This window comes from Lactuca serriola, chromosome 7 (genome assembly GCF_051521515.1).
Source record: "Lactuca serriola cultivar US96UC23 chromosome 7, Lser_US96UC23_V15, whole genome shotgun sequence".
In the NCBI taxonomy this organism is placed as follows: domain Eukaryota; kingdom Viridiplantae; phylum Streptophyta; class Magnoliopsida; order Asterales; family Asteraceae; genus Lactuca; species Lactuca serriola.
This window is the reverse complement of record NC_136414.1, coordinates 78,481,236-78,553,324: the sequence shown is the minus strand read 5'-3', so window position 1 is coordinate 78,553,324 and position 72,089 is coordinate 78,481,236. Positions and strand designations below refer to the sequence as shown.

Here is a 72,089-nt window from a genome sequence, read left to right as displayed (position 1 = left end):
GAATAACTAGGTTATTCAAACATCCATAGTCAATCATACTTTGGAAGTAGGTAATGAGGTAAGGCTGTCATAAATCCGACTGTAGATTGGGTAAAGCATTTAGACATTGAAAAAGTTTGTTGCAGTGTTCATGAGTGCTCCTGAAATAAGATTTGAGTATTCGATTAAACCCATGCTGACATGAATCACTTCATGGATTTTATCATGAGTGATTGCGAGACGATAATATCTTATATTCTTGAAACGGAGACATATAATTGCAGTTTACGAGTCGATTGCTCATTGATAATATGTAAACGCACCAGTAACTTGGTGTTGTAAAACATATTGTTTTGTGTGATTTGATGAGTAAATAGAGAAAGCATATGAGTCGAAGTTTATTCGTTCCTTTTACCCAATGTGGGATAAAAGCGATATCTGTGGGACTCTCGATGATTTAGTGATGACACCCTAAGCGCTTGGCCAAGCCTGGACTGATTTGATTTGTTCAATTAGTTAGTCGTCAAAATCGGAAATCGGGAAACAACTATTGAACAGAGATTGATTATAATCCATGTCTCATGTCCATACGATATCTTGTAGAATGGAGGAATATTTGATCCGTTATCTAAGGACACGTCACTGACTAGGTCAGAGTTCGACAATGGATTTTGGTAGCTATAATTTGATAGTCAATTTTTGAACTTATACTTGCAACTATAGTTATTAGACCTATCCAAGTGGGAGACTGTTGGATTAGGTTGTAGGTTTTTGAGCATTCTAACACTCCTATGGTGTACATGCAACCCTAGAAACCTTGGATCTATGTTTTACTATGATACATGCAAATTTGCTTTTCCAAGGTTCTTAACCTAACTAGCATGCCATGGGGAACTTCGAAACAAAATAAGCTAGTAGATTTACATACCTTTTTAGTAGTGGTTGATTGCTTGGAGTTTGAGAGCCTAGCACCAATAATGTGGATGCCTCAAATGGAAGTCTGAAATCACCATAAACCTTGGAAACTTGAGAGAATAGTATAACACTTCTTGAAATCGGCCCACCCTTGTTCTCACACAAAACTAGTTCAAGTTCAAGTGCCAAGGACTCATTTATATAGTGTGGTGGATTAGGGTTACATCCATGTAAACCCTAATACCCATGACCTTTCATTTCCATGAGATCCATGGGTTAAAGCTCCATGGACTATCCATGGACTTACCATGCAAGCCTAGCCCATTCTAAATAAGCATTAGCCCACACTATATAAATACAAGAGTCCATATTTAATTAGTCACACTTTTGATCACTAAATTAATTCTAAATTAATTTTAGATCAATACTAATTAAATAATATGATTTCTTATTAATATATTAGAACTTATAAGATATTAATAAATCATAACTTATACTATTCTCAAAAGATTGTCCATACACATTGTTTGGGTGAAGTGCAACCCAAATGGACCATGTCGGGTCGGGTTAAGTACATCTCAAATATAGTTATGGACTTAGACACCTTATCCAACAGCCTCCCACTTGGATAAGTCTAATAACTATAGTTGCAATTATGACTTCAGGAACCGACTGGCAATAGTAGCTCTTAAAACTCTATTGAACGATGAAGAGCCATTTTAGATAAGGGATCATATAGTCCTCTATTCTAGATATCAGCCGGACAAATACATGGAACAATGTCTTACTTATTGTCCAGCAATTTGTTTCCCAAAATCCGATTTGTTTGACATAGAACTTAATTGAACACATCAATTTAGTTCTGACCGGGCCCAGTACATGGGTCAACACAAAATCATCAAGGGGCCCATATATCACTTCTAATCCAAGAAGGAACAGATAAACTTCGACTTATATGCTTGTTCTACTACTTGTTGAATCATACACAAAGGAACGTTTTATAACATCGAGTTACCAATGTGTTTTCGTACAATCAATGTATAACCAACTCTTAGGAAACAACTCATATCTCTAGGTTTGAAGACTTATATGATATTACTATCTCACGATCACTCAATATAAATTCCATGAAGTGATACAAGTGAGTGTGGGTTGAATCCAATACTCAAAACTTATGAGCAATCATGAGTGTTGTAGCAACACTTTTCTATGTCCAACATCTTAGACATCTACAAGCCAACTCATGACAGTCTTGATTCATATCTACTTCCAGCATATGACCGACTGTGGAGAAGTTGAATAATATCAAATACCATGACATAATTATTCTGGAAGTCAAAACATGCAAAATGAAATGATAGTAAACGATTGACAAAAGATAGCAACACTTTACTCATAAATAAACAACAACTTTTATTCATCATCAAATGTCAATTACAATTACACTTTACACATTTCAAAGCTATCTAATTACTAAAACTAATATCATCCTTCAGCCATATGTGCCTCGCATGCTGGAGATGCTTAACCCTACTCAGTCCCTTCGTGAGGGGATCTACTAGGTTCTCATCTAATGATACCCTCTTTATCACAAAGTGTCCTTCTTCTATTCGATGTCTGATGAAATGACATTTTCTGTCAATGTGTTTGGATCTACCATGATCTCTTGGTTCCTTGGCTAAGGCAACCGCACTATTGTTGTCACAGGATATCTCCATAGGCTCCTTTATAGCTGGTCCAACTCCAAGGTCTCTGATGAAGTTCTTTAACCATATAGCCTACTTTGCTGCCTCGCTTGTCGCTATATACTCTTATTCGCAGGTTGAATCAGCCACTGTGTCCTGCTTGGAACTTTTCCAAGTAACTACTCCTCCATTTAAGGTAAAGACCCAGCCTGACTGAGAGTGGAAATTATCCCTAATAGTCTAGAAGCTAGCATCACTATACCGTACTACTCTCAAGTCATCACTCCCATTGAGGGTAAGGACCTAGTCCTTAGTACTCCGCAGGTACTTGAGAATGTTCTTTACCGCAGTCCAGTGAGACTTGCCAGGGTTCCCCTGATATCTGCTGACCATGCTCAATGCAAAGGCCATATCAGGACGAGTACAAGTCATAGCATACATGATCGAGCCTACAACGGAAGCATACGAACTCGACTCATCTCTGCTATCTCATCCTTTGTACTCGGTGATAAGATATTAAATAAACTTGAAGATCGATTAGATCTTTGTAACAGGTAGTGCGAAGAACATAAAACAATAAACAAGACAAGATTGAATCACAATGTGTCGAATGATTAATTCAAACAATCCTCAGCAGAGCTCGACTAAGAACTTCCGCTGTAGAGGATTTAGGGTTACAAGAACGATAATAAAACTTCTTTGATCAATCTATTCTATCTTTTCTATCGTTACCATCGTTACTATCGTTACTATCGTTACTATCGTTAACCTAAGATGCATGCAAGCACCTATATTTATAATAAACCCTACTATACTCACGGATGGATAGGCCCATACCGGAGATACAAAAACGGACTAGCAAACGAGCCCAATAGACGCAAAATTCAAAATACGACCCAACAATCTCCCCCTTTGCATCATATTGGAGCGAGACTACTTCTTCTTCTTGCTTGGGCCAGCAGCGGGAAGTTTCTTTGTGGTGTCAAACAGACGAGTGATTAATGAAAGAATCGTCTGTCTGAACCGAATGTACCAGTGTATCATGTCATCGAAGTACTTGACATCATCCGCTGAGTTTTGCTTGCACCTGTGGATGATCCCCAAAACATGCTCTAAGCAAGCAGTAGTGTACAGATGTTTGTCAGCCAAGGCAAAAAGACATTTCTGTCCTTCGTTCCTGGTGAACATGACCGAATTCCTTCTCGAGTCAATTTTGCCCATCTGCATTTGGTTCAGATCACTGGCAGAGCCAACAGGAGATATTGTTGGTTTCTTCTTAAATACGCTTGCTATCTCCTGATCCATCAGTGCAACTTCCATGATGTAGCACACGAGCATCCTCTTGAAATGGTCTATGATCGGACCGTATTCAGCTTCATTGGTTAGAAGGATGTTGTGCAAGATTATCCAATCATGGGGATTGAGGTTCGGAAGATCTGCAAGTGAAATGGCATGTTCGGTTTTGGCAGATCCCCGAAGTACCTTGAACCGAATGTTGATGAAGTTCCCTTCACTGTACGGCTTCAAGACCCGAACGTTTACAATTTTTTGAGCGCTCCAAGTCTGATATTGAGGGTGAGTGGCTTTTAGATAAAAATTGATCAATTCCCGATCAACCTGTGGATGAGGATGAGGGAACTTTAAAATGTTGGCGAAGGCGTGAAAGATGAACGCCTTTCGGGTCAGAGGCATGTTGAAATGAGAGTCGACAGTGTTGGAACAATCAAGCGATATTACAGGTTCCAGCCACAAGATACTTGGAGTGTCGATGGCTTCTTTTATCATCCTCTCGAGAGTCGAAGCAGGAAAAAGAGTTTTCCTACTCTCAAGAAGGTCGTGGGCTTCCTTCTGTTTTCTTTCTGCTTCTTCAGCTTCTCTAGCCACACGAGCACTGATATCAGCATCATCATTTCGACGTTTTCACTTTAAAAGATCAGCGATAGTCTCTTCATCTTCATCTTCTTCCTCAGCAATGTTCTTGCCTTTATCTTTGACACCAGAACCGGAGGCTTGGCCTACTGGAGGAGGTTCGATTGTGTGAGTTGCCTTTGAGGATGGAGGTGGTTGAGACATGGACTCCTTCTCTCCCCCTTGTTTCGGAATGGACACAAAATCAAGTAACCCTTCAAGTTTACTTAGCAGGGCAAGGGCTGGAGCGAGTTTCTCTGAAAGGTCACGCCTCACAGTGTAGTTAAGGATGGGATCATGTGCTTCGAGGATGTTGGAGATGGCAGAGGGGACATCCGAAACACACGATTTTATCACCTCCCTTTCGGACCAAAGAGAGTCAATCTCTTGCTGAGAGTGAGAGAGTTGAACACTCTTGACCTTCAGAGCAGTGGTCTTCTTGGCCAGAACATCCATCAAAGAGTTCTCAGCAGCCAAATCTTCTTGTAGCTTCGATAGACACGCGTCAATGGTTGCACGAAATGCTGAGTAGTCGTCGGAAAGCGTTTGACGAAATGAAGCGAAGGACTTCAACTCAGTTGAGATAGACGTTGTCAACTGTTGAACAATTGGTTCCAACGTAGTCTTAGCAACATTTGCACTCTCCTGTAAAGACTGTAACAAGATAGAGGCATCAGAAAATAGTTTATCGACTTTTTCGGTCGCATCCTGACAAGCTTTCGTTGAGGCGTCGATGGCGGAGGTTGCAGACGCAATGGAATCTTGCTGAGCCTTGGAGAAAGCATCAACAATCTTCTGAACTGCATCTTCAGAAAGGGATGACTGAGTAGTGGAAGAGGAGGCGATGAGCAAGTCAATCTTTTCATGGAGCTCCTTGAGATGTCGCTTGGTTACGGGAGCATCGTCATCGTCATCACTCTGAACTTGAAACGGACTGTAGTAGACCGAGTCAAACGTCATATCCTCTCCGCCAAGGAGTGGTTCTTCCCCTTCTGAAGCATGATCAGGAGAGGGTGGGGGTGGTGAAGCTGGTGGAGCTGAAGTGTGAGTAGGTTCGGGTTGGGTTGTTTCGGGCGTTGGTGTAGGTTCGGGTGCTTTTGTGGTTTCGGGTACTGGAGTGGGTTCGGGTGCAGCAGTATGAACCCCCGTATCAGATACGTTGTCCCTAATATCTGCAGTGGATGTTGTGGTTGCTTCGGTGAATAATGGTGTTGGTATGGGGATCGAAGTGGATGGTATTGAAGTAGTGGAAGTTATAGGGGGAATAGAAAAAGGAATGGTTTTAGGTGGAGAATTAATGGGAGAAGTAGAGACATGAACTTCTGGTGTAGGAGATCTGGGTGGAGTGTTGCCTCGTGGAGATACGTCAGAATCCGAACTCTCACCCTCAGACTCGCTTGAAGAGGAAGCGATGATCAGCTTTCGATTGGGCTGAGTTTTTCGGCGCTTTTGCTGCGGAGACTGAGCAGCCTTGGTTGGTTTCCTCTTCTTTGGAGAAGGGCCTTTAGCTCCTTTCACCACCTGTTTCCCTTTATCAGCCTTCTTGCCTCTTGGAGCAGGCTTGTCAACGTCATGAATGGACTTCAACATCTCCGGAGTGAGATCCCTCGGACCAGAACGCTTGAATTCTTTGTATGTTCTGATAATCCGGCTATCAGCCGGAACGTCGCCATACATGGTTTCCGGAATTGAACCGTTGAATGGAAACTTGGAAGCGTCCGAGACAATGATCTTCGTGGTATGGAATGTACCAATCGAAGACATTGGAGCACCAGCGACAATGGGGACGTGGTACTTGTCCATTACCCATTTCGTGATCAAAGTCCAAAACCTAGCGTAAGAAATCTCTGAATGCCTGGAAGTAGAGGAGAGACTCTGGATGAGCTGTTGCCATAGAACAGACCCATAATCTACATTGATGCCATTGTAGATTCCATACATTATTGATAAAAATAACCGACTGGCACCATCAGATCCAACACTTCTTTCAGAAAGCCCTTTGAATAGAACAGTGAACATCCCGTTCCACCGTGGAGGTAGAGACGACTTCTTGAACTTCGCGACTAAAGTAAGCACCTCCGTATAACCCATATTGTAAAACATGTTGAACAAGTGCCCCAGTGGAATCGTCTCAGGGTTAACCCTCGTAGAATCAGCTTCAAACCCTAACAGGGAGCAAAACCTTTGCTTTGAAATTGAGGCTTTGTGCTGAAAAACATCAAAGAAAATTCTGTCTACAGCCTTGTCATAATGAGCAGTCGCAAAGATTTGCGACAAGAACTCCATCAGAACAGATTCAGCTCTTGTAAGTGCAGGAGCAATCGGAGAAAACTTCAAGCACTCGATAATGGGGAACATGAAGGCATCGTAAGCTTGAGGAGTTAAATCAATGACGAGGCTTTGATGTGGACGAACGGGTAGTATGTGGGATGTTGCGTGAACAGAAGAAGAATCTGCCATTGCTTGAATAGAGTTGAGAAGATGATGAACAGGAAAGTATTAAGGAATTTTTGCCCTCTGGAAATTTTGATTGCGGTAAAGAGGTAAATGAAGTATTATGTTGCCTTTTATACTGGGGATTTAGGAGAGAGAAAGATCTTCCCAAATCTTCAATTGAAAATCGAAGAGTTTTCCGGAGTTGACTGATGCGTGACAGTTGGGATAGCCGATGATCACGTATGAGAGAGAGTGTCAGACCCCTAAGAACACGCCTCCCATCAAGCGCCGTTTGGATATGAACCGTTTCAGATTCACACGCGCCCCTTTTGCGCCATTTGGAGATGAGACGGTTCCAATTCGCACGCTTTTCCTTTTGCGCCGTTTGAAATCAAATCGATTAGACTCCCGCCTGAGTCAGCATGTCTTCATCTTATCCCTTTAAAGTGTAACGGCATCTTTTGGAAAAAAAATCCCCCACGTGGATTAAAATCAACCACAGCCTTTAATCAACCATTAATCCAATGAAAATACCTGTAATTAATAGAACCTGAATTTTGGAAAATCAAAGATTTTCGTGCTAAGGGTGTAAGAGAAAAGAAATAAAGCAATAATTTTTAGGAAAAATGTGATGTCAATAAAGACACGAAACAAATGATCCCGGACACGAATCTCTTCCTCCAAAGTCAAGAGAGACCTTAAAATGTTTGTGTGGTTTCCCGTTGAATAACGATCAAACACTTATTAAGAAGTGTTGAAAGGCTCCTTTTAAGTAGGCTTATTAGGGTGGCTTTCGCGTCGATTCAACATTCCTAATCTTGATATAAGATAGAAAGTGAACGAAGTACTTGTGAGATCGGTGTAGTCTGTTGAACAAGTAGGTTGGGAATAATTTAAACTGGCTGGGAATATAAAATCTCAAAAAAAAATTAAAACTGGATCCCAAGGGAAGAAATGTTATTGGTTGTAACAATTTCATAGGAATCACACAAAAGAAAAAAACTTGAGATAGCATTAAGATACATCCGTCAATTCAATGGTGAAAACTAGAGCAAATTAATTGTTCACCGTCAATTCGTATTAGGTATTGAATTTTGGGTTTCACTTAGCTCGTAGTGGCACGAAACTAAGATCATGAACACAGTTATTGTGTAACCATAAACCTCAGTGGTAATTTCTGAGAGTCTCAAGGGTTACGTTTGTGAAACGATTGTGATGGAGAAATGAAATGTAGATGGTGTAAGAAATCAAAGTACCTCTACTGCAAAAAATAGGACCAAGCAGAAAACTCTTATCTCATGTGAGAAGAGAGTTAGGTAGCTCATGATTAGAATAAATATGATAGCCTAATTGGGAAGACAAGGTTTGTGTATACCAAGTCATTAAGGCTATTATTCAGAATCAGGTGAGGCTTTGGACACATACAACAACATGCTTCTAGGGACACTTAGCTAAGTTCAACAATTTCCCCATAAACGTACACACAAATAAAATTAAAGCCAAAAAGAAAATAAAGAATAAAATATTTTTGGAGTTTTTGATAATAAAAAAAAAACAAAGAAAATTTTTTTTTGGAACCGAACCCGAGCGTTCGGTCTATTTCGGGTGAGAAAAATTTTGAAACCGAACCCGAACGTTCGGTCTATTTCGGTTACCAAAGAAAATAGATTTTCAAAAAGAGAATAGTTTTGACAATAAGAGAAATGCATTTGGAACAATGATACAAAAGATTTACAACCAAGAAAACTACCTTTGATTGAGGAGCGAAAACCAGATGATTCAACCGAACCCGAGCGTTCGGTTCATTTCGGTACATTAGTGCAAGACCCGAACTCGAACGTTTGGTCTATTTCGCTTTTTACGTTTGAGAATGAGTGGTAATTTTTGGTACGGACTCTGATTCCATCATACCTAGCCCTTGTAGAATTTTGTTAAACGACGCTTCAGGAAGAGCTTTGGTGAAGATGTCAGCCAGTTGATCAGTGGTTCGAACAAAATGAATTTCAACGTTCCCATCTTCCACATGATCTTTAATGAAGTGATACCTCAGTGCTATGTGCTTGGTCTTGGAGTGTTGCACTGGGTTATGACAGATCCTAATTACACTCTCAAAGTCACAATATAGTGGGATCTTTTTCATATTGAGTCCATAGTCCCGGAGTTGAGTTTGGATCCAAATCACTTGAGAAGTATAGGAGGCAGCTGCAATGTATTCCGCTTCAGCTGTAGATAAAGACACACATGTTTGTTTCTTTGATTGCCAACTAACCAACTTCCCGTCAAGGAATTGGCAGCCTCCCGTGGTGCTTTTCCTGTCTAGTCCACAACCTCCAAGGTCTGCATCTGAGTAGGCTTGAACGAAGAAGCCTGAGTTGGATGGATACCATAGGCCTAAAGAGGTAGTTCGCTTGAGATAACGGAGTATGTTCTTCACTGCAAGCATATGAGGTTCTCGTGGATTCGCCTGAAATCTAGCACAGTAGCATACAGAGAACATTATATCAGGCCTGCTAGCAGTAAGATACATCAGAGAGCCGATTATCTGGCGATATAGCGTAATATCAACTGCTAGCTTATCCAAGGATGGAGTGAGCTTGGTGCCGAACGCCATTGGAACTTTAACCTTCGAATCTCCCATCATGCCAAATTTTGCAAGGAGAGTCTTTGTGTAAGCCTCCTGATTAATAAAGATGCCTTCGGGTCCCTGTCTAATATTTAAACCAAGGAAAAAGTTAATTGGACCCATTGAGCTCATTTCAAATTTAGTCTCCATCAGCTTTCTAAATTCAGCCGTTAAGCTAGGATTCGTTGAGCCAAAGATGATATCATCGACGTAAATTTGAACAATCATAAGGTGGTTACCTTCCTTCTTACGAAAGAAGGTTGGGTCAACCGAACCTTGTTTGAATTTGGACATCTTTAAAAACTTGGTAAACGTTTCATACCAGGCTCTCGGAGCTTGTTTCAGTCCATATACGGCTTTGTCCAAAATGTAACAATGATTGGGGTACCTTTCATTTATGAATCCAGGAGGTTGCTCCACATACACGGTTTCTTCAAGTTCTCCATTTAGAAATGCACACTTGACATCCATTTGGTAGACTTCAAAGTTTTAGTGTGCAACATAGGCAAGAAATATTCTAACAGATTCCAGCCTAGCTACAGGAGCAAAAGTTTCTTCATAGTCAATTCCTTCCTCCTGACAGTATCCTTTCACCACCAAACGCGCTTTGTTTCGTATCACGTTGCCTTCCTTGTCCATTTTATTTCTGAAGACCCATTTGAGACCAACAACTGAGGCATCTTGAGGAGTTGGAATGAGGCGCCAAACTTTATTCCTTTCGAATTCATTCAATTCGTCTTGCATAGCTTGAACCCAATCGGAGTGATCAAGAGCAGTGTTAACTGTCTTTGGTTCAACTTTTGAGACGAAGGAGTTAAACATACAGAATTCTACTTTTGAAAACAAGGACGTTTGTTTTGCCTTAAGTTGTGATCAGGTCAGAACCTTTTCAGAGACATTACCGACAACCTGGGAGACAGGATGATCTCTGGTCCATTTGACAAGAGGAGGGTAATTTGGATCATAGGATGGATCCAATTCAGCATTTACCATCTCTTCTAGTTCAGATTGACTGTCATCGTCATAAAGCATATCAACATTCTCCCCCTCAACAGATAAGCTTTCAGGTATGTCTTGAGTTTCTTGAGCTACAGGGGTTTCGGGCGGTATCGAGCTTTCGGGTGTTGACGCACCTTCGGGTGTTGTAACACTTTCGGGTATTGTAGAACCTTCGGGTACTGCTGATCGTTCGGGAGTAGCTTGAGAACTGTCCTCCCCCTCAACATGTGAACTCTTCTGTAATGAAGAAGATGGATCCTCCCCCTCGATTGAAGCATTGTGCTGTAGAGGTTCATTGGAACAAGATCCTCCTTCATTCATTTGTTTGGCAGCATCTTCGATGAGTTGCTTCAAATGATCTACTTTATGGTCTGCTGCACTGACTTCCGAGAGAGTAGCCTTTTCTGGTTCATCAAATAACTCGACAAACTTCTCAAATAGATTTGCGATCGAGGCTGTGACTTGGCCTGTTTGAGGAAAGATTTCTCCAACTGCGTCTTCGTTGGCTTTTAGCTTTTTGACATAGCTATCATCAAAAGTCACGTAATAAGTCTCTTCTATTTTTCTTGATCGCTTGTTTAATACCCTGTATGCTTTAGAAGTGAGAGAATAGCCCAAAAATATCCCTTCATCGGCTTTGACATCGAACTTGTTACGGTGTTCTTTAGAATTGAAGATGAAGCACCGTGAGCCGAACACGTGGAAAAATTTGACATTTGGCTTCCTGTTGTTGATGATCTCATAAGGAGTGAGAGTGAATCGCTTATTGAGATATGACCTGTTCTGCGTAAAACAAGCTGCAGCAATAGCATCAGCCAAAAAATATAAAGGTAAAGAAGCAAAACTTAGCATGGTTCGGGCCGTCTCACACAAAGATCGGTTTCGTCTTTCGACAATCCCGTTTGTTGAGTAGTGTAGGGAGTTGAGAAGTTATGACTGGTTCCTTTGTCGGCCAAGAATTCTTCGAATTCTTTGTTTTTGAACTCCAGTCCATTGTCGCTCCGGATGTTGCGAACGACTTTCGTCAGCTGTACTTCAACCTGCTTGATGAACATCTTTAGCTTGAGAGTCACTTCAGATTTATGCTTTAGAAAGAACACCCATGTTAAACGCGAGAAGTCATCAACAATGACAAGAATGTACTTGCTACCGCCGATGCTTTCGATAGATGATGGACCCCACAGATCAATGTGAATTAACTCTAGTGGTTCAACAACTTTAGTGTTTATAATAGATGGATGACTTTGACGACTCTACTTCCCCATTTCACATGCAGCACACAAATGTTCTCTATCGAACTTGAGCAATGGAAGACCTCGAACATGACCTCCAATGACAAGTTTGTTGATGTCCTTAAAGTTGAGATGAGAGAGCCTTCGGTGCCACAGCCAACTTTCGTCAGATTGTGCTTTGGATAACAGGCAGATAGCTGGATTCCCTTTGATGGGTTTGAGGTTCAGAGGAAACATTTCACCTTTGCGCTCCGATTTGAGAATAACTCTTTTCGTCTTCTTCTCAATTATTTCCGAACCCTCATCATCGAATGAAACCTTGAGACCGGTACCTCCAACAAGCTGAGATACACTAATGAGGTTGTGCTGTAGTCCTTCAACGTATGCAACCTTCCTAATCGTAAAATCACCATTTGTAATCATTCCATAGCCTTTTATGGTGCCGAAGGAGTTGTTCCCGAACTTGACATTTCCACCATTTGAAAGAGACCGAAATTCCCTCAGCTCTTCCTTCCTTCCTGTCATGTGACGTGAGCAGCCACTGTCAATGTACCATTCTTCGTCAAACTGCTCGTCACTAATAACTTGCAAAAATTAAGCAGATTTAGGAACCCAAAGTTTCTTGGGTCCACGCGAGCCTTTCACAGGAACAGGAATAGTAAGAGAGATGTCAACAAGATATGTTCTTTTTATTAACGTTGTTTAATCTTTCTTTTTAATGGTGAAAACCTTAATTTTATTGGTATTTGTTTCTTTCGGTTTGGATTCCGGTTTAGGTATTTGGACTCTGGGATTATTTTGATTTGTTTCAACTGATGAAAACTTTGATTTTCCTTTCAGATCTGTTGATGATTTAGGTTTTTGAGTGCGAACTGAATTGAATTTAGAAAGAGGTTGAGAGTAATTAGAAGAATTAGAAGAAGAAGAACGAGAGAAGTTAGGCTGAGATGATTTCTTGGCTTGAGATTCTAAGTGACCCTTTTGTTTTTGATCATTAGTGGGACCGAACCTAGATCTTTGGTCTCTTTTGCTCTCGGAACCGAACCTCTGCTTTCGGTAGATAGTGTTTTCTGAACCGAACCTTTGCTTTCGGTTGTCAAATTTTTCAGAACCGAACGTATCCTTTCGGTTGTTTTGACCTTCATAACCGAACATCTCTCTTCGGTTGTTATGACTCTCTTGTGACCTAACAGTGTTTTTCTCTGACTTTAAATTTCTGTCATGATAAGAGAAATGAGCATTTTGAGATTGCCAGAACTGTTTTCTTTCAGAGAGATTCTTCTTGTATCTCTGATTCCTTTGATGTTTTTGATTTCTCACCTGCTTCGGCTGACGATGGACATTCGCTTTTTGTTTTTGCTTTCTTTCAGCTGATTCACTTTGAACTGATGATGTGTCGCTTGACGGGGTGACTTCTTTTGCTGATACTCCTTTTTCTTTAGGAACAATTTTTGTATCACTCGTACTTGGCACGTCGAAGCCATCAGGCTTGTTCAAAGGTTCTGGCACATATCTGCCTTTGGTTTTCCATGAAGTCCTTTCTGACAGACCAACTGTTTCGTCAGCATTGTCGATAGGAGCAGACCAGAAGAACTCATCACAACCATCAGCATTATCTTCGTTTACAATAGCTGTGAGTTCGGCTGTCTGATGTTATGTTACGCCTGTGACTTTATACACCTGATTTGGAGTTGTTCTCACTTTTTGGTATAAAACAACCTTTTCTTCAAGGATCGGGGACTTTTGTTGGGATAGACGAGCAAACTCCACAGAATTTTCTGAAATAAGATTTTTGTGGTTTTTGGGTTCGCTCTTGACAAACTCTGAACAGTCAACTGTGTCTTCAACAGAAATTTCACTCATATCATCGTCCTCATTGAGCTCAGATGCATTTTCAACATCAAAGGTTGGCATTCAATGAGTCAAACTTTTGTATGGTTTCGGTTCTTAGTTTTAGTTTATCATTTTCATCCAAAAGATTTTCAGCATGTCTTTATGGTACTTGGACTTTATGAAAGATTCGATTTTGTCTAGACCATACATATATGTTGGATTAACATCCTCAGACGAAACAACACTTTCACAGTTATATGCTTCAGCTTCAATTTCATCCTCCTTAAACTCAAGGAAGGGCAAAATCATGCGATGAATTTTCTGCCCTATTTCACAGTTTAAATGAAGTTGAGTGATATTAGTGTAAAGACGCTTAGCAATTAAACAAAAGACATTTCTCTGTTTTAAAAGTTTTAAATTGTCTCTTTGTAAATAAATGTTTTCATCCTTGGATTTGATTAACTCCGACTCCTTTAGCTCGATCCACATCCTCCGTTCCTCACTCTTTGAAGATACCCTGCTTATTTGGTCAGTTAGGTTAGACTTAGTGACCCATGTTTGAGTTAAACTGCTGTCTAGATGAGAGATTCTTGAATTAACATTTTTTAGTTCTTTTTCATATGAACTTTGTGGGACTTTGAATGAAACAAAAACTGATTGTACCTTCTTGATTAATTCATCAAGCTCGTTAAACTGCATGCTGAGAGGTTTTGCTGTGAAGCACAAGTCCTCTCGCTCCTTTGTGTCTTTATTCCCACCATCTGTGTTGTATCCCCTCATCTGAGACATGTCTGATACCATTAAACACTTTCCACCGCTCCCTTTTGCAACATAGGCCTTTCCATGAGATGGTTTCCTGACTTCATCGTCCTCAGAATCGGTTGACCAGACCTCCACGCCACCGAACTCATCATCTGCTATCGAACCCTGCACAATTAAAGCATTCATAGAGAGGTTAGCAGTGGATTTCTTTCTTTTGATCTCTTCCAGCTTTTTCAACAACACGGTTTCTTCATCTTTCTCCTCATCCTTTTCTGCCATTTTCTTGAGAACACAATCTTTGGCATAGTGGTTCTTTCCTCCACAATAATAGCAGCTCACACCCGAATCTCCTTCAACTTTCGGTTCCTTCTTTGGTTCTTCTGCCTTCGGTTCTTCCCTAACCTTTTCAGAACTGTAACTTCCCTGCCAATTTCAGTTCTTATTTGTAGGGAACCTTTTCTTGATGAACCTCTTTGGGTTCAACACCATCATTGCATAGTCTACAGAGGTAAGGTCATAATCCTCTAGGTTGAGGTCTTCATCTTCCATCACAACTTTGCTTTTGGACAGAAGGGCCAATGATCCCAAGCTTGAAACCACATTTTTCTCCTGTAACACAATCTTTTCTTGGGATTTCAAAATCCCTACCAGTTTCGCCAAAGAGTAAGATTTGAATTGCTCATGCGCTTTAACAGTGGACACAACCGCTCTCCACTCAGATCTGAGACCGTTTAAAAATGTAACCTTTTGTTCAATCAACTTCCTTTCAATATCATGTTTAATCATCTTACTAAGAAGATGATTGAAGCGATCGAACATCCGAGTTACAGTTTCTTCAGGTCTCTGCTTGAATTCACCAAATTCGGACAAAAGCAAGGTTTGAATGGAATGCTCGAGATCTTCGTCCGTAGAATATAACTCTCGCAGCCTATCCCATATTTCTTTGGCAGTGCTGCATGAACTCACCAGCCTGAAAGTGTCAGATTGAAGAGCGAATCTGATTAGTCTCAATGCTTTAATGTTGCACTGAAATTTATGTTTTTCGTCTTGAGCAATATCTTTAACATCTTTCAAAAGATCATTATACTCCTTCTGAGTTTTAATAATTCTTGAAGTTGCTGAATGAGCGAATGGTCCAGATACGATTGCTTCCCAGATGAGATATCCATTGTCCTCAGATCCGATGACATAATCTTCAAAGTGATGTGCCCAGACCTCGTAATCTTGGGTGTAAAGGATGGGAATCTTTGTCGTTGATCCAATGCTGTTTGAGATGTTAATGGGATTAGATTGTGACTCGTCCATGCTTGATCGAAAAACCTGTTTAAAAGATCAGACTTGTAATATATTAAATTAGGGCAACACAAATAAATGTTGAGTTAAGTCAATTATGGGATGACGGCTCAATAAATATCAGTAAATGCGGAATAACCCTAATCGCAACCTTTTTCACAGAAAAGAAGTGTATGAATTACACAACCTCCTGCTCTGATACCAATTGATAAGATATTAAATAAACTTGAAGATCGATTAGATCTTTGTAACAGGTAGTGCGAAGAACATAAAACAATAAACAAGACAAGATTGAATCACAATGTGTCGAATGATTAATTCAAACAATCCTCAGCAGAGCTCGACTAAGAACTTCCGTTGTAGAGGATTTAGGGTTACAAGAACGATAATAAAACTTCTTTGATCAATCTATTCTATCTTTTCTATGGTTACTATCGTTACTATCGTTAACCTAAGATGCATGCAAGCACCTATATTTATAATAAACCCTACTATACTCACGGATGGACAGGCCCATACCGGAGATACAAAAACGGACTAACAAACGAGCCCAATAGACGCAACATTCAAAATACGACCCAACACTCGGGCTCTCAGTCTTACTCAGTCTGGCGTTACTCTGGATCGGTAACTCACCTTTCTTGGAGTTCTACATGTTGAATATTTTTAACACTTTATCCACATAGGTGCTTTGACTAAGTCCAGTTAGTCTCTTACTCCTGTCTCTCAAAATTCTTATCCCTAGGATATAGGCAGCTTCTCCAAGGTCCTTTATAGCGAAACACTTCCCAAGCCAGGACTTCACTTCCTGCAGGGTTAGGATGTCATTTCCTATTAGTAGTACGCCATCCACATACAATACCAACAAGCTAACTATACTCCCAGTAGCCTTGACATATACACAAGCTTCATCTTCGCTCCTCAAAAAGACAAACTCTTTATCTTTCTCATCGAAACAAAGATTCCATCTGCGAGGTGCTTGTTTCAATCCATAGATGGATTTCTCAAGCCTAAACACTCTATTAGGGTACTCTACACTGGCAAAACCCTCTGGCTGACTCATGTAAACATCCTCAACCAACTTTCCATTAAGGAAAGAGGTTTTGACATCCATTTTCCATATTTCATAGTCATGAAATGCAGCAATGGCTAGCATAACCCTAATAGATTTAATGTTTGCTACTGGTGAAAAGGTCTCATCCTCGGAGCTTGAGAAAAGCCCTTCGCAACCTATCGCGCCTTATAAGTGTGTACATTACCATCCATTTCGGTCTTCTTCTTGAAGATCTATTTGCACCCGACTGTCTTACGACCTGGTACATTGTCAACCAAGTTCCAAACTTGACTGTCATACATGGATTGTATCTCGCTGTCCATAGCCTCTTTCCATTTTGCAGCCTCAGGGCCTACCTTGGCTTCCGTGTAGCTCTTAGGTTCATCCAGACTTGCCAGTGTGCTATCACTGATAAGTGTATCACCTTCTACAGTAATATGGAAACCATAGTAATGCTCAGGTGCATTCCTAACTCTCGTGGAACACCTCAGAGGTATAGACTCATCTGTCGGATCAACAGGAGTTTCCTCCTCAGGTTGATTGCTAGGGTTTGAGGTTCCTTCACCACTTGACTCTTGAATTTATTCAAGGTCAATTTGCCTCCCACTGTTTCATTGGCTTATGAACTCTCTCTCTCTCTCTCTCTCTCTCGTGAAAGACTCCTCTACTTGCTACAAAGACCACATTGTCACTGGGTCTGTAGAAGAGGTAACCAAAGGATTTCTGTGGGTAGCTGATGAAAATACACCTATCATTTCGAGGTTCGAGCTTATCGTGAGTCTCGCGCCTCACGAAAGCCTCGCAACCCCAAATCTTGATGTGGTCCAGATTGGGAACTTTTCTGGTCCACATCTCATGAGGTGTTTTGGCAACCTTCTTTGTAGGGTCTAGATTAAGGATATGTGCGGCAGTCTCTAAGGCATACCCCACAAATGAGATTGGTAGCGAAGCTCGACTTATCATGGAACGAACCATATCCAACAAGGTTCGATTGCGCCTCTCAGCCACACCATTAAGCTATGGTGTCCTGGGAGGTGTCAATTGTGAGATAATCCCACATTCTTTAAGATAGTCAAGGAAATCTGTACTAAGATACTCACCAGCTCGATCGGATCAAAGCATCTTAATGTTCCTGCCCAACTGATTCTCCACTTCCTGTTTAAACTCTTTGAACTTTTCAATGGTTTCTGACTTATGCTTGATTAAGTAGACATATCCATATCTACTAAAATCATCAGTAAAAGTCACATAGAAGCGGTTAGCATCTCTTGTGGCGGTTCTGAAGCGTCCACACACATCAGTATGTATGAGATCCAACACCCTCACCCCTAGCACAAGTAACAGTGAAGGGTGACTTTGTCATTTTCCCAAGCAAACAAGATTCACAACTATCATCTGATTTTAGGTCAAATGACTCCAAGAGTCCATCCTTTTGGAGTTTGCCTATGCATTTCTTGCTTACATGTCCAAGACGAGAATGCCATAATCATGCTTTATGCAAGCTAGTGGAAGAATCGATACACAATACATTATTTCCTAGGTTATCAACAACCGACACAGTTTCATACACACCAACACAAGGTAATGGTTTAAAATAAAGAACATTATTAAAGAAAGCATTAATACCACCACATTCATTATCAAACGAAAACGTAAAACCTTGTTTGTACAAACCATGAAAGGAAATAATATTTCTCTCCATTTCAGACGAGTAACAACACTTATTCAAATCTAACACTAACCCACTACTTAGAAACAAAGAATAAACTCCAATCTTGGTAACAAGTGAAGCTTTCCTATTCCCCATGATTAAGTTTATCTTCCCATGCTCCACATTCTCACTTCTTCTTAGTCCCTATAAATCAGAACATATGTGAATACCACATCCTGTATCAAGGACCCAAGAATTAAAATGGGGTGAGTTATCAGATAATATAGTGTATATACCTGCATGGTTGGGTTTTACTTTCCCATCCTTAACATCTTGCAGGTACTTTGGGCAGTTCCGCTTCTAGTGCGACTTTTCATGGCAATAGAAGCATTCAGCCTCTTTAGGGTTGGTAGAAGGAGTGACAGAACCTTTCTTGGTTCCACTTGAAGAGGAGCCATCAAGGGACTTTCCATTTGTACCCTTCGAAGGGCTCTTCCTCTTCTTTCCTTTGCCTTACCCGATTGCCAAGACAGGGGCCGTGGTAGGAGTAGGAGTAGTAACAACCGACTTACCTTTAAGACCACTTTCCGTGGTCTTCAAAAGTCCTTGAAGTTTGTTGAGTGTAACTTCATCCTTGTTCATGTGGTATGTCATTCAGAATTGATCATAACACGAAGGTAAGGAGTGCAAAATGATGTCAATTGCCAACTCCTCGGGAAAGTTCACATTCAGTTTCAGCAAACGGTCCACATACCTTTGCATTTTCTGCATATGGATCGTGATGGGTTCACCATCCTTCATCCGGGTTGTTATCATGGAGAAGATGATTTCATACCGCTCTTGACGAGCACTCTTATGGTAGCGGTCCATCAAGTCTTGCTGCATCTCAAAAGGGTAATAGTCCTCATAGGACTTTTGGAGTTCGGTTGTCATTGTGGCCAACATGATACATGCCACTTTGGTAGCATCTCTCTCATGTGCCTGGTATTCTACGATCTCCTCAGGAGTAGCAGACGACTTAAGTTCCTTAAGCTCCTTGTCAAGGACATATTTTTTGTCCTCATACCGAGTGACCATCCTGATGTTCCTGATCCAATCCATAAAGTTAGATCCATCGAAGATGACTCTCCCACAAAGTTTCATGAGAGAGAAGGAGCCGGTAGGGTTTGAGCCAGAAGCAGGACTGTTGGAAGACATCTAAAAAGAAGAAAGACAAGTTTAGATTAGATATAAAGATAGTTCTTAATAAGACACCCAAATATAATATTAAGGCTAGGACCCAACACAATATTTTATAACATAGAAGAGGGATACCGTAATCCAAGCTATAAAATATTTGAAGGTAGGTGAATGACGATTCACCAATTTCCACCATGAAAAATGAAATAAATTATTAGGTTTTAATTGGTTTTGAAACTCCTAGATTCTTTGAGATTCATTGAACTTTTCAATGGCATGTTTCAATCTCGAGTGTGTCCTTCAGGTTTTGTGACTGGGATGCCGAGGATCACAAAACAAGGTGTGAACTAACCATGCAAATTACTTGGTACTCTTAATGTTTATCAATCAATCGATGTGTCAGTTAACCACACGCGCTCCAATGGCTTATGATAAACCTTAAGCCACCCTTTGCCTACCTTGTTAAGTCCAGGTTAGTGTGCTGGTTAACCACACACGCTCCACTAACGACTTAAGCAAAGTGCAAAGTGTAATTTCATGGGCTAGCACCTTACTCATATTTTCCTAAAGTAACTAAGATTGGGAATTTATAAAACATTTAGTTACTTTACATTCATCATACTTTTAATGAAGATTTAAAGTCCTTGTCCTACCCGTTCGGCTAACAACCCTCCACCAGTCAAGAAAGCGATGGGTGAGAGTGGACACCCATTAAGCTGCTATTTTAAAGGCAACAACCTTATACCCCCTTATAGACCGGCTTCATGAATGAGGCCTACTAATAGTAAAACGACTTGTTCTTATACATATATAATTATTATTAAACTTATAATATTATAAAGTATAGTGGTAAGTATTCCCGCCTGTCACGCGGGTGACCCGGGTTCGATCCCCGGCAACGGCGCCAAAACTTGATGGGATGTCAAGCCCACCTAGAAACTTACACCCTTTGATTGCTAAATAAATGTAATATAATGGTAAAAAGGGGTATCGATCCTCAGGGAAATGGTTGTATTCAATCACCAATGCAATTCAATAGAGCTAGTGAAATTAAACTAACTAACTACAATTAAACTATAAGGGGAGTGTTTGATTACTTGAAAACTAAAATACTTGAATAACTAAAAACCTTGCAATTAAGCAAGTTGATGAGATGCTCAAAGGTTGGAAATAATTGGTTAACTAAGGCTATTCAACACAATGAACATTTGTGTGTTTATCATTAGGATCTAATACAAAGCTTATCCTTCATCCCAAATTGGTTATAGCAATCATGAAGCATGATATGCCAAGATTCCTCATAGATAGTATGGAGGTTGGGGAAGCCCACAACACACCTTCTTAATTAAGATCAAGGGTCAATTGAAGCAATTAATCCCAAGAAATCAATTAGCCTTAAGAATGAAGGAATCCCCAATTCCTAGAGGATGTCAAATGCTTACACATCCATAAAGGAGTTATGATTCATAAACTAGAGATGATTTCTACCATCATACAGCCTTTGTTCTAGATAAATTCAATGATCCAATGCAAAATCAATGAAATAAATCAACCATTGCTCAATCAAATACTAAGCTCATGATCAAAGCATCAATTAAGCATAAGAATTGCAAACTAGAATCATAAACATGGAATAAATTGATAATCAACATAAATCCTTCAAAACCCACAAACATTCATTGGTTTTCAGCCAAAGTCAACCAAATAAGAGTATTAGCCACTCATGGAAACAAAGTAACAAGAACAATAATTAATTTGCATCAAGAATCTACCTAAGACTTGAAAAGATGAAAGAAATTGAGTATTTTGCTCTCCAAATCGTCACTTGCAGGTCTCCAATGGTGGAAAATTCGTGAATGAGCCTCTAGATTTGATCCCCAAAGGTTATGGTGTGCCAAATGACCAAAATGCCCAAACTGGGCAGTTGCGCGGGTACCCGCACGACGAAAATTTCACCCGCGCAAATGTTGTTGTAATGCTATTGGTCCTTCATTCCACCACTCCACCCTTCCACTACCAAAGATTCCTTTGGTCGCCCCCTTGTCCATGTAATTTGAATCCACCAATCATCATTTAGCCAACAAATAGATGCTCCAAGCCCAAAATTAGAAATTTATGATCCATCTTCACAAGCCCAAATAATCCAAGCCATCAACTTTAAAAGCCCAATTCTTCTTCTTTGATTCTGCCAAGCCCAACAATGCCTCGGGAGCCCACTAAGCCGTCTTCACTCTAATCCACAATCACAAAAAGCTCCAAAACCCTGTAAAATTCCTCATGCAACATAATAAGTCCCCGATACGATCCATGATAAAGAAAATAAAGAATATACAATGAAATAATAATAAAAAGAGCTAAAAATCTAAAATAAACTAATAAAAATAAGGAAATAAAATAAGCTATCAAATCACCCCAAGCTTAAACCTAACTTGTCCTCAAGTTAGAAGAAGACTAAAATGAGCTCGGGATGAGCTAAACTAAAAAGAGAAAAAGAAAGATACCATAGAACTTGGTCAACATCAGTCAACATGGTCAGAATTAGTCCTTCATGGACCCTACGCATCTTCAAAATGTTCCCCGCTTTAGAACCATAAACCACATTTTTAACCACTTGATGGGCGAATAGATCACGACTGGATGCGGTCGCGGTGTGCAAGACAAAGGAAACAAAGATGCGCCCAGTGGGGGCACTTTAAATCACCAATGCATATCATAATGCACGAAGGAAAGGCGCCTCTTCACACACTATGATTCCTACATTTGTCAGGCTAAAGTGTATAGTACGAAATAGGGTTTTGCAGCGTGGCCTCCGGGCAAACATCCGGTTTCAGAGGCTTCTCCCTTGTACTGTCCTTTACACTCTACCGTCTCATCGTCGGGGCCTTTTCTCACCAAAAATCAAAAATCAAAAATAAAATAAAATAATAAAAATATTCTACTTAACCGAAATCTAAACCTAACAACCTAAATCTTCACTCTTGATCTTCTGTTATTGGGTCTTCAATCACATTTGCTGCTTGACATTCAGATTTTTTTTGGAATTATATATATATAACATAAGTCTTGAACTTGGAACCTTGTTCTTCTTTTTGTGTTGCTCTTTTTCTTCATTTTTCTTCTTTGTTTTTGTTGCTTTTCTTGAATCATCTTTTATAGGCTCTTATTGTCTTCACTTTTTCAAATTTCTTCAAATTTTTTTTTTTGTGTTTTCTTCTTGGAAGGTCTAAGGAATTTCACCATGTAAGATAGGATAGAGGCTAACATGAAAACCTAATGATCATTGACAATGCGCCAAGATCAACTAAAAAGGGGAGGGATATGACTCGAAAATGGGTGTTACTGAAAAAACTTGGTCCCAAAAGATGTGAATTGGGGGACCCACTTCAAAGTTCATCAAGCACCTCAATGCAAGGTGTGATAAACAAAATCTATCTAACTATCTACTCTAGACCCCTAGAAAAATGATAACCTATCCTAAAAAGGTGGTGAGAATCTAACTAAGCAAGGCTCGGACAAGACTCGGGAGTACTAAGGGGTACTCCCCCCAAAACCAAGATGCGAGTCTTCAATATCTTCAATGTCTTCAAAATACCTTACCAGGCTAGTCTTTGCTCGCACACATTGGCATGACCAACCAAATCCCTCCGCACCTAGACCCAATCAAGCTACCTGCATCTGACCCCCACACAAGTGGTTTCTGAGGCTCAAAACGTGTCCCATTTATCAAACACAAGGAATTCCATATCAAGACTCGGGACCAATCTATGATTCAATACTTATGACTCGACGCTCTGGTATCTGTAGGGATGAGAAGACAAGAGAGAACAAAAATGCATGAACTTAAACAAGAATGCATCTAAAAAGTATGAAAATTAGAAAAGAAAGAAATAAAATATGCAATATATTTTTTAATGCAATTTTTATGAATGACCTAAATGACTTAATCTAAATGCAACTATATACAACCTAAATGCAATAAAAAAATTAAAAGAGAAAGAATATCTCACCTCAAGCTTAAAATTAAGCATTGTCCTCAATGCTTAGGATGAGAGTAAGGAAGGATCATACCGGGATCAAGGTGGAGGAGGCCTGTGAGGACGGTATAGAAGCAACACATGGATCGCATAATGATGCTTGGATGGAGTTCTTGGCCGCCTAAATACACATGGATGAAAGCTTGGTCGCGCAAAGGACGCATATGAAATGGATCGAAATTTTCTTATGATATGACATATTTACGCGGGTACCCTTGCAAAATTTTCGCAGGTGGGGGGCAGCCGCGCGCACACATTAGAATACATCCCATGTGGGGGTAATTTGGAACTCGGAATCTACGCAGCTGGGGGTTGGTCGCGCAGCGGCTGCGCGAGTACCCGCACAAAGTGTAGATTTTTGGCATTTTTCAAACTTCACCAAGATCATTGTTAGACTTCAATATGCTTATTTTTAGGCCAACTTCAAGCTTAGAATCACCCAAAACTTTAAGCGGATATTATTTATTTACAATGCATTTGTTTAACGTCTTTGCCAAGACATAGCTCCGCTTCTGTTAACCTTCGTAATTCGGATTTTCCAACGTTTTGTTGTCAAATTCTCCTGTGTCAAAGCCTTCATAAAGTGGTTTCAAGCGATGCCCATTCACTTTGAATATTTGATTTGTTTCCAAACTTTTAATTTCAACTGCACCGTGATCAAACACTTTTATAACAATAAAAGGTCCGTGCCATCGAGATCGCAACTTTCCCGGGAATAGCTTTAAGCGTGAATGATAAATAAGAACTTCTTGACCCAGAATAAAGTGTTTTGGGTTATGTGCTTGTCATGAAATGCCTTTTTCTTCTCTTTTCACCTTTTGAACCTTTTAATTATCTTTTTCTTGATCACTTCCATCATTGGATGATTCAATCTTCTTTGAGCTTCCCTCTTAGGCTTACAATCATCTTTCATGAGTATCTTTTTTGTGCATACATTAGGGCTTATCTCGTTTTTTGGCTCAATCACATCAACCCGATACAATGGAGAAATGTTGCTAGGGTACCTCATTGCTTCAAAGATGTTGAAGTGAATGGTTTCTCCATCAAACTCCGTAGTTATCTCTCCTTTATGGACATCAATAATTATGTGAGTGGTATGCATGAAAGGTCTTCCAAGCGGGGTCATAGATGATTTGGAAGGAGTCTTCTCTTCAAGATCAATGACATAAAAATCCGCCGGAAAAACAAGTTGATTAACTTGTACTAACACATCCTCCAACACTCCTCGTGGAGACACACTTGACTTGTCTGCTAACTGAATGATTACTCCGGTTTCTTTCAAAGTTCCAACATTGAGAGATTGAAAAACCGAATATGGCATCACATTGATCGAGGCTCCAAGATCTAACATGGCACTTTCGACATGCAAATCACCAATGGTACAAGGGATAGCAAATATTCCCGGATCCTTGCATTTGGGAGGTCACTTCTTTTGGATAACTGCAAACACATTTGCACTGACTTGAATCTTTTCATTTGCCTTGAATTTTCTCTTCTTGGTGCATAAATCCTTGAGGAATTTTGCATAACTTGGAATTTGCTTAATAGCATTCAATAGTGGAATGTTGATTTGGAACTTTCGAAAAGTTTCAAATAATTCATTTTCTTCCTCTATCTTCTTGGAAAAGGCTAACCGGGAAGGAAAAGGTGGTGGTATGACCAATGGTTTGATGGGTTTGTTGGAAGAGTCGGGTTGATCAACGTTTGGCACAGCCGGTTCCTTTGGGGGAGCTCCAACTTTTGAAGGTTCAACAATGATGAATTCATCTTCTTCTTCTCTTGAAACTCTTTTAGGGTTGCTTTCTCCAAGTGTTTTCCCACTTCTTAAAGTTATTGTACTCACATTGGGGTTCTTCTCAGTTTGAGATGGAAGTTTACCCCTTTGTTCTATCTTGTTGAGAGCGGTTGTCAAGTCTCCAATTTGTGCTTGAATGTTGGAGAAAGTATTCTTGGTTTCTTGTTGAAATTGGGTTTGGCTTTGAGCAAGAGAAGTGACAAGTTCATGAGGGTCATTTGATGGGTACCACTTGATTGGCCTTGTTGTGGAGGTTGTTGGTAATTTGGAGGGTTATAAGAATTTTGTGGATATGGAGGTTTTTGGGATTGGTATTGTGGATGTTGAGGTCTCATCAAAAGATTTGGTGGATTTTGCTTTGGTGGATAAGGGTTGTTTTGGTTATTCCTCAAATTTGGGTTGAAATTGTTTTGAAATCCCATGGGTCTTGGTTGACCTTGATATCCTCCCATTGCATTCACATCTTCCAGTTCACTTACAAGTGTGGGACATCTATCCGTATAATGCCCCGTCATTGCACAAATGCCACACACCATCAATTGTTGACCACTTCCCACCACCATTTGACTTAGCACATTAGTCAAATCCAAGCACTTTGATTCCAAGTGTTGAGTGTTGCTAACTTCACCAACCACTTGTGGAGAATTTCTCTTCATTTCATTTCGGGTTCTAAAGTTTTGTTGATTTTGAGAAATGGTTCCAAAAAGGGATCTTATCTCTTGGGGTGTCTTGTTGAAGATTTCACCACCACTTGAAACATCAATCATCCTCCTATCTTTTTCATTCATTCCCTCATAAAATTGTTGAAGAAGTAGTTGTTCGGGAATGTTGTGTTGAGGGCAACTTGTACACAAGTTGTTGAATCGCTCCCAAAAATCATGAAAAGTCTCATTCTCCCCTTGAAGAATCCCTAAAATGTCACTTCTTTGACTTGATATCCAGGAGGTAGGATAGAACTTGCTATTGAAGGCCTTGAGTAACTCTTCCCATGTGTGAATAGATCCCGGTGGTAAGTTGAATAACCACTCTCTAGCTTTATCTTCCAAGGTGAGTGGGAAGGCGGTTAGCTTGAAATCATCCAATGTCACATTTTCGGGCAACATGCTAACACATATCATGGGAAAGGACTTCAAATGCCTTTGAGGATCTTCTCTATCCAAACCATGGAACTTGGTAAGTTGATGTATGAAACTTGACTTCAATTCAATTCCCCGGCGGTTTGCAGGATAAACAATACAAAGAGGTGTGTGAGTAACATCCGTCTCCATCATTTGTCTAAGTGTCAACTCTTGAGGGGGATTGGGTCGGTTGGGGTGATTGGGATATTGTTGCATGTAATTTGGATGTTGTTGGTAAGGTTGGTATTGGTGGTTCATTTGTGGTGGATAAGGTTGGTAGTTAGGGTATTGGTGATAAGGGAGTTGTTGTGGTGGATACATTGGGTTTTGGTATTGGAATGTGTTGGTAATAGGGTTGATTTGGGTAATGTACTTGTTGAACTTGAAAAGCATTGTTTTGAGGTTGGTTGTTTTGGTGGAAGTGTTGGTTTTGTGGTTGTGGTGCTGGTTGATAATTGGGTTGGTTTTAAGGAGGGGCTTGATTCCAAGGTGGCATATCAATGAGAGGTTCTTGTGGTTGTTGTCTTGGTTGATGGGGTGGGGTATTAGCATCTTGATTATTTGGGTTTGGGTTGGGATTGTGAGGTGGAGTGTGATTCATGGCTATGTGGTTTTCAAACGAAATGTTTTCAAAGGAATGACCAACAATTGGAGAATTCGGCTCGGTGTCGGTATCACTTGAAGTATGAACTTGATCTTCTATGTTGATTAGTGGAGAAGAGGAAGAAGCTTGAACGAGTTGTTGTTGCTTTGCTTGTTTGGCTAACTTTTTCAATCTTTTTGCTTCTTTTTCAATTTCCGGATTGTAGAGTAGTTCACCGGTTCTTGTAGACTTAGGCATAGACAATCAAATAACAATAACTAATTTCCCCGGGAACGGCGCCAAAACTTGGTGGGATGTCAAGTCCACCAAGCAAATTATACCCTTTGATTGCTAAATAAATGTAATATAATGGTAAAAAGGGGTATCGATCCTCGGGGAAATGGTTGTATTCAATCACCAATGCAATTCAATAGAACTAGTGAAATTAAACTAACTAACTACAATTAAACTATAAGGGGAGTGTTTGATTACTTGAAAACTAAAATACTTGAATAACTAAAAACCTTGCAATTAAGCAATTTGATGAGATGCTCAAAGGTTGGAAATAATTGGTTAATTAAGGCAATTCAACACAATGAACATTTGTGTGTTTATCATTAGGATCTAATACAAAGCTTATCCTTCATCCCAAATTGGTTATAGCAATCATGAAGCATGATATGCCAAGATTCCTCATAGATAGTATGGAGGTTGGGGAAGCCCACAACACACCTTCTTAATTAAGATCAAGGGTCAATTGAAGCAATTAATCCCAAGAAATCAATTAGCCTTAAGAATGAAGGAATCCCCAATTCCTAGAGGATGTCAAATGCTTACACATCCATAAAGGAGTTATGATTCATAAACTAGAGATGATTTCTACCATCATAAAGCCTTTGTTCTAGATAAATTCAATGATCCAATGCAAAATCAATGAAATAAATCAACCATTGCTCAATCAAATACTAAGCTCATGATCAAAGCATCAATTAAGCATAAGAATTGCAAACTAGAATCATAAACATGGAATAAATTGATAATCAACATAAATCCTTCAAAACCCACAAACATTCATTGGTTTTCAGCCAAAGTCAACCAAATCAGAGTATTAGCCACTCATGGAAACAAAGTAACAAGAACAATAATTAATTTGCATCAAGAATCTACCTAAGACTTGAAAAGATGAAAGAAATTGAGTATTTTGTTCTCCAAATCGTCACTTGCAGGTCTCCAATGGTGGAAAATTCGTGAATGAGCCTCTAGATTTGATCCCCAAAGGTTATGGTGTGCCAAATGACCAAAATGCCCAAACTAGGCAGTTGTGCGGGTACCCGCACGACGAAAATTCCACCCGCGCAAATGTTGTTGTAATGCTATTGGTCCTTCATTCCACCACTCCACCCTTCCACTACCAAAGATTCCTTTGGTCCCCCCCTTGTCCATGTAATTTGAATCCACCGATCATCATTTAGCCAACAAATGGATGCTCCAAGCCCAAAATTAGAAATTTATGATCCATCTTCACAAGCCCAAATAATCCAAGCCATCAACTTTAAAAGCCCAATTCTTCTTCTTTGATTCTGCCAAGCCCAACAATGCCTCGGGAGCCCACTAAGCCGTCTTCACTCTAATCCACAATCACAAAAAGCTCCAAAACCCTGTAAAATTCCTCATGCAACATAATAAGTCCCCGATACGATCCATGATAAAGAAAATAAAGAATATACAATGAAATAATAATAAAAAGAGCTAAAAATCTAAAATAAACTAATAAAAATAAGGAAATAAAATAAGCTATCAATATTATAAAGTATAAAGGCTGAATTTTAACTTTTAAAATTTCGGGGTTGGAACTAAAGTTTTACCAAAGTGTGTGAGACTTTACATGTTCCAAAACTTGAGGGCAAGTTTTGCAACTTTCAAAAGTAATGGTTTATTAAAATGAGATACTTTTCATTTTATTTAACCTATGTGTTTCTTTAATGGATTTCAAAAGAGTGACTTTTGGTAATCTATAACTTGAGGACAAATTATGGATTCCATTAAAACACATCAAGATCAAGAATTTAACTACCAAGCAAGCTGCAAAAAATTCCTATGATCTTTGAAACTCATAAGTTCTTGAACATTCATATCAACAATTTCAGAATCAAAATAAACCTTATAAAACTTGAAATTTTGATAATAGCTATTGAAAATGGATTAGCATAACCATTAAACGAACTAAAACAAGTTTTATAAGACGAAAACAGTTTAGGGTAATGTTTCTAGTCCATTTCCAACATCAAAACTCGAAAATCTGCATTCAGGGGCTCTTACTCGTCAAGTGCAGGAACCTACTCGACGAGTAGGATGAATTACTACATGGACTCGTCGAGTCCCCCCATGTACTCAGCGAGCTCATGCTGAAGAATGTAGAAAACTTAAGTTTTTTCAACAATTTGCATCAAGCATCAAGAAAACAAGTCTAGGCTCTGATACCACTGTAGGGTTTTGAGCATTCTAACACTCTTATAGTGTACATGCAACCCTAAAACCATGGATCTATGTTTTACTATGATACATGAAAATTTTCTTTTCCAAGGTTCTTAACCTAACTAGCATGCCATGGGGAACTTTGAAACAAAATAAGCTAGTAGAGTTACATACCTTTTTAGTAGTGGTTGATTGCTTGGAGTTTGAGAGCCTAGCACCAATAATGCGGATTCCTTAAATGGAAGTCACAAATCACCACAAACCTTGGAAACTTGAGAGAATAGTAGAACACTTCTTGAAATCGGCCCACCCTTGTTCTCACACAAAAACTAGTTCAATTTCAAGTGCCAATGACTCTTTTATATAGTGTGGTGGATTAGGGTTACATCCATGTAAACCCTAATACCCATGACCTTTCATTTCCATGAGATCCATGATTTAAAGCTCCATGGAATATCCACGGGCTTACCATGCAAGCCTAGCCCATTCTAAATAAGCATTAGCCCACACTATATAAATACTAGAGCCCATATTTAATTAGTCATACTTTTGATCACTAAATTAATTCTAAATTAATTTTAGATCAATACTAATGAAATAATATGATTTCTTATTAATATATTAGAAGTTATAATATATTAATAAATCATAACTTATACTATTCTCAAAAGATTATCCATATAAAATGTTCGGGTCAAGTGCAACCCAAATGGACAATGTCGGGTCGGGTCAAGTACATCTCAAATATAGTTATGGACATAGAGACCTTATCCAACATAGGTGTCTAAGCCCATAACTAAAATTGGTATGTATTTGAATTGATATTAGCAATGTCCTTTTGGGTTGCCTTCAAACCTGGCAATTGAATATGATAACTGTTAGAAAGATAAATGATTCATTAATGTATTATGGATATAATATATTAGTTAGAAAGCATATTCTTCAATTAATATTTAATCAGAAATTAATTTGGAATTAATTTTAGGATTAAAGGAACTAACTGAAATTCTACTCTACTCCTCGCTCTCCATAGTAATCCTTGGTTGCTAGGTTTGTTTGTGAGCCATTAGAGGTGCGACGCTTGTGGCGCTTGCTACCAAAGTTCAAGATCTTCAAGGATTTGATTGTTATTACAATATAACAATAAAGGTATGTATCCTAACCCTATTATATGTTAATTTCGAAAAATACATGTTCCTCCTAGGGTTTCTAGTTTTTGTGTTCAATGCTTGTATGTCTAATAGTCAAAACATAGATCCTAAAATTAGGGTTGCATGCACACATATGATTGTTTGCTATGTATAAAGCCCATAAGCTCGACCCCTACGCTGCGCGTACTGGGATTACGCCCAGCGTACGTCCCAGTTTCACTCTTTCTACTCGTTAGGTCTTAATCGGTTAAGACCTTGTCTCATATCATAAATCTGGACTCCCGAATAGCTTTTATTCCATAAAGTCAGCGACTTTAAGACTTTGCATGGCTGATAAGGTCACAAACACACAAAAATCTAACTCTCTTAACTCAAAACGCTCATATCACGTGCATGGCTTGATTCCAACTTCTAAGTCTTGATTTTTATGACACTACACCATTGAATACACTCAAAGGGGGGTTGATCATAGTCTCTGGAGCTCAATATCTCATAAAGTCTCCAAATTTTGGGACAAAACCCTAAAATACTCTATTATGATGCATAAAAGAAAAGAGTGAGAAAGCTTGAAGCTTTATACCTCTATATGAAACTCCCAACATAGATATGCTCAGATCCAAGGGCTTGGACTCTCACTGCTTCTTCTCCAAAGCTTCTTCTTTACTCCAAGAACACACAAAATCACTCAAAGGCTGTCAAATGCACTCACAAGCTCTATGAATGAAGGTTTATGGTTTAATAGGGTTTGTCATCTGATGGACTCACCCTAAATGGACTCACCCTAAATAAGGGTTTTCACTCTGGGCCTAGTACACCCAGTGTACCCTCTGGTACGCCCAACGTACTAGGTGGCTTCCACGTCAAAAGCACGCACATGAGTACACTGAGCAAACACTCGCGTACGCCCCACGTACTCATTCACCACCTTTTCTCAATAAGGGCTAAAATGGACAAGTACTCAAAAGGTCAAGGGTTACAAGGTATACCTGAACTTGGGATGTTACAATTCTCCCCCACTAGAATCAGACTTCTCCCTCGAAGTCATGCTCTAGAAATAACTCTGGATACTGATCTCGCATCTCAGACTGTAGCTCCCAAGTCAACTCGGACCCTCTCTGATGTTGCCACTGGACCTGAACCAGGGGCACCTATTTGTTCCTTAGAACCTTCACCTTTCGATCCAAAATCAAGATCGGCCTCTCAATGTAATTGAGGCCCGTATCCATCGGAATGTCCTTTAGGGGTACCACTGCCGTCTCATCGGCTACACACTTCATTAATTGGGACACATGGAAGGTGTTATGAATTTGACTCAACTCTGCTAGTAGCTCTAACCGGTACGCTACCCTACCTACCCTGGCGGTCACTCTGAAATGACCGATGTATCGGGGCACCAGCTTGCCCCGTTTCCTGTATCGGATTACCCCATTCCAAGGGGATACCTTCAGTAGGACAAAATCTCCGTCATGGAACTCTAGCTCGGATCGTCGCTTGTCTGGATAACTCTTCTGACGACTCTGAGCAGTTAGTAACCTCTGTCTGATCTGCTGAATCTGCTCAGTCATCTTCATCACTATCTCAGTGCCACCCATCACTCTCTGCCCCACTTCTCCCCAACAAATGGGAGTCTGACACCTCCTTCCCACATAGAAGCTTAAAGGGAGGCATACCAATACTCGAATGATGGTTGTTGTCATAAGAAAACTCAGTCAGGGGTAAATAAGTGTCCCAACTTCCTCCAAAGTCCATAACACATGCACGTAGCGTGTCCTCAAGCGTCTAAATTGTCCGCTCGCTCTGCCCGTCTGTCTGCGGGTGGTATGCGGTACTGAAATGCAAACGCGTGCCCAAATCCTCATGAAATTTTTTCCAAAACCTGGAAGTAAAATGCACGTCTCGATCTGACACTATCAAGGTCGGCACTCAATGATGTGCTACCACCTCTCTCACATAAATCTCGGTTAGTCTCTCTACAGAAGAACTCTCACTAATAGCGAGGAAGTGAGCGCTCTTCGTCAGTCGGTCCACAATCACCCAAATCGCGTCAACTCCACATGCAGTCCTCGGTAAATTGATGATATAGTCCATAGAAATTTGTTCCCACTTCCACTGGGGAATCTCCAAAGGCTGCGATGGACCATGTGGTTGTTGGTACTTTGCCTTAAACCGACGGCAAGTCAGGCACCTCTCAACTACCCATGCCACATCCGTCTTCATACAGGGCCACCAATAATCTATCTTCAGGTCCAAATACATCTTAGTGGCCCCTCGATGGATCGAGTATCTTGGCCTATGTGCATTCTCCATCAGTATACGCCGAGCTCGACCCGTATAGGGCACCCAAATCCGCCCTCGGAAATTCATAAGCCCTCGACTATCCGTCACAAACTCAGACACCTACCCAATCACCTGCTCCCTCTTCTGGTTCTCCAGCTTCACAGCCTCCACCTGTGCCTCTCGAATGGTGTCTAAGACTGGAGTCATCATCGTCATCCTCATACACACATCTCGGATCGGAGCACTCGTTGCTCTACAGATTAGGGCGTCGGCTACCACATTACCCTTGCACATATGATACAAAATCTCGCATTCATAGTCTTTCACTACATCCAACCACTTCCTCTATCTCATATTCATGTTGGGATGATCCATGAGATACTTCAGGCTCTTGTGGTCCGTGTATATAGTACACCGAACCCCGTACAAATAGTGACGCCAGATCTTGAGGGCGAAGACCACCACCCCCAGCTCCAGATCATGGGTGGGATATCTCGTCTTTTGAGGCTTCAACTGCCTCGATGAATATGTCATCACGTGCCCCCTCTGCATCAGCACCGCACCCATCCCTGATATAGATGCATCGCAGTAAACCACAAAGTCCTCCACTCCCTCGGCGAAGAGTCTCAAATGAGACCTACTGCTCGGGACCCCAAATAAAAGTAACACCCTTCCAGGTCAACTTTGTCACACCCCCGAACCAGACGGCGGAAACGTCCGGGGGCTGTCGTGACTCAATTGAACACCATAACATTGAATATATATGAAACATAACAACATTCGTCACCATTCATCAATATAGTACAACCAGTAGCGTTTACATGAAATACATTGTTTAAACATTACATTCCCAAAAATAAATTGTTTGATTCGTACATAAATAAACTGCAACCGTCACTGAATATGATTTCCTTTGATTCACTGGTTCCCTGAGAATACAAGTATTTTGAAAAACGTCAACATATGAAATGTTGGTGAGTTCATAAGTAGTGTTTGAAATCCAATGTTTGTATTGTTTGAAAACCACCAGAAAATCCGATATTTTCTGAAATGAAAAACTTTCGAAAATGTTTGTGAAGATCCATAAGTATGCCTGTTTGTTTCTGTACTTGTGAAAATTGTTTATTAAAAATTATATGCGTTTCGAATCCGATATGTTTGAAAAACCTAGGAAAACCCGATGTTTTCCTAATCCTTTGAAATCCGTTAAGTTGCGTTGAAACCATTACAAAGATAGGAGTGTCATTCCCAGGCGACGTTGGATTATTTTTGAGCATGATTATTTACTACAAACCCGCAGTACACAAACGCCCAGTTCATAGTAATACTAACGATCCCGAAGGCGTCGTTCGTACAAATCACGTTATCCAGCCGCCCTGACTATGTGTCGTCCCACATCCGAAGAGTAAGAGGACACGAAGGCCTCGATGACTCTATTAATCGGTTGGGGATAATATGCGTACGAGGGGTCCCCGACCCGCCTCGTAAAATATGCAGACTCTTCTAGCAATACCAAAGGACCCTCGGGGACCAGTGGTATACAAGCCATTGAAAGTCCCTCTACGTTGTGCCAAGTCGGTGAAACTCAACACTTCGTAGAAAATATGTGTCTTCGGGCCTTAAGATCAGGTCATTGGGCTAGCTAGGCCCAACAAGCAAGATTTTACACTTTTGGGGCCCGAAGATGGTGCGTAGACGTCTGTGCACACTCGTATGTAAGCTAAGTTCCCAAACGTTATTTGTATGAACCGTAGTGTAGTAGTGTCGTAGTGTTAGTAGTTGTAGATTTCTATTGGTTCGAGACCGAGCCAATTCGTTTAACAACGACTTTTGGTATTGTAATGTATTGTATTTCGTCGAAAGCCGCGGTGCCATTATTTGATCAAATTGTATATATTAAATTAGCCTTGAAATTTTTCTGTTTTCAGCCCCTCATTATTTGTAAAATTTACATTTTCAACCCTTTTATTAAATACTTCCCGGTTTGGTCCTTAAACTAATTTTCTTGACATTTTAACACCAAAAATTATTGAAATTAATATTTTTCAGCATATTTTTCATAGAAAACAGTTTAAGTCCCTGAAAATGCAGTTTTCTCGGTTTTAACCCTTCTTTTTCACAACTTTGGCAATTTTGGCCCAAATTGGAAATTTTTTGCAACTTTGGTCCTTTTTAAATTTAAAAGCATTTTAAACCTTTGAAAAGGATTTGGAACACTTATAGTCCACTGTTTTACAGAAAATCACAGTTTTGGCCCTCCAAAACAGAAAAATTCGCATAATGGGCCTCATTGGGCCAAAAATGTCATTTTTAGCCCATTAAGCTTGGAATTTATGTTTTTAATCCCCTAAATGAGTATATTTCCAGAAATTGATTTATGGAAACTGTTTTGGCACACTTCATCCAGCAGAATTCGTGATATGCCAATTTAGACCCTTAATTTTTGTATTTTTCACATTTTAGGCCCAAAATTTGTGTTTTTAACCCAAAGAAAATTATTACTAAACCACTTAGCCATTTTTCTTGAAACCCTTTGTATGTAGAAATATATTTGAAGCTAAAATCATTTCACACAAGATATATCTCGGTTTTGAGGGGTTTTATGGCTAGATCCAACATTATAACACACAAAAGCATACATATAAGCATGGAAATCATACAAGGCATACAAAACACATATAGATCTACACTTTCACTTGTATTCCCCCCCCCCCCCACAAAACTCATAAAAACAGAAAATAGGGGGTATGAAGCTCACCTTGGGTGTGGTTTCGGTTTTTGGAAGAAAAGATGGAAGAAAACTTGATGATTTTTGGCCTTAACACCTTTCCTTGGTGGATCTCGAGTTTGAGATGGTTCTAGGGTGCAAGATCACGATTTTTGCATAGTTTAGGAAAGGATTTTGATAACAAAGAGAATTTAAATCATAGATCTATGCATAATCTTACCTTAGATGAAGAATTTTGTGGAGATTTCCTCTTGAATGCTTCCTAGAACTCGAGATTTTTGAGTGGAGAGGGAGAGTTGTTCTTGAGTGATCTAGAGAGGATTTGTGAGAGATTTGTGGTGTGTGTGTGTGCTTGTGGTCGAGAATGAGAGAGAGGAGAGAAGAGAAGTGATATTTGAGGTGATGTTGCATGGAAACATGAACTATATTGCATGGATATCCAAGGGACAATAATGAGGTGGCATACTTAAGTCAACTCTTCCTTATCTTCTTGGATTTGGGCCTTGGGCCGAGATTTTTGAAAGGGAAAAGAAAAATTTGGGCTTTTTCCCTTAAGCCCAAAATTAGGGTTAGTTAGAGTGTGTTTTATGCTTAAAAGAATGTAGTATGATTTTTATATTTTTATTGGACTAGTTTAGGTTATTCATGGCTCAAAGCTTTCAATTCATTTCATTATAGGCCCAACATGGCCCAAAATGTTGAAATAAATAAATGTGGGTCCAATTAGAGCCCAATTAGGGTTCTAAGCCCATGATAGTCTATTTGGAAGCTTATTGGTCCATTTGGATCCAATAAGGGAGTTCTAGCCCAAAATGGACTTAAACAAGAACTTCTAAAGTTTCCAATTGTTTGATGACTATTTGTAGCACTTGTATGATGTATTTGATTGAAGTTTTTGATTCACATTAGCTTGAATGTATAGATTACATGGCTCAAAATTTCCAGTTGTGACATCATCCCCCCGTTAGAGGGAATTTCGTCCCGAAATTCTGTTTGAAAGCTAGATTTGAGAATGCTAGAATAGGTGAGGGTACTTCTGCTTCATTTGATCTTCGCGTTCCCACGTGAATTCTGGCCCACGCTTCGCGTTCCACCGTACCTTCACGATCGGGATGCGGCTCTGTTTAGTACGCTTCACCTCCTTGTCCATGATTTCGATTGGTTCTTCGACGAACAGGAGATTCTCATTAATTTCGATTTCGTCAAGAGGAATGACGAGGGTTTCATCTGATAGGCACTTTTTCAGATTAGAGACATGAAACACGGGGTGTACACCGTTTAGTTCCGCGGGTAGTTGTAGTCTGTAGGCTACCGGACCTATTCGGGCGACGATTTCGAAAGGTCCAATGTATCGCGGGTTCAGCTTTCCCCATTTTCCGAAACCTATAACCCCTTTCCAGGGTGAGACTTTCAACAATACTCGATCACCGACCTGGAATTCTAAGGGCTTTCGTCGTTTGTCAGCGTAGCTCTTTTGTCGGTCACGCGACGCTTGTAATCGGGCTCTGATCTGAACGATCTTTTCTGTGGTTTCGCGAATAATCTCCGGTCCTGTTATTGCCCTATCCGACGTATGCGTTCTTGCTAGCTGGGTGTCACCTACTTCAGCCCAACATAACGGTGATCTACATTTACGCCCGTACAGTGCTTCGAAAGGAGCCACCTTGATGCTTGAATGGTAACTGTTGTTATATGAGAATTCGATCAACGGTAGGTGGGTATCCCAAGACTTTCCAAAGTCTATCACACAAGCACGAAGCATGTCTTCAAGCGTCTGAATGGTTCGTTCACTCTGACCGTCCGTTTGTGGGTGATACGCGGTGCTCATATCAAGATGAGTTCCCATTGCCTTGTGGAGTGATTGCCAAAACCGCGACGTGAACCTACTGTCCCTATCCGAGATGATAGATTTTGGCACTCCATGGAGTCTTACGATCTCTCGTAGGTACAACCGCGTCAGTCTCTCCATCTTGTAGGACTCTTTGATTGGTAGGAAATGGGCAGATTTCGTCAGTCGGTCAATTATTACCCATATGGTGTCCAGTCCGTCCGACGTCTTGGGCAGTTTGGTCACGAAGTCCATAGAAATCCCCTCCCATTTCCACTCAGGGATGACCGGTTGCTGTAACAATCCGGAAGGTTTCTGGTACTCCACTTTTACTTTGGCGCACGTAAGGCACTTACCGACATAAGTCGCGATTTCCGCCTTCATGTTAGGCCACCAATAGTGTTGCTTGATGTCCAAATACATCTTGTCCGAACCGGGATGAATGGAGTATCGTGTCTTGTGGGCTTCCTTCATAACGGTCTCCCTAAATCCTCCGATTTTTGGGACCCAAATACGGTTCATGAAGTAGTATACCCCATTCTCTTTGACTTCCAGGTTCTTCTCCATTCCGCGTAATGCCTCGCTAGTTCTATTTTCCGCTTTCATAGCCTCTGCCTGGACTGATGCAATTTGAGTGGCCAGATGAGACTGAATGGTTATCGAGTGCGTTTTCGTACGGCGATTAGAGTACTCCTTCCGACTTAAGGCATCGGTTACTACGTTGGCCTTGCCTGGATGGTACTTGATCTCGCATTCGTAGTCGTTTAACAATTCCACCCATCTTCGTTATCTCATGTTCAGCTCCTTCTGATTCAAGATGTGCTGGAGGCTCTTGTGGTCCGTGAAGATGGTGCACTTTGTGCCGTACAGGTAGTGCCTCCAAATTTTCAGAGCGAAGACCACGGCTCCCAGTTCTAGGTCATGGGTCGTGTAATTTACTTCGTGCGTCTTTAGTTGGCGGGACGCATATGCTATCACTCTTCCACGTTGCATGAGAACGCAACCTAGGCCTTGATTCGACGCGTCACAGTAGACTACAAAATCTTCCGTTCCTTCGGGTAGAGATAGCACAGGAGCGCTACAGAGAGCTTGCTTCAAGGTTCGTAACGCAATCTCTTGTCGGTCTGTCCACTTGAATGGCACGCTCTTTTGCGTAAGCAAGGTAAGCGGCTTGGCGATCTTAGAGAAGTTTTGGATGAATCTCCTATAGTAGCCTGCTAGGCCTAAGAACTGACGAATTTCTGTGGGCGTAGTCGGAGTTGCCCATCCTTCCACAGCTTTGACCTTAGAGGGATCCACATGAATTCCGTCTTGGCTAACTACGTGACCTAGAAAATTCACGCTCCGTAGCCAAAACTCACACTTAGAGAGTTTGGCGTAAAGCTTTTCCGATCGCAGCGTCTCTAGGACTTGTCGGAGATGTTGGCCATGCTCCTCTTTGCTTCGAGAATAGACGAGGATGTCATCGATAAACACAACGACGAAGTTGTCCAGAAACGGTCGACAGATTCGATTCATTAGGTCCATAAATGCGGAAGGTGCATTTGTTAGACCGAAGGGCATTACAACGAATTCATAATGTCCGTAGCGGGTTCGAAAAGCGGTTTTAGGAATATCCTCTTCTCGGACTTTGAGTTGGTGGTATCCGGACCGTAAATCTATTTTTGAAAAATAGCTAGCTCCTTGGAGCTGGTCGAATAGATCGTCGATTCGCGGGAGTGGGTAGCGGTTTTTAACAGTGAGTTTATTTAACTCTCTGTAATCGATACACATTCTGAAAGATCCGTCCTTCTTTTTGACAAAGAGCACCGGAGCTCCCCATGGCGAGTAGCTAGGTCGGATAAATCCCTTGTCCAGAAGCTCACTGAGTTGGCTGGACAATTCCTGCATTTCAGCAGGAGCCAACCGATATGGTTATTTAGCGAGAGGAGTTGCTCCTGGAACGAGGTCGATTCGAAACTCAACCTGTCTCTCTGGGGGTACTCCTGGAAGATCTTCGGGAAACACGTCCGGAAATTCACACGCTACTGGAATGTCTTGGATGTTAGTTTCTTCTTTGGTCTTGTCCACTATGTGAGCCAAGAACACCAAATTGTTCTTTCGCAAGTGTTTTTGTGCTTTGATGCACGAAATGAGGCGAAGATTCGTACTGGGTTTATCTCCGTAAATTACTAGGGTTTCGTGATTTGGGAGACGAAGGCGAATGGCCTTCTCATGGCACATAATCTCAGCATGGTGGGGGCTTAACCAATCCATGCCGATAATCACATCGAAACTCCTAATTGATACTGGCATCAGATCTATTCGTAAGGCGTGTTGGTTGAGGGTTAGGGTACATCCGATGTAGATTTCCCTAGTGGATTTGGTTTTCCCATTGGCCATTTCCACCGTATAGGTTTCATTTAGCTTCTGGGGTTGTTGTTTTAATAAATGTTTAAACTTCTCACTTACGAAACTTCGCTCCGCTCCGGTATCAAATAAGATGCATGCATAAGTGTGGTTTAGGAGGAACGTACCGGTCACAACTGCGGGGTCCTGAACTGCATCACTCTGACCCATAGTCAGCATTCTTCCTGCTCCTCTGTTTCCTGAGTTGTTGTTGTTAGGGCAATCTCGACGGAAATGCCCCGTCCTTCCACACCCAAAACAGGTGTGGCTAGGCCCTGCGTTGTTGCCGCCGGTATTGGTGTTGATGTTATTGCGGGGGTTGTTGTTGTTCTGGTTGTTTCCCTGACTCTGGTTCTGAGAAGGATAAGTCCTGCAGAACCTTGCAGTGTGTCCCCTTCGGTTGCAACTGCATTTGAAGCAGCTGAGGCTGGAGCATGTGATGTGACTGGAACCGGCGCAGTGACAGCGTTAACTGCCACCGTTTGCTGCTTTTTAGAGGTCTCGGGGCCCTGACGCCCCTTTCTCTTGTTGTTCCATCCTTTCTTACCATCACTCTCCTTCTTCTTCTCAGTCTCTACCGGTTTCTCGCCCTTTTTGTGGTTATGAACATATAGCCTCTTTGCCAATCTCTTCGCACTGTCAAAAGTTTCAGGGTTCGCAGCTATCACATTCCCTTGAATGGGGGATGTCAGTCCCCAGATGAATCGTTCGATCTTCTTTCCCTCTGATGTGATCATACCCGGGCACAACAGAGATAGTTCACTGAATCTCGATATGTAAGCATCGATGTTCCCATTCTGCACCGTGAGATTCCATAGTTCCAGTTCCATCTTCTGTATTTCGCCTCGGGGGCAGTACTCAGCCTTTAACATCTCTTTCATTTCTGCCCAGGGAATAGAGTTGGCGACAGGGAGTGTCATAGCTTCTACGTGCCCATTCCACCAAGTGAGTGCTTGGTCCACGAAAGTGCAGGCCGCGAACTTCACCTTCATCTGCTCGGGGCACTCGCATATCTCGAATACCGACTCTACCTTCTCGATCCATCGCTTTAGAGCGATCACTCCTCCAGTGCCGTTGAAAGTTCGGGGTTTAGCGTTCGCAAAATCCTTGTAGGTGCACGTTTTAGTGAGTCCTTGGTTCGTCCCGTTGTTCGAACTTCCGGATCCTTGCCCGTTACCTCCTCCGTTGTTTCCTCGGTGAAGTTGTGCCATAGCTGCTGTGACCGCAGCAGACACGGCTGCCTGGAAAGCAGTGGAGTCAACTTCGGGCGGGGTTGGTTCGGGATTTCCGCGAGTAGCTGGGCGAGGCATCTTTCTGTCATGAAACGGAAAGATGTTGAGTGTACGTGGTTTCTGTGAGGTTGTGATCCTACTAACTAGGTGTATGGTACGAACCTAAACTTTACTACTATCGGGCATACAATCATAACGTCTCAACACATAACAACTGGTAATATCATAACAAAACACACAAAGTTTATTAATATTATCCGCATTTAATACAAGAAAATTTGCTCGTAGGAGCATACATATGTGACACTAATCCGACAGCATAACGGCTCCATGAGTAGTGTAGTCACTTAAACATAGAGCCGGAGTACATAACATAGTTCCTAATGACCTACTATGATAAGTCTGTCCCTAATCGCGATGAGCTGCGTCAGGAGGTGGTGCCGAGGTCATATGCCGAAATGTTGTGCCAGTAGCTGCGCCATCTCTGCCATGTCTCCTATAACCTCATCCCTCTCATGCTCTGCTTGCACTGCCCGAGCCTCCATAGCATACAGCTGTTGTCGCAGTGCGGCGATCTCAGCTTCGAGGGAACGGTTCTCTCTTGGGGGGTTCGCTGGTGGAGCAGGGTGATCTAGTCGTGCCTCGTCCTCGCATGGCGGGACGGGGTCCTGGTCCCCGACCTGGCCGTCTTCGTCGTCATCGTCGAGCTCTCCAAATTTGTAGTCAGTGTCTACGTATTCGTCGTGTCCGACATCGTGTGCTTCACCTGGATTCTCTCCTGGCTCATCCACAAGCATCCCGTGAGCTACTAAGGCCTGATGAAACTGGATACCCTGCTGCTCCTCCTCAGGCTCCTCCTCCTCCTCTAGCCACCCGTTGTTTCCCTGATTAGGGAAGTAGGGGTCTCCAGGGTGATGAAAACCAGCCATGCTGTCTGCGCGAGTACGTGAATATGCTAACATTATTCCTAGGTGCTACGATTACTATACACGTTAAGCGAACGTTCTCTTTTTGGTGATAAAGGGTATAATTTTAGGTTCCCTAGCTATCCCGATCTCATCAAGACGTGTGTTAGTTTTACCTTGGAGAGAATGTAGTTGATCAGGCTACATTCACTCCTTGGTATCACTAAGAACAGTCCCGAATTAACCGAGATACCAGTGTTATTGTGTTTGATTCAGCGTTAGGTCCTTATTCCTAATGCAAGCAAGTGTGTTTTATTTACTTGTTTTGTTCAGAGTTATGTTAGTCCCTCTTTTTGGTTTATAGTTGCATATCAATGTATGGCTCGACATGCTAGTTCACTATAAACAAAGCTCTGATACCAACCTGTCACACCCCCGAACCAGACGGCGGAAACGTCCGGGGGCTGTCGTGACTCAATTGAACACCATAACATTGAATATATATGAAACATAACAACATTCGTCACCATTCATCAATATAGTACAACCAGTAGCGTTTACATGAAATACATTGTTTAAACATTACATTCCCAAAAATAAATTGTTTGATTCGTACATAAATAAACTGCAACCGTCACTGAATATGATTTCCTTTGATTCACTGGTTCCCTGAGAATACAAGTATTTTGAAAAACGTCAACATATGAAATGTTGGTGAGTTCATAAGTAGTGTTTGAAATCCAATGTTTGTATTGTTTGAAAACCACCAGAAAATCCGATATTTTCTGAAATGAAAAACTTTCGAAAATGTTTGTGAAGATCCATAAGTATGCCTGTTTGTTTCTGTACTTGTGAAAATTGTTTATTAAAAATTATATGCGTTTCGAATCCGATATGTTTGAAAAACCTAGGAAAACCCGATGTTTTCCTAATCCTTTGAAATCCGTTAAGTTGCGTTGAAACCATTACAAAGATAGGAGTGTCATTCCCAGGCGACGTTGGATTATTTTTGAGCATGATTATTTACTACAAACCCGCAGTACACAAACGCCCAGTTCATAGTAATACTAACGATCCCGAAGGCGTCGTTCGTACAAATCACGTTATCCAGCCGCCCTGACTATGTGTCGTCCCACATCCGAAGAGTAAGAGGACACGAAGGCCTCGATGACTCTATTAATCGGTTGGGGATAATATGCGTACGAGGGGTCCCCGACCCGCCTCGTAAAATATGCAGACTCTTCTAGCAATACCAAAGGACCCTCGGGGACCAGTGGTATACAAGCCATTGAAAGTCCCTCTACGTTGTGCCAAGTCGGTGAAACTCAACACTTCGTAGAAAATATGCGTCTTCGGGCCTTAAGATCAGGTCATTGGGCTAGCTAGGCCCAACAAGCAAGATTTTACACTTTTGGGGCCCGAAGATGGTGCGTAGACGTCTGTGCACACTCGTATGTAAGCTAAGTTCCCAAACGTTATTTGTATGAACCGTAGTGTAGTAGTGTCGTAGTGTTAGTAGTTGTAGATTTCTATTGGTTCGAGACCGAGCCAATTCGTTTAACAACGACTTTTGGTATTGTAATGTATTGTATTTCGTCGAAAGCCGCGGTGCCATTATTTGATCAAATTGTATATATTAAATTAGCCTTGAAATTTTTCTGTTTTCAGCCCCTCATTGTTTGTAAAATTTACATTTTCAACCCTTTTATTAAATACTTCCCGGTTTGGTCCTTAAACTAATTTTCTTGACATTTTAACACCAAAAATTATTGAAATTAATATTTTTCAGCATATTTTTCATAGAAAACAGTTTAAGTCCCTGAAAATGCAGTTTTCTCGGTTTTAACCCTTCTTTTTCACAACTTTGGCAATTTTGGCCCAAATTGGAAATTTTTTGCAACTTTGGTCCTTTTTAAATTTAAAAGCATTTTAAACCTTTGAAAAGGATTTGGAACACTTATAGTCCACTGTTTTACAGAAAATCACAGTTTTGGCCCTCCAAAACAGAAAAATTCGCATAATGGGCCTCATTGGGCCAAAAATGTCATTTTTAGCCCATTAAGCTTGGAATTTATGTTTTTAATCCCCTAAATGAGTATATTTCCAGAAATTGATTTATGGAAACTGTTTTGGCACACTTCATCCAGCAGAATTCGTGATATGCCAATTTAGACCCTTAATTTTTGTATTTTTCACATTTTAGGCCCAAAATTTGTGTTTTTAACCCAAAGAAAATTATTACTAAACCACTTAGCCATTTTTCTTGAAACCCTTTGTATGTAGAAATATATTTGAAGCTAAAATCATTTCACACAAGATATATCTCGGTTTTGAGGGGTTTTATGGCTAGATCCAACATTATAACACACAAAAGCATACATATAAGCATGGAAATCATACAAGGCATACAAAACACATATAGATCTACACTTTCACTTGTATTCCCCCCCCCCCCCCACAAAACTCATAAAAACAGAAAATAGGGGGTATGAAGCTCACCTTGGGTGTGGTTTCGGTTTTTGGAAGAAAAGATGGAAGAAAACTTGATGATTTTTGGCCTTAACACCTTTCCTTGGTGGATCTCGAGTTTGAGATGGTTCTAGGGTGCAAGATCACGATTTTTGCATAGTTTAGGAAAGGATTTTGATAACAAAGAGAATTTAAATCATAGATCTATGCATAATCTTACCTTAGATGAAGAATTTTGTGGAGATTTCCTCTTGAATGCTTCCTAGAACTCGAGATTTTTGAGTGGAGAGGGAGAGTTGTTCTTGAGTGATATAGAGAGGATTTGTGAGAGATTTGTGGTGTGTGTGTGTGCTTGTGGTCGAGAATGAGAGAGAGGAGAGAAGAGAAGTGATATTTGAGGTGATGTTGCATGGAAACATGAACTATATTGCATGGATATCCAAGGGACAATAATGAGGTGGCATACTTAAGTCAACTCTTCCTTATCTTCTTGGATTTGGGCCTTGGGCCGAGATTTTTGAAAGGGAAAAGAAAATTTTGGGCTTTTTCCCTTAAGCCCAAAATTAGGGTTAGTTAGAGTGTGTTTTATGCTTAAAAGAATGTAGTATGATTTTTATATTTTTATTGGACTAGTTTAGGTTATTCATGGCTCAAAGCTTTCAATTCATTTCATTATAGGCCCAACATGGCCCAAAATGTTGAAATAAATAAATGTGGGTCCAATTAGAGCCCAATTAGGGTTCTAAGCCCATGATAGTCTATTTGGAAGCTTATTGGTCCATTTGGATCCAATAAGGGAGTTCTAGCCCAAAATGGACTTAAACAAGAACTTCTAAAGTTTCCAATTGTTTGATGACTATTTGTAGCACTTGTATGATGTATTTGATTGAAGTTTTTGATTCACATTAGCTTGAATGTATAGATTACATGGCTCAAAATTTCCAGTTGTGACATCATCCCCCCGTTAGAGGGAATTTCGTCCCGAAATTCTGTTTGAAAGCTAGATTTGAAAATGCTAGAATAGGTGAGGGTACTTCTGCTTCATTTGATCTTCGCGTTCCCACGTGAATTCTGGCCCACGCTTCGCGTTCCACCGTACCTTCACGATCGGGATGCGGCTCTGTTTAGTACGCTTCACCTCCTTGTCCATGATTTCGATTGGTTCTTCGACGAACATGAGATTCTCATTAATTTCGATTCGTCAAGAGGAATGACGAGGGTTTCATCTGATAGGCACTTTTTCAGATTAGAGACATGAAACACGGGGTGTACACCGTTTAGTTCCGCGGGTAGTTGTAGTCTGTAGGCTACCGGACCTATTCGGGCGACGATTTCGAAAGGTCCAATGTATCGCGGGTTCAGCTTTCCCCGTTTTCCGAAACGTATAACCCCTTTCCAGGGTGAGACTTTCAACAATACTCGATCACCGACCTGGAATTCTAAGGGCTTTCGTCGTTTGTCAGCGTAGCTCTTTTGTCGGTCACGCGACGCTTGTAATCGGGCTCTGATCTGAACGATCTTTTCTGTGGTTTCGCGAATAATCTCCGGTCCTGTTATTGCCCTATCCGACGTATGCGTTCTTGCTAGCTGGTTGTCACCTACTTCAGCCCAACATAACGGTGATCTACATTTACGCCCGTACAGTGCTTCGAAAGGAGCCACCTTGATGCTTGAATGGTAACTGTTGTTATATGAGAATTCGATCAACGGTAGGTGGGTATCCCAAGACTTTCCAAAGTCTATCACACAAGCACGAAGCATGTCTTCAAGCGTCTGAATGGTTCGTTCACTCTGACCGTCCGTTTGTGGGTGATACGCGGTGCTCATATCAAGATGAGTTCCCATTGCCTTGTGGAGTGATTGCCAAAACCGCGACGTGAACCTACTGTCCCTATCCGAGATGATAGATTTTGGCACTCCATGGAGTCTTACGATCTCTCGTAGGTACAACCGCGTCAGTCTCTCCATCTTGTAGGACTCTTTGATTGGTAGGAATTGGGCAGATTTCGTCAGTCGGTCGATTATTACCCATATGGTGTCCAGTCCGTCCGACGTCTTGGGCAGTTTGGTCACGAAGTCCATAGAAATCCCCTCCCATTTCCACTCAGGGATGACCGGTTGCTGTAACAATCCGGAAGGTTTCTGGTACTCCACTTTTACTTTGGCGCACGTAAGGCACTTACCGACATAAGTCGCAATTTCCGCCTTCATGTTAGGCCACCAATAGTGTTGCTTGATGTCCAAATACATCTTGTCCGAACCGGGATGAATGGAGTATCGTGTCTTGTGGGCTTCCTTCATAACGGTCTCCCTAAATCCTCCGATTTTTGGGACCCAAATACGGTTCATGAAATAGTATACCCCATTCTCTTTGACTTCCAGGTTCTTCTCCATTCCGCGTAATGCCTCGCTAGTTCTATTTTCCGCTTTCATAGCCTCTGCCTGGACTGATGCAATTTGAGTGGCCAGATGAGACTGAATGGTTATCGACTGCGTTTTCGTACGGCGATTAGAGTACTCCTTCCGACTTAAGGCATCGGTTACTACGTTGGCCTTGCCTGGATGGTACTTGATCTCACATTCGTAGTCGTTTAACAATTCCACCCATCTTCGTTGTCTCATGTTCAGCTCCTTCTGATTCAAGATGTGCTGGAGGCTCTTGTGGTCCGTGAAGATGGTGCACTTTGTGTCGTACAGGTAGTGCCTCCAAATTTTCAGAGCGAAGACCACGGCTCCCAGTTCTAGGTCATGGGTCGTGTAATTTACTTCGTGCGTCTTTAGTTGGCGGGACGCATATGCTATCACTCTTCCACGTTGCATGAGAACGCAACCTAGGCCTTGATTCGACGCGTCACAGTAGACTACAAAATCTTCCGTTCCTTCGGGTAGAGATAGCACAGGAGCGCTACAGAGAGCTTGCTTCAAGGTTCGAAACGCAATCTCTTGTCGGTCTGTCCACTTGAATGGCACGCTCTTTTGCGTAAGCAAGGTAAGCGGCTTGGCGATCTTAGAGAAGTTTTGGATGAATCTCCTATAGTAGCCTGCTAGGCCTAAGAACTGACGAATTTCTGTGGGCGTAGTCGGAGTTGCCCATCCTTCCACAGCTTTGACCTTAGAGGGATCCACATGAATTCCGTCTTGGCTAACTACGTGACCTAGAAAATTCACGCTCCGTAGCCAAAACTCACACTTAGAGAGTTTGGCGTAAAGCTTTTCCGATCGCAGCGTCTCTAGGACTTGTCGGAGATGTTGGCCATGCTCCTCTTTGCTTCGAGAATAGATGAGGATGTCATCGATAAACACAACGACGAAGTTGTCCAGAAACGGTCGACAGATTCGATTCATTAGGTCCATAAATGCGGAAGGTGCATTTGTTAGACCGAAGGGCATTACAACGAATTCATAATGTCCGTAGCGGGTTCGAAAAGCGGTTTTAGGAATATCCTCTTCTCGGACTTTGAGTTGGTGGTATCCGGACCGTAAATCTATTTTTGAAAAATAGCTAGCTCCTTGGAGCTGGTCGAATAGATCGTCGATTCGCGGGAGTGGGTAGCGGTTTTTAACAGTGAGTTTATTTAACTCTCTGTAATCGATACACATTCTGAAAGATCCGTCCTTCTTTTTGACAAAGAGCACCGGAGCTCCCCATGGCGAGTAGCTAGGTCGGATAAATCCCTTGTCCAGAAGCTCACTGAGTTGGCTGGACAATTCCTGCATTTCAGCAGGAGCCAACCGATATGGTGATTTAGCGAGAGGAGTTGCTCCTGGAACGAGGTCGATTCGAAACTCAACCTGTCTCTCTAGGGGTACTCCTGGAAGATCTTCGGGAAACACGTCCGGAAATTCACACGCTACTCGAATGTCTTGGATGTTAGTTTCTTCTTTGGTCTTGTCCACTATGTGAGCCAAGAACGCCAAATTGTTCTTTCGCAAGTGTTTTTGTGCTTTGATGCACGAAATGAGGCGAAGATTCGTACTGGGTTTATCTCCGTAAATTACTAGGGTTTCGTGATTTGGGAGACGAAGGCGAATGGCCTTCTCATGGCACATAATCTCAGCATGGTGGGGGCTTAACCAATCCATGCCGATAATCACATCGAAACTCCTAATTGATACTGGCATCAGATCTATTCGTAAGGCGTGTTGGTTGAGGGTTAGGGTACATCCGATGTAGATTTCCCTAGTGGATTCGGTTTTCCCATTGGCCATTTCCACCGTATAGGTTTCATTTAGCTTCTGGGGTTGTTGTTTTAATAAATGTTTAAACTTCTCACTTACGAAACTTCGCTCCGCTCCGGTATCAAATAAGATGCATGCATAAGTGTGGTTTAGGAGGAACGTACCGGTCACAACTACGGGGTCCTGAACTGCATCACTCTGACCCATAGTCACCATTCTTCCTGCTCCTCTGTTTCCTGAGTTGTTGTTGTTAGGGCAATCTCGACGGAAATGCCCCGTCCTTCCACACCCAAAACAGGTGTGGCTAGGCCCTGCGTTGTTGCCGCCGGTATTGGTGTTGATGTTATTGCGGGGGTTGTTGTTGTTCTGGTTGTTTCCCTGACTCTGGTTCTGAGAAGGATAAGTCCTGCAGAACCTTGCAGTGTGTCCCCTTCGGTTGCAACTGGTGCAATGGAACTCCTTGCATTCTCCATGGTGATGGAACCCGCACTTATTGCACTTGGGAGAATTACCGGAATAGGGTCTTGAAGCATTTGAAGCAGCTGAGGCTGGAGCATGTGATGTGACTGGAACCGGCGCAGTGACAGCGTTAACTGCCACCGTTTGCTGCTTTTTAGAGGTCTCGGGGCCCTGACGCCCCTTTCTCTTGTTGTTCCATCCTTTCTTACCATCACTCTCCTTCTTCTTCTCAGTCTCTACCGGTTTCTCGCCCTTTTTGTGGTTATGATCATATAGCCTCTTTGCCAATCTCTTCGCACTGTCAAAAGTTTCAGGGTTCGCAGCTATCACATTCCCTTGAATGGGGGATGTCAGTCCCCAGATGAATCGTTCGATCTTCTTTCCCTCTGATGTGATCATACCCGGGCACAACAGAGATAGTTCACTAAATCTCGATATGTAAGCATCGATGTTCCCATTCTGCACCGTGAGATTCCATAGTTCCTGTTCCATCTTCTGTATTTCGCGTCGGGGGCAGTACTCAGCCTTTAACATCTCTTTCATTTCTGCCCAGGGAATAGAGTTGGCGACAGGGAGTGTCATAGCTTCTACGTGCCCATTCCACCAAGTGAGTGCTTGGTCCACTAAAGTGCAGGCCGCGAACTTCACCTTCATCTGCTCGGGGCACTCGCATATCTCGAATACCGACTCTACCTTCTCGATCCATCGCTTTAGAGCGATCACTCCTCCAGTGCCGTTGAAAGTTCGGGGTTTAGCGTTCGCAAAATCCTTGTAGGTGCACGTTTTAGTGAGTCCTTGGTTCGTCCCGTTGTTCGAACTTCCGGATCCTTGCCCGTTACCTCCTCCGTTGTTTCCTCGGTGAAGTTGTGCCATAGCTGCTGTGACCGCAGCAGACACGGCTGCCTGGAAAGCAGTGGAGTCAACTTCGGGCGGGGTTGGTTCGGGATTTCCGCGAGTAGCTGGGCGAGGCATCTTTCTGTCATGAAACGGAAAGATGTTGAGTGTACGTGGTTTCTGTGAGGTTGTGATCCTACTAACTAGGTGTATGGTACGAACCTAAACTTTACTACTATCGGGCATACAATCATAACGTCTCAACACATAACAACTGGTAATATCATAACAAAACACACAAAGTTTATTAATATTATCCGCATTTAATACAAGAAAATTTGCTCGTAGGAGCATACATATGTGACACTAATCCGACAGCATAACGGCTCCATGAGTAGTGTAGTCACTTAAACATAGAGCCGGAGTACATAACATAGTTCCTAATGACCTACTATGATAAGTCTGTCCCTAATCGCGATGAGCTGCGTCAGGAGGTGGTGCCGAGGTCATATGCCGAAATGTTGTGCCAGTAGCTGCGCCATCTCTGCCATGTCTCCTATAACCTCATCCCTCTCATGCTCTGCTTGCACTGCCCGAGCCTCCATAGCATACAGCTGTTGTCGCAGTGCGGCGATCTCAGCTTCGAGGGAACGGTTCTCTCTTGGGGGGTTCGCTGGTGGAGCAGGGTGATCTAGTCGTGCCTCGTCCTCGCATGGCGGGACGGGGTCCTGGTCCCCGACCTGGCCGTCTTCGTCGTCATCGTCGAGCTCTCCAAATTCGTAGTCAGTGTCTACGTATTCGTCGTGTCCGACATCGTGTGCTTCACCTGGATTCTCTCCTGGCTCATCCACAAGCATCCCGTGAGCTACTAAGGCCTGATGAAACTGGATACCCTGCTGCTCCTCCTCAGGCTCCTCCTCCTCCTCTAGCCACCCGTTGTTTCCCTGATTAGGGAAGTAGGGGTCTCCAGGGTGATGAAAACCAGCCATGCTGTCTGCGCGAGTACGTGAATATGCTAACATTATTCCTAGGTGCTACGATTACTATACACGTTAAGCGAACGTTCTCTTTTTGGTGATAAAGGGTATAATTTTAGGTTCCCTAGCTATCCCGATCTCATCAAGACGTGTGTTAGTTTTACCTTGGAGAGAATGTAGTTGATCAGGCTACATTCACTCCTTGGTATCACTAAGAACAGTCCCGAATTAACCGAGATACCAGTGTTATTGTGTTTGATTCAGCGTTAGGTCCTTATTCCTAATGCAAGCAAGTGTGTTTTATTTACTTGTTTTGTTCAGAGTTATGTTAGTCCCTCTTTTTGGTTTATAGTTGCATATCAATGTATGGCTCGACATGCTAGTTCACTATAAACAAAGCTCTGATACCAACCTGTCACACCCCCGAACCAGACGGCGGAAACGTCCGGGGGCTGTCGTGACTCAATTGAACACCATAACATTGAATATATATGAAACATAACAACATTCGTCACCATTCATCAATATAGTACAACCAGTAGCGTTTACATGAAATACATTGTTTAAACATTACATTCCCAAAAATAAATTGTTTGATTCGTACATAAATAAACTGCAACCGTCACTGAATATGATTTCCTTTGATTCACTGGTTCCCTGAGAATACAAGTATTTTGAAAAACGTCAACATATGAAATGTTGGTGAGTTCATAAGTAGTGTTTGAAATCCAATGTTTGTATTGTTTGAAAACCACCAGAAAATCCGATATTTTCTGAAATGAAAAACTTTCTAAAATGTTTGTGAAGATCCATAAGTATGCCTGTTTGTTTCTGTACTTGTGAAAATTGTTTATTAAAAATTATATGCGTTTCGAATCCGATATGTTTGAAAAACCTAGGAAAACCCGACGTTTTCCTAATCCTTTGAAATCCGTTAAGTTGCGTTGAAACCATTACAAAGATAGGAGTGTCATTCCCAGGCGACGTTGGATTATTTTTGAGCATGATTATTTACTACAAACCCGCAGTACACAAACGCCCAGTTCATAGTAATACTAACGATCCCGAAGGCGTCGTTCGTACAAATCACGTTATCCAGCTGCCCTGACTATGTGTCGTCCCACATCCGAAGAGTAAGAGGACACGAAGGCCTCGATGACTCTATTAATCGGTTGGGGATAATATGCGTACGAGGGGTCCCCGACCCGCCTCGTAAAATATGCAGACTCTTCTAGCAATACCAAAGGACCCTCGGGGACCAGTGGTATACAAGCCATTGAAAGTCCCTCTACGTTGTGCCAAGTCGGTGAAACTCAACACTTCGTAGAAAATATGCGTCTTCGGGCCTTAAGATCAGGTCATTGGGCTAGCTAGGCCCAACAAGCAAGATTTTACACTTTTGGGGCCCGAAGATGGTGCGTAGACGTCTGTGCACACTCGTATGTAAGCTAAGTTCCCAAACGTTATTTGTATGAACCGTAGTGTAGTAGTGTCGTAGTGTTAGTAGTTGTAGATTTCTATTGGTTCGAGACCGAGCCAATTCGTTTAACAACGACTTTTGGTATTGTAATGTATTGTATTTCGTCGAAAGCCGCGGTGCCATTATTTGATCAAATTGTATATATTAAATTAGCCTTGAAATTTTTCTGTTTTCAGCCCCTCATTGTTTGTAAAATTTACATTTTCAACCCTTTTATTAAATACTTCCCGGTTTGGTCCTTAAACTAATTTTCTTGACATTTTAACACCAAAAATTATTGAAATTAATATTTTTCAGCATATTTTTCATAGAAAACAGTTTAAGTCCCTGAAAATGCAGTTTTCTCGGTTTTAACCCTTCTTTTTCACAACTTTGGCAATTTTGGCCCAAATTGGAAATTTTTTGCAACTTTGGTCCTTTTTAAATTTAAAAGCATTTTAAACCTTTGAAAAGGATTTGGAACACTTATAGTCCACTGTTTTACAGAAAATCACAGTTTTGGCCCTCCAAAACAGAAAAATTCGCATAATGGGCCTCATTGGGCCAAAAATGTCATTTTTAGCCCATTAAGCTTGGAATTTATGTTTTTAATCCCCTAAATGAGTATATTTCCAGAAATTGATTTATGGAAACTGTTTTGGCACACTTCATCCAGCAGAATTCGTGATATGCCAATTTAGACCCTTAATTTTTGTATTTTTCACATTTTAGGCCCAAAATTTGTGTTTTTAACCCAAAGAAAATTATTACTAAACCACTTAGCCATTTTTCTTGAAACCCTTTGTATGTAGAAATATATTTGAAGCTAAAATCATTTCACACAAGATATATCTCGGTTTTGAGGGGTTTTATGGCTAGATCCAACATTATAACACACAAAAGCATACATATAAGCATGGAAATCATACAAGGCATACAAAACACATATAGATCTACACTTTCACTTGTATTCCCCCCCCCCCCCCCACAAAACTCATAAAAACAGAAAATAGGGGGTATGAAGCTCACCTTGGGTGTGGTTTCGGTTTTTGGAAGAAAAGATGGAAGAAAACTTGATGATTTTTGGCCTTAACACCTTTCCTTGGTGGATCTCGAGTTTGAGATGGTTCTAGGGTGCAAGATCACGATTTTTGCATAGTTTAGGAAAGGATTTTGATAACAAAGAGAATTTAAATCATAGATCTATGCATAATCTTACCTTAGATGAAGAATTTTGTGGAGATTTCCTCTTGAATGCTTCCTAGAACTCGAGATTTTTGAGTGGAGAGGGAGAGTTGTTCTTGAGTGATCTAGAGAGGATTTGTGAGAGATTTGTGGTGTGTGTGTGTGCTTGTGGTCGAGAATGAGAGAGAGGAGAGAAGAGAAGTGATATTTGAGGTGATGTTGCATGGAAACATGAACTATATTGCATGGATATCCAAGGGACAATAATGAGGTGGCATACTTAAGTCAACTCTTCCTTATCTTCTTGGATTTGGGCCTTGGGCCGAGATTTTTGAAAGGGAAAAGAAAAATTTGGGCTTTTTCCCTTAAGCCCAAAATTAGGGTTAGTTAGAGTGTGTTTTATGCTTAAAAGAATGTAGTATGATTTTTATATTTTTATTGGACTAGTTTAGGTTATTCATGGCTCAAAGCTTTCAATTCATTTCATTATATGCCCAACATGGCCCAAAATGTTAAAATAAATAAATGTGGGTCCAATTAGAGCCTAATTAGGGTTCTAAGCCCATGATAGTCTATTTGGAAGCTTATTGGTCCATTTGGATCCAATAAGGGAGTTCTAGCCCAAAATGGACTTAAACAAGAACTTCTAAAGTTTCCAATTGTTTGATGACTATTTGTAGCACTTGTATGATGTATTTGATTGAAGTTTTTGATTCACATTAGCTTGAATGTATAGATTACATGGCTCAAAATTTCCAGTTGTGACAAACTTGGTGAGAGGGATGGCAACCTTGGAGAAATCTCTAATAAATCTCCCATAGTAGCCGGCCAAACCCAAAAAACTCCTAATCTCGGTGAGGGATCTCGACACCTCCCATCTCATCACCGCCTTGATCTTCGCTGGGTCGACCATTATCCCATTCTGGTTAACAAGTCTTGTAACCAGAAATCACACTTGGAGAATTTGGCACAAAGCCTCTCCGACCTGAAAACTCCAAGAATCTCTCTCAGATGCTCCTCGTGTTGCTCTCTGGATCTCGAATACACTAAGATATCATCGATGAACACGATCACCGATCGATCCAACATAGGACTGCACACCCGGTTCATGAGGTCAATGAACGTTGTCAGTGTGTTGTTGAGCCCGAAAGGCATCACCACAACTCGTAGTGCACATAACGAGTCCTAAAGGACGTCTTCTGAATATCCTCCTCGCAGACTCTCATCTGATGATATCCAGACCTCAAATTGATCTTGGAAAACCAAGACACCCCTGCAACTGATCGAACAAATCGTCGATCCTCGGAAGTGGATAACAATTCTTGAGCGTTAGCTTGTTCAACTCTCGGTAATCAACGCACATCCGGTGTGAACCATCCATTTTCTTGAAAAAAAGTATCGACGCTCCCCATGGCGAGCTACTCGGCTTGATAAAACTCTTTCCCAACAGCTCTTGGAGCTGTGAGGATAACTCCTGCATTGATGGTGGTGCAAGACAATAAGGTTCCTTGGCGATAGGTGTTGCTCCCGGAACCAAATCAATCTGGAACTCCACTTGCCTCTCGGGAGGCACACCCGATAACTCCTCAGGAAAAACATCTGGAAACTCACTCACTATCGTAACCTCAACGATGGAACTCGGTCTCTCGGTAGCAACTCGCGTATCCGTCACATACGCTAAAAAGCCCCTGCAACCCTGTTGTAGACTCTGTCTCACTCTGGCAGCCGAGCAGAAAGCTGACCCAGATCTAGGACCCTCGCCATATACTATAAGCACTCCCCCACTATGGTATCGTATGATCACCATCTGATGCTCGCAGTCGATCACAACTCCAAACCGACTAAACCAGTCCATGCCCACAATGACATAGACATCAAGCATCGCAATCGACACCAGTTCTATCACAAACTCAACACCAAAAATCTCGAGCACACATCCTTGGATCACATTAGTAGCAAACACCGCATGCTCATCAGCTATAGAAACTCTCAAAGGTCGACTCAATGTCTCACATCGGATACTCATGTGGCGACTAAATGCTAATGACACGAAGGATCGACTCGCACCGGAGTCAAATAACACCAAGGCAGGTACAAACTCATAAGAAAAGTACATCTACACTACACAATATAAGCATAATATAACTCAAAATAGAATAAGTAAAAGAACACATACCGTCCGCGACATCTGGTGCTTCGTAGACCTCCTCCGTTGTCAGCTGAAACGCTCTCCCATGAACCCTCGGTGTCTCAACCTTCGTTGGCCGACTCTTGGTAGCTCATATACCAGCAGGTGTAGATCCTTGTGCTGATCCCTGAAGCAGCTGGGGGTACTCGGCCTTCCGATGGTCGGTCTGGTTGCAGTGGAAGCAGAATACAAACCCCTTGGGGCAATCCCTCGCCATATGCCCCTCTTTGCCACATTTGTAACAAACACCCGCTCGACATGATCCCTCATGACTCTTGCCGCACTTCCCACAAGTACGTCCCTTTTGGCCCCCTTATCTCACATCAGCGGGCTTAGCCCGCTTGGCTGCCGGCTACAACTGTGCCGGCCGCTGGTCTCTCCCTGAGACTCCGCCTCCTCCTTGGCCCGAGTCTCCATCTTAATCTCCCTCTTCCGGTCATTTTCCTGAAGCTCATCAAATGTCCTGTAAGACAAGTTCGCCACGAACTCTCGAATAACCCTCCTCAGAATGCTCAAACACCGGCTCATACGTGCCTGCTCAGTAGACACGTGCTCAGGGCAGAACAACGCCCTCTCGTGAAACATCCTCGTAATCTCTGTCACTGACTCTGTCTTCTGCTTGAGAGACAAAAACTCATGGGCCAATCGTTCCCTCTCCACCAGGGGAACATAATCATCTCGGAAAATCAATGTAAACCTCTCCCATGTCACTACAGTGTGCTCTGTAGGAGTAAAACTGACCGTCACAAACTTCCTCCAGTCCTTCGTCCCAAGCAAAGCTGGTTCCGCATGAACGGTACCCTTAATTTCTCAGGGGACTACCAAGTGTAGAAACAACCCCCGATATCATAGATTCATATCATTGCATCAATCAGATTCTAAGTCCTATCAATCTATGGTGGCTTCGTGTTGCTGAAATCCCGGTACAGCAACGAGTCACCTCCCTGTGGCCTGGCAGCAGCGACAGCTACGATGGATGCAGCAGTAGTCGCCTCAGTAACTGCATCATATTGCTCATCAAACGTCTCAATCAAAGTGGTATTAATATACCCAAACATCTCCGGAATAGCCTCTCGTATGGCTGCAGTCACCTCGTCGTGAATCATCCAACGAATCTCATCATCGCTAACTCCACTGCTCTCTGGGATATGGCGTGTACCCACCATGATGTCTCTAAAACACAACACAAAATCATTAGAGACTCGCTCGAGTATACTCACACTCGATCACTCGCCCCTACTTGCTCCTTAGCATCCTACGGATCCTTACTTGGACTGCCTATAAATCTGGTGTTTCCAGTAGTACAGGCCCAATACTACCTTCCATGCCAACCTGTAGTCATCCCAAGTCCTCCTTATAGGATTCTAATTCACAAGTACTCTATCTCTCAAAATTATCAGACTACTCTCTCAGTAGGCTACACATATACTCATATAGGTGTCTCTTCCTAGATTATCTCTTGACTCAGAACTCAGCACATACTCAGAGCAAATAACAGATAACACTGATCAAAAGCATCTCCTAGGCTAAGGCAACACAAATCAGGAAACTCTAGCACTATAATATGAATACCTAGCCTACTCTCCAGCATGCATTTCTAATATCTCATAAACATCTCGAAAAGTAAATAATTAAGGGTATTTTAGGAAACCACCGTCCGGGCTCTAGCTGACTGTACACACTGCTCTTTCTTGTTTTATCTTAGAATCTCTTACTCGGTTTTAGAAAAATCATTTCTTTCGAATTTTTTTCTCAAATCCTTAATTTGATTCTAGACATACCCGAAGGTGCATCCGAATCCCTCAAACCAAGACTCTGATACCAACTTGTAACACCATAAATTTTCAAACTAAAATTTTCATTTTTAAAACACATAAAACCCATTTATTACACAAGTGTCTCAAATGTTATCGTAAATCCACAACAAAAGTCAAATCCCAAAATCCTGAACATAATCTCGAACAAGTGTGTACAATCACGCCACGCCTTCCCGTTGTTCTAAGAAGTACCTGAAACACACATAACACAACACAATAAGCACAAAGTTTAGTGAGTTCCCTAAAATACCACATACACAAATAATAAGCCTCTCATGGCTATAACTCGGCATGGACCCTCCGGTCTCATGCGTCTCGGTGTGGACCCTCCAGTCATGCGTCTCAGTGAGCACCCTCCGGTTTTACATCTTAGTTTGGACCCTCCGGTCCTGTCTCAATGGAAAACCTCCGGTCCCACAACTCGGTTTGGATCCTCCTCTCCTATCTCAGTAAACACATAATATAGCATATAAATCGCACAAACAAAATGCATAATATCACATAAATCAAGTAAGCACATAGGACCCTCCAGTCACACATAGATACCACTCATGGTAAGTATAATGAGAAGACTCACCTCGTAAGAACTCGGATAATCTCGAACTTGAATCACCGGTCTAGCCTCTGCCTAACACAATACGATAATTATCCCTAATTAATAACGGCTCTCAATGAAGCTAGACCAACCCTTCAATAAATTCACAGAAGGGTAAAAGACCATTTTACCCCTCCATGGCCTTAATAGTCCACAAATTGACCAAACCCTAAAAGTCAACCAAAAGTCAATGGCAGAGCGTACTCTTCTGCCATGCAGGCATCGGGGATGCTCGACCCCTACATTGCACGTACTAGGATTACGTCCAACGTACGACCCAGTTTCACTCTTTCTACTCGTTTGGTCTTAATCAGTTAAGACCTTGGCTCATGTCATAGATCTGGACTCCCTAATAGCTCTTATTCCATAAAGTCAGTGACTTTAAGCCTTTGCATGGCTGATAAGGCCACAAACACACAAAACTCTCACTCTCTTAACTCAAAATGCTCATATCACATGCATGGCTTGATTCCAACATCCAAGTCTTGATTTTTATAACACTACACCACTGAATACACTCAAAGGGGGGTTTATCATAGTCTCTGGAGCTCAATATCTCAGAAAGTCTCCAGCTTTTGGGACAAAACCCTAAAATACTCTATTATGATGCATAAAACAAAAAAGTGAGAAAGCTTGAAGCTTTATACCTCTATATGAAGCTCCCAACTCAGATATGCTCAGATCCAAGGACTTGGACTCTCACTCCTTCTTCTCCAAAGCTTCTTCTTCACTCCAAGAATACACAAAATCACTCAAAGTCTCTCAAATGCACTCACAATCTCAATAAACGAAGGTTTAGGGCTTAAGAGGGTTTGTTGTCTAAGAATGGTAGCCAGGAACGAGGCCATCGTATCCTTTATATAGGGGAATCACCCTAAATTAGGGTTTTCACTCTGGGCCTAGTACGCCCAGCGTACCCTCTGGTACGCCCAACATACTAGGTGGCTTCCGCGTCGCGTACGCCGCACGTACTTATTCACCACCTTTTCTCAAAAACAGCTAAAATGGACAAGTACTCAAAAGTTCAAGGGTTACAAGGTATACCTGAACTTGGGATGTTACATTAGGTTAAGGGTAAAATAATCTTTTTACCCCAAGCATGGATTTATGGTTATGTATTGGAACCTAATTATTAATTGGGTGTTGTTTTGATGTTGATAGTTCGGGAATCTGTCAACCGACAGCTAGAGTTTTATCCATGGGACTTCGACAGTGTGAGGTGAGTCCCCTCACCATACCAATGGGTTGAAGGCACCAAAGCCAGCCCATTTTGTGATATGTGGTACACTAGTTTATGTAGTGATATGTGGTATGCCAGTTGGTTATATGCTATATGCTATGCTATTTGTTTATGTGATATTTTCATGAAAGAACATGGGGGAGCCCATGGCACTTGGATGTAAGACCATGTGGTGGAGCCTATAGATTTTCAAGTAAAGACCATGGGGGAGCCCATGACACTTGGATGTAAGACCATGTGGGGAGCCCATGGCTTTCCTATTAAAGACCATGGGGAAGCCATGGCTTTCCTATTAAAGACCATGTGGGGAGCCCATGGCACTTAGGTGTAATACCATGTAGGGAGCCTATGGCATCCTGGAGTAAGACCCTGGGGGGAGCCCACGACATCCCTATATGTTGTATGCATGGCTTATGTGGTTTGTTTAGCTTTTATAGCTAATATAGTATATGTGATTATCGCGATTGATATGGCTTATGTGATTGATACAGCTTATATGGTTCTATGGATTATGCGGGGTATGCTCTGGGGGAACTCACTAAGCTTCGTGCTTATAGTTTTGTTTATGGTTTCAGGTATCGTTGGTTTCGAAAGGAAGGGTCCGGCTTGATCGCAGCGTACACACCTGTGTTTTCCACATTATGTGACTTTGGGACGTAACTCTGATATCTGGTTTAATTAAGCAATGTTTTTGGAATGATTGGATTTAAAAGACAACTGTGCTTTTACTATAATAAAAATGAAATTTTTACCCCTGATTTTTGGGTCATTACAAGTTGGTATCAGAGCCTTGGTTTGAGGGATTCAGACATACTTTTGGGTGTGTCTGAACTCAAACTAAGGATCTATAAAGTTTTCAAAAAGAAAAATGATTTTAAGGAAAAAGTTTTCTAAGACAAGAAAGGGTGTGGTGCATGCAGTCAGCTGAGCTCAAGTAAGTTTCCCCATAATACCCATATATTTCATCTGTTATGACTTGATTAATGACTTTGAGAATAGCATGCTAGTTAGGGCTAGGAAAGATGCTTTTATATGTTGTATGAGGTGGTAGACGGGCATGTTAGTGCTGAGTAGTCAGCGATAGATTGGCCTGATATGTGATGCTTGTAGCCTTGGAGATTATGGATGCTATGCTGGAATGAGAATGATTATTGGTATTAGTAACTGCTAAGTGTATGCTTTTAAAATTGTATACAATTAGGATCTTATAGCCTTAGAATAATTAATTTGGCCATATTTCCTGTTCCTTGTCTGGTTGTGGTCCTAGAGTCTATTGTTTGACAGTCTATTAGATCCTGTTATGTGTATAATTTGCATGCATAAGGTATCCATAAGTGAGGGTGAATGTGGATAACACGAGTTGTGGTATGAGGGTTGAATGTTTTATGACAGTTTCCTGGGTTGGAGAGCCACTGCACAAATGCTGCTTGCTTTGTGCTTTGTAGAACTCTTGAGTGATGGGAGTCAGCTACTAAGTGGATATGACGATATATAGGAGATGGATGGCTGGCATCATGGGGAGTTCTTCAGTAGCTTATGGAAGGGTGAGGATGGGAACCTAGGATAGCCTAGGATATGCTCCAACGATTTTAGTAGGGTGGTTCGTTGAGGTTAGGAACCTAAGGGGAGCCTAGGAGTTGCTTTGGTGGGTATTGTGTTGTTGTTTGACTGGTATTTGGTGCACTAGTGGAGTAGGTGACTTAGACGATTTAGGAGGATTGCTGAGGAAAGTATCAATAGGTGTGGAAGGTAGTATGGGCCCGTACTACTGAAAGCACATGATCCATACTCGAATAGGTGAAAGTCTTGGAGAATCTAAGAAGCTTATGGGAAAGAGAGTTCTTGGTTATGCTATGGTAGTGGGGATAGCTGCTTTGCCAGATGAGTATGAGCACACATGAGGAAGGACCAGGGTTTGGTCTCGGCTCCGGTGGTGAGCCAGTTAGTGGAAGCACTGCTAGGATTTTTGAGTTCACCTTAGATCTCTTGTATTAGGCGGCAAGGATTGATTGTGCGAGCTATTTTACTTTCAGTATTGGAGACTATGTCTTGGGGGTAGTTAGTATCCTAGTTTAGAGCAGAGGTTGCTCCAGCTACTACAATTCAGTCGTTGACGATTGAGCTGGTGATTGGGTCAGGGTGCGAGACCCTAAATGATATGGGCCCCAGAGCCTGAGGGCGGAAGATCGATTAGGAGTACCTCGATAAGAGAGGCTCAGATCTTGTGAATTTAGTGGAGGAACTCGGAAAGAGACCCAAGAGTTCGGATCAGCTTGTGAGAGGCCAGCAAGGCCGTATTCAGTGCAGCACTTGCGGGAAACTACACTATAGAGTTTTCGTTCCAAGGGTTTGGGTAACTGTACCTCTGGGTTTGTTTCCCTGCTTGTGTTTGGGTTACACCTTCAAACATTTTCATATGTCATTTTCATACCGTGAGTTACAGGGTGGTTAGTGAAAGGTCGTTTCCCTCTTTGCTGGTTTGGAGCGTTCAATGTTATCCGGTTCTATTTCCGATATCGGTTCAGGGACATGATGTGGAAGGTCTAGGGTCAGGATTGGTGACTTGGCCACTGTGCTTAAGTCGGCTATTGGAAGCACCAAGGGAAGTGGTCTACCACGAAGGCTTTGGTCTGGGCATCGGTTATTTGGACTTCGAGATATAAGTGTGGCATCATTTCAAGGCGTATGAGATTATTAGTTTCGCTAGGATTCGGGAAGTGTTCGTCTGATCTTTAGGAGTTATGTGGTCTTTGGGGTTTGGGCCAGTAATAGAACACTAGCACAGGTAAGCAGCAGGTTGTCAACAATTTGGTTATTAAAGAGTAAAAATGATTGGGAATCCTTCAAATCTCATGTATTGCGAAGACTTAGTCGAATTTAAGTGGGGGAGAATCACACAGGTATTTAGGACTGGGACAGGTATGAGACCGGGATGAGTTTCTCATCCCCATCGAGGAAAATGGAGGCCCAAGTGGCTATTTGGTTTGAGGGTTATGTGAGTTTGGAGTTCGATAAAACTCCCCATCATGTGAATCGTGTCTTCTTGGGGCTTGATAGCAGAATTTGGGGAAGCAGGTCAGGACTCCAGTCATGAATTAAGTTTAGTTTGGGTGTTCGGTCGAGTGCGTGCTCGACTCTGAAAGTGTTGTAAGGAATAAAGCTATGATTGTGGTGAGGTGAAAGTGTTGTAAGATTACGGGGGAGCCGTAGCACTCACTAATGGTTATTAGGATGAAAGTGTTGTAAGACTATGAGGGAGCCGTAGCATTCACTAACTGTCAATTAGGATGAAAGTGTTGTAAGACTATGGGGGAGCTGTAGCATTCACAAATGGTCAATTAGGATTAAAGGGTTGTAAGACTATAGGGGAGTCGTAGCATTCACTAATGGTTAGTTAGGATGAAAGTGTTGTAAGACTACGGGGGGAGCCATAACATTCACTAGTGGTCAGTTGGGGGTGAAAGTGATGTAAGACTACGGGGGAGCCATAGCATTCCCTAGTAGTCAGGTAGTGTGGAAGGTGTTGTAAGACTACGGGGGAGCATAGCATTCACAAGCCACCAGATAGTGTGAGAAGTGTAGAAAGACAACAGGGTAGCCGTGGCATTCAGGATTCGTTTAGATAACTTAGGCCAGGGTGGGCCAGTTCGCAAGGTTGTGAGTAGGTCACAACATAATTGGAATCAGGAAACGGTAGGTTGAAGGAGAACGGGTATGATGTAATACTACAATTATTCTAGTAGCATTCACATTTTTGTGTCAGATTCAATGGGGACAGGTTGTCAGCCTATCATGATTGGATGGATCAAAGGATTGAAGGAGCCATGAGTGACAATATAGATAGGGCAGTAATTGTCAGATGAGGTATCCTTTGAAGGTCATGTGGGGTTGATTTGCGTGTGTTCCTGGGCCAACAATCGGTTAGGTGTTCGATGTTTGATTAAATATTACCTGTCAAGTTTTCTGTTAGGAGTCGTGAAGGGCGATAGTGTGGGAGCCTTTTGGCTCAGTAACTGGGATGAAACCGAAATTTCATATAACTAGCTAACGAATTGGGACCAGGGAGGTCTTGGTGGATTGAGGGCAGTAACGAAAAGCCAGCAACCTGCTGTTTCAGGCAGTTTCAGTGTTTCGGGAAGTATTAGCAATTTGGGTTTTGTGGGATTCATGTGTGGAGTTGCTTGTATTCAGAGCGTACACTAAGTTATTTGTAGTTGGATTAAATAGTCTCATAGTGGTTGGTTTGACCCTGTTGCGTAGCTCTCGTCTGAGTCTAACCGTTGTAGGGATGGATTTTCTACTTGAAGGATTATATGAGCCTTCGGTCAAGTATAAGTGTTCTGTAGGGAAGTTTGGTCTGTGACTCTATTTTCTAGTGGGAAATCTCAAGTTATCAGAAGTTGAGTAGCCATTTCGTATATAAGTGCAATGAATTCAGCAATGATTCAAGCGTGGGCGGTTTGTCAGGGAGACAGACCATCTTGAGATTTCAAATTTCAGATGGAGTAGATGTGGTCATGTTGCAAGGAATTCGTTCATCCTCGGGTTTTAGAACCATACGAGGGATGGTTTTGGTAACCTTGGGAAGGCTATGGTATGATCGGGACTGTGGCCATGTTGCTCAGGCTGTTTGGCGTGTCGGGGTTGGTAAGGAATGATTTCGAGGACGAAATCTGATTTAAATGGGGGAGAGTTGTAACATTCCATTTGAAATTAAGTAAATAATAAACTCTAAAACCCCGAGATGTAATTTTTATTATTATTTTATATTATTGTAACCAAATTAATAATATTTAGCGGGGTGTTGGTTTCGGGGAGCCAAATGACAAGATTGAATATTCGGGGGTTAAAGTGTGTTTCCGGGATTTATTTTTTAAAGATTTTCAGAAGTCAAGGGGTTTTGGTAAATACAGGACTTAAAGTGAAGAGATTTTGGAATGTGGAGGACCGAAGGGTAAATTATGTACCTAAGTCTAAAAGAATTTGTCATGGAGGGGCTATATGGTAACTTATGGAGCCGTATTGAAAAGAATTTAGAGGGAGGGGTAGGTTGTACAAATATGAGTCAAAATTTAAGATTGGACGGACATAACTCATCACCCTTTATGTTTCGTAACCCTAAACCTAAGGGAAATGGTTCGGCCGCCATCACCGGGAAGTCCAGCCGCCACCCTTATGCCCCGTACTCCATCCATCGCCACCTCCTCGTCGTATGGCCGCCGAACACCACCGTTGTTTCTCCTATCACCGACGAAATCAAAGACATAGCGGTAACCTTCCTGAGCTACCAAGAGAACCGCCAAGGGCCGTGAAACGCGTTGTGGGCGTCGATGCGTGGCTCATGAGCAGCCAGAAGCTCTCGTTAAGTGAAGTTGCAACACCATATCTCCTCTCCATTATCTTTTCGGTGAGTGTGACGTGATGAAACGTCCTTGTTGTCGCTGCCAGCCTTGGCCACCGATTCTTTTAGCTCTAGCGGCGTTTCTTCCGCCTTGTAGGTGGTTGAGTGCGTATATGTTTGCATATATGGACTGTTTTCGGAAGTGGTGGTATTGAATGTGCATTATTGGCCAGAAAACCCACTACCACCAACATAAGGTGTTGGCTGCCACCTACGGCCACCACTATTTCTGTTCTACCACCACTAACTGTCATGTGGTGGTGGTTGTATGTGTGTTATGATGTTATTGTGGGTGTTTAGTGATGAGATGTTGTAAAAATGTATTGTGGTCGGATAATCCGAAGAAAAACCCACCACCACCACCATGAGGTGGTGGCTGCCGCCTTCTGCCACAATTAGCCGCCGTGTTCGGTGGCAATGTGAATTTATGCATGATTGGATTGCCTTTTTGGATGCTTAGACAGGATTGGACTAGAATCATAATCACCACCACGAGGTGATGGCCGCCACCATGAGCCGCCGTTAACCAACACTACCCGAGGTGGTAGTAGGTGGTACCCGACTTATTTAACCTTAGTTGACCTAATGAAGCCCTAACTGACCTAAAAACCTGACCATTTAACTAATTGACACGCGATTAGGTTGGAAACCCTAATTAGGGTTTAGAAAACCCTAACATTGGATTTGTTAGCTTGGATTTATCGGGACCCGCATTTTGGTCCATTTGATTGGAATTATGAATTAAGCCCAATCACATTGTATGGTTGACCTAGTAGAGTGATGGACTTAATGGATTAAGTCCTTAAAGGGTTAAGTAAGAACACTTAACCCTAATCGTCATTTTATATTAAAACCCTAATTGTGTTTGGGCCTTGAATTGGGCCTTTCTATTGGGCTTTGGTGATTGGGTTATTGATGGGTCATCCAAGAACATGTTTATAAACTAAGGATATTATTGGGCTTGAGGGTAAGGCCCATTGGAAAGTCTTGGGCCCAATTTGGAAAATTAGGCCATAATTGGGCATTAATAATTATGAAATATTGGACCATCAGAATGCCAATTGTTTGGACTAGAGTAAATGGTTGGGCCCAAGATAAGTCCATGTAGGGGTTTGGGCCCACTTTGGAAAATTAGGCCATATGTTGGGGCTTGGTTCATTGTTTGGTTTTTGGGCTTTTAGAGTGTGTGTTTGGACCTTGGTTTTGGACCAAGTTAGGTTAAGGGTAAAATAATTTTTTTACCTCAAGAATGGAATTATGGTTATGTATTGGAACCGAATTATTAATTGGGTGTTGTTTTAATGTTGATAGTTCGAGAATCTGTCTACCAGCAGCTAGAGTTTTATCTGCAGGGCTTCGGCAGTGTGAGGTGAGTCTCCTCACCACACCAATGGGTTGAAGGCAACAAAGACGACCCATTTTGTGATATGTGGTACACTAGTTGATATAGTGATATGTGGTATTCTAGTTGGTTATATGCTATATGTTATGCTATTTGTTATGTGATATTTGCATGAAAGACCATGGAGGGAGCCCATGGCACTTGTATGTAAGACCATGTGGGGGAGCCCATGGCTTTTCAAGTAAAGACCATGGTGGGAGCCCATTGCACTTGGATGTAAGACCATGTGGGGTGCCCATGGCTTTCATATTAAAGACAATGGGGGGAGCCCATGACACTTGGATGTAAGACCATGTGGGGAGCCCATGGCTTTCCTATTATGGGGGAGCCCATGACACTTAGGTGTAAGACCATGTGGGGAGCCCATGGCATCTTGAAGTAAGACACTGGGGGAGCCCACGACATCCCTATATGTTGTATGCATGGATTATGTGGTTTGTGTAGCTTTTATAGCTAATATGGTATATGTGATTATCGTGATTGATATTGCTTATGTGATTGATATGCCTTATGTGATTGATACGAATTATATGGTTTTGTGGATTATGTGGGGGTATGCTCTTGGGAACTCACCAAGCTTCATGCTTATAGTTATGTTTATGGTTTCAGGTATCATTGGTTTGGAAAGGAAGGGCCCGACTTGATCGCAGCGCACACACCCGTGTTTTCCACATTATGTGATTTTGGGATGTAACTCTGATAACTGTTTTAATTAAGCAATGTTTTTGGAATGCTTGGATTTAAAAGATAACTATGCTCTTACTATAATAAAAATGAAAATTTTACCCCTGGTTTTTTGGTCGTTACAAATTAGTTGTATATGGTCAGATTGAATAGTATTAGAATGATTTACTTGGCCTTATGTCACACCCCCGAACCAGACGGCGGAAACGTCCTGGGGCTTGTGCGTGACTTCATTGTTGTAGTATCATTACATAGTTTATAATTGAAACATAACATCATGTAAGTCCCAAATCTAATGGATCCAATTCAGTGATCAATTAAGGCAAACAATCAAACAGAGTGTAGAAGGAGTAGAAGAACAATTAATCCAAGCATGCACACATCTATATCATATAAATGTAAGGTACACCTTGGGAAAACACACACATACGTCACTGACGTCTCTGACGTCTCTTTTCAACTGACACAGACACACTCTATTTATAGGACCACCAGCCGCACACGTGTGTACAACCGCACACATGTGTATGGCCGCACACAGAGTGTGCAGCCGCACACACATGTATAGCCGCCCATAGAGTGTGCAGCCACACACGCGTGTATGGCCGCACACACTCGCTAACACACTACAACCAACATAACAAACCCCAAGACCCTACCAAGACCTATACAAGATGAATGCCTAGCTCAAACCACAAAACTATGACCTAACAATCTCCCCCTTGGTTTGAGCTAGCATGGACTCAGGTCTTCTTCATCAGTGATCTCCTCCTTGAGCTCTGAGATAGATGGGCCTGCTCCCCCTGAACTTCCTTCACCTATTGATATTCATTTGCCACGAGGTAAAGGATCTGAATCTTGTTTGAGCAAGAAACCTGGCAAACCTCAAAGAGGCAACATCATGCGCAGGTTGTGGAGGAGAAGAACCCCCAGGAGCAGAAGAACTCCCGACATCAAATGAAGATCTAACATTACTTGGTCCTTTTAGGGTCGTTTGAGTTGGTGTAGCAGCTTTGGAGGGTTGTTGGATTGGTGTTACTCGTTCTTGGATAAGATCTCCCTGCCTCTGATCAAGTCATCTTGTTTTCACAAGAGGCTGGGAGGTTTGTGTCAGTATCTGATCACTCATCAAATGGCAATAAAGTTGGAATAGCAATCGGAAGGGGAGGAATCCTTGAAGTTGTATCCATATCGGTTGAAAGGTGTCGGCCATCTGATCAAAAGTTGGAGACGTCACTTTGAGAACACCACTAACTCCTTTTGTCAATGATCAAGCAGCAATAGAATAAGAAGATTAAAAGAAATCGAACTTGCACACGTTTATATCAGAAAAACGTCAGGTACAACTCGATGGAACACTCTGTAAACACTATTGCATCAAGGTCTTCACTGCTTAACCGTATATCATTATCCGTAGTCTATAAGCTGATCTGTGAGACACTCAACAAGCTATACTTTAACTCAGGAGCGTAGATGACGTTCTCAAAACTCAACACTCCATTTACAACTATTCCTTTTTGAGTGATCTTCCCTCCATCTCCTCCCGTGAAGGAAACATAGCCCCCATTAAAATTCTGAATGACGTGCAGTTGGGAAATGTCTCCTGTCAATGTGCCTGGAACAACTGTTGTCGACGTACCAAGGTTTGACGACATTCCTCCACAGCTGTTCCTGCACAATGAGCGGGATTATTTAGATTTGGGTACCCAGGTCATTACAAGCCTGGGTCCCAACCGCACACACCAACTGCACACTCAACCGCACACTCAATCCGCACACTCAGCCGCACACTCTAACCGCACACTCCAACCGCACACTCAGCCGCACACTCAACCGCACACACCAACCGTACACTCAATCACACACTTTAACCGCACACCTTCAAACTCCAACCGCACACCTTCAAAGTTCCTTCAAAATTGACACTGAATTGGCTCTGATACCAATTGTAAGTCCCAAATCTAATGGATCCAATTCAGTGATCAATTAAGGCAAACAATCAAACAGAGTGTAGAAGGAGTAGAAGAAGAATTAATCCAAGCATGCACACATCTATATCATATAAATGTCAGGTACACCTTGGGAAAACACACACATACATCACTGACGTCTCTGACGTCTCTTTTCAACTGACACAGACACACTCTATTTATAGGACCACCAGCCGCACACATGTGTACAACCGCACACGTGTGTATGGCCGCACACAGAGTGTGCAACCGCACACACGTGTATAGCCGCACACAGAGTATGCAGCCACACACGCGTGTATGGCCGCACACACTCGCTAACATACTACAACCAACATAACAAACCCCAAGACCCTACCAAGACCTATACAAGATGAATGCCTAGCTCAAACCACAAAATTATGACCTAACACATCATCATCATCATCACACATGTAATATAACAACATTCGTTGTTTACATCAAGTATTGTATTTGAATATTACATGCCAAAATAGTAAGAGTATGATGAAACAAAATATAACACAATATCCATTAGTTTGTTTCATTCATCCTGCATCAACGGTTTCCTGAGAATACAAGTTATTTTGAAAACGGTCAACATAAAAATGTTGGTGAGTTCATGAGCATGTTTGTGAAAATGATTTGTATAACTTTGAAAACCACCAGAAAATCCTATATTTTCTGCAAACTGTTTAGTATGTTTGTGTCAGATCTTGTATTAATGCATTTATGTTATTGTTTATTTGACTAAAAGGGATAAAGAGAATGTAGAGAGAATGTAAAGAGCATGTAAAGAGAATGTTCCCAGACAACCCGATGTTGGACGCTGGTTTTGATTTTTGATTATAAGGTTTTTGTCACCCTAGACTGAGTTAGTCTAACTGTAGCGAACAGCTCAGGTGTGGGTGTCATCCCCATATAGATCTATACATAAATCACCGCTCTCCCTCCAAGAGACTCTGGTTATAACTACAGGATACGATCATACACTTAATTGGTGCCAACCGACAAAACTCACTAGATCCTTAATCGAATTTACGCAAAGAAAAGTATAAACTCATTCCAGGCCCAATGAATCATGTAAGTGAATCACTAAGGCATCGCTAAACATGTAAATCATTTCAAGGCCCAATTGGAACGAAAATATATAACATGGGCCCAAAATATATATGAAAGGACAACTAAGGCCCATTTCATATGTAAGGTATTTATAGGCCCAAATAGCAAACAAATAGTATCCAAGGTCCGCCGCACATGTTAATGGGTCAATGAGGCCCAATAAACATATAAATAGTATACATGACCTATCAAACATATAAATGGGTCACTAAGACCCAATAACCTAGAAAATGATCAAATTAATCCGTTTGTTAGTTTATCGTTGGTTTTGGTTCGAGTATTCACTAAAATAGCATAAAAGTCCACTTTTTTTGTAAAAATGATGTTCTTGGCCCAATAAGCCAAAATTTACAATTAAGGCCCAATTTTTATAAGAATAACACTTTAGTCTCCATTTTGTTCAAAACTTGTGTTGATGACTAGTTTGTGGTAAAAATAACATTTTTCTGGTTTTGGGCTTTTCTGACCTAGTTGTTGGAAAATTCGTAGAAAATTCATCGTAAGTCGAAATTTGGATCCGTAAATTCTGGAAGTTTGGATATTTTGTCTAATTTGTTCACAATTTTTATCAAAATTTTTGATGGCCTCAAACTAGTGTGAAATTACTCACCATCAAAGGTTGGTCCGAAATTATTTCAAATATGATAGTCAGTTTTGTAAAATTCGCCAAAAATTGTATAAAAATAGTATGAAAACGTGAGAGTAGTCATTTTAAAGTTATAAACCTGAAATTTGAGCATGTAAAACGGTTTTGAAAAATATTACGATTAAGGGGGGTCAAAACAGTTCGAGATTTACCTATAACTTTTCTGTCAAAAGCTAGTTTTTGAGTACAAGTTATTCATGTTTGTTCACAACAATTGTTTTTCCTATTTTAAGTGTATAAATCCCAGATCTACAAGTTTACATGTATTATATGTGATAACACATATTTTTCTCAAGGTTCTTATGAAGATCCAAGTGGTAAACTCCATATTCTTAGACTTATGAAGTAAGCAACACATAATCACCAAATGATTCAAGAAAACACACATAATCATGCATATACACATAGATCTACACAAATCAACTTGTATTCTCCCCCCAAAACAAGTAAAAACCGAAAAAAGGGGGTATGAACTCACCTTGCTTTGATGTATTTGGTTCTTGGTGATAAATTGAGTAGATCTCGGCCCTAGGAAGCTTCTTGAGGAGGATTTCGAACTTAGATGGTTCTAGGGAGTTAGAACATGAAATGATGCTATTATTGGATTAGTGTCTAAGTCCATAACTATTTTGGTATGTACTTGACCCGATGGTGCATGGTCCTTTTGGGTTGCCTTCACCAAAGCAACTTGATAGGATGAATTATGGAGAGAAAGGATTAAATATGATTTATTAATATATTATGAGAATAATATATTAAAGGAGAAATCATATTGTTTAATTAATATTAGTCAATAATTAATTGGTAATTAGTTTTGTGACTAAAAGAGATTAATTAAACTTAAGGGGTTGGAATTGTAATTATAAGATAATTGCAATTGGGCCATAGATTGCCTTCTATTAAGGAGTGGATGAATTCTATGGGGAAACCCAAGAAGAAATCGTCCAAGGCCTTAAGGAAAGGGATCCATGGGTTGCTTAGGGCTTAAGCATCCAAATTAGGGTTTCCTTGTTAGATAACCCTAATTGCCTCCTATATATATAGATCCCTTATAACCCAAAAACGTGGCTAAGCATCCTTCTAGGGTTTCAAATGTTTTAGGGCAGCCTCCTTCACCTCTCCTCTTCATCCTCTTGCTCTTGGTGTTTGTGAACCATTAGAGGAGTGACATTTGTGACTCTAAGCTTTCTAAAATCAATACAAGGAGGAATTGGGATTGTTATTGCTACATAACAATCAAGGTAATATCTTAAATTTATTCTCATGTTAATATGATTACTTGAATGCTAGAATTAGGGTTTATAGTCTTGGATAACTTGCATGTACAATAGAGAAACCTAGATCCAAGCATTAGGGTTTGTATGAGCACATAGGATGTTCTTATAGCCAAAACCCATCA

The 72,089-nt window shown here is 41.6% G+C and overlaps 2 protein-coding genes across 2 annotated transcripts; both read right to left on the bottom strand.

Moving 5' to 3' along the window:
* Positions 1–24,394: 24,394 nt before the first annotated feature.
* On the bottom strand, positions 24,395–24,934 carry LOC145064145 (uncharacterized). Its single transcript, XM_079011652.1, has one exon. It carries the CDS (start codon positions 24,932–24,934, stop codon positions 24,395–24,397), a length of 540 nt encoding a protein of 179 aa, XP_078867778.1.
* A 72-nt stretch (positions 24,935–25,006) lies between these two features.
* Positions 25,007–55,651, bottom strand: LOC145064144 (uncharacterized). Its single transcript, XM_079011651.1, has 3 exons — positions 55,430–55,651; positions 25,858–26,445; positions 25,007–25,609 (listed from the first exon to the last, which is right to left on the bottom strand). The coding sequence occupies exons 1-3, from the start codon at positions 55,649–55,651 to the stop codon at positions 25,007–25,009; spliced, it is 1,413 nt and encodes a 470-aa protein (XP_078867777.1).
* Between the last annotated feature and the right edge of the window lie 16,438 nt (positions 55,652–72,089).

What these genes read in the sequence shown, in the direction of transcription:
- LOC145064145 (XM_079011652.1), bottom strand. Translation starts at nt 24,934, where the DNA reads ATGTTAGATCTTGGAGCCTCGATCAATGTGATGCCATATTCGGTTTTT.
- LOC145064144 (XM_079011651.1), bottom strand. Translation starts at nt 55,651, where the DNA reads ATGAGTATCCGATGTGAGACATTGAGTCGACCTTTGAGAGTTTCTATA. An exon ending in TCGACTGCGAGCATCAGATG is followed by an intron (nt 26,446 to 55,429) that starts GTGATCATACGA and finishes GATGATTTCAAG; the next exon opens with CTAACCGCCTTCCCACTCAC. An exon ending in CGGATAGATGTCCCACACTT is followed by an intron (nt 25,610 to 25,857) that starts GTAAGTGAACTG and finishes AGGCCAATCAAG; the next exon opens with TGGTACCCATCAAATGACCC.